Source organism: Epinephelus moara, chromosome 10, assembly GCF_006386435.1.
Source record: "Epinephelus moara isolate mb chromosome 10, YSFRI_EMoa_1.0, whole genome shotgun sequence".
Classification (NCBI taxonomy): domain Eukaryota; kingdom Metazoa; phylum Chordata; class Actinopteri; order Perciformes; family Serranidae; genus Epinephelus; species Epinephelus moara.
Window position 1 is genome coordinate 28,885,633 of NC_065515.1, and position 54,938 is coordinate 28,940,570.

The 54,938-nt window shown below is 39.1% G+C and overlaps 4 protein-coding genes across 5 annotated transcripts in view; 3 read left to right on the forward strand and 1 right to left on the reverse strand.

Moving 5' to 3' along the window:
• Nucleotides 1-11,409: 11,409 nt before the first annotated feature.
• LOC126397274 (fibronectin type III domain-containing protein 7-like) lies at nt 11,410-23,175 on the reverse strand. 2 transcript variants are annotated; one of them, XM_050055928.1, is made up of 13 exons: nt 23,028-23,175; nt 22,506-22,766; nt 21,565-21,825; nt 19,867-20,127; nt 18,887-19,150; nt 17,377-17,631; nt 16,995-17,252; nt 16,220-16,474; nt 15,108-15,362; nt 13,627-13,887; nt 13,288-13,317; nt 13,102-13,139; nt 11,410-12,253 (listed from the first exon to the last, which is right to left on the reverse strand). In XM_050055928.1, the coding sequence occupies exons 2-12, from the start codon at nt 22,612-22,614 to the stop codon at nt 13,108-13,110; spliced, it is 2,241 nt and encodes a 746-aa protein (XP_049911885.1). In that variant the 5' UTR covers nt 22,615-22,766; nt 23,028-23,175; the 3' UTR covers nt 11,410-12,253; nt 13,102-13,107. The 2 variants fall into 2 exon arrangements, with proteins under 2 accessions (XP_049911885.1, XP_049911886.1); XM_050055929.1 differs by lacking the exon at nt 23,028-23,175 and adding an exon at nt 22,904-22,997.
• A 1,458-nt stretch (nt 23,176-24,633) lies between these two features.
• On the forward strand, nt 24,634-37,065 carry stxbp3 (syntaxin binding protein 3). The gene is made up of 19 exons (XM_050055187.1): nt 24,634-24,739; nt 27,304-27,353; nt 27,543-27,624; nt 27,743-27,819; nt 27,936-28,008; nt 28,100-28,200; nt 28,656-28,801; nt 29,257-29,350; nt 29,682-29,806; nt 30,708-30,806; nt 30,894-30,951; nt 31,058-31,123; nt 31,392-31,472; nt 31,795-31,930; nt 32,405-32,511; nt 32,951-33,049; nt 35,205-35,290; nt 35,885-36,033; nt 36,389-37,065. The coding sequence occupies exons 1-19, from the start codon at nt 24,694-24,696 to the stop codon at nt 36,490-36,492; spliced, it is 1,779 nt and encodes a 592-aa protein (XP_049911144.1). The 5' UTR covers nt 24,634-24,693; the 3' UTR covers nt 36,493-37,065.
• A 2,419-nt stretch (nt 37,066-39,484) lies between these two features.
• Nucleotides 39,485-48,318, forward strand: ankmy1 (ankyrin repeat and MYND domain containing 1). Its single transcript, XM_050054929.1, has 20 exons — nt 39,485-39,850; nt 40,100-40,246; nt 40,339-40,533; nt 41,269-41,313; nt 41,396-41,634; nt 41,798-42,014; nt 42,345-42,506; nt 42,640-42,713; nt 42,892-43,462; nt 43,554-43,738; nt 43,833-44,004; nt 44,129-44,269; nt 45,037-45,144; nt 45,570-45,677; nt 45,769-45,891; nt 46,470-46,571; nt 46,873-47,038; nt 47,146-47,251; nt 47,403-47,557; nt 47,841-48,318. Exons 1-20 carry the CDS (start codon nt 39,632-39,634, stop codon nt 48,041-48,043), a joined length of 3,438 nt encoding a protein of 1,145 aa, XP_049910886.1. The 5' UTR covers nt 39,485-39,631; the 3' UTR covers nt 48,044-48,318.
• An 836-nt stretch (nt 48,319-49,154) lies between these two features.
• The window catches only part of LOC126396655 (E3 ubiquitin-protein ligase RNF14-like), an 8,750-nt gene continuing 2,966 nt past the window's right edge, over nt 49,155-54,938 (forward strand). The window contains exons 1-5 of the mRNA XM_050054886.1: nt 49,155-49,551; nt 49,859-49,989; nt 50,136-51,089; nt 52,754-52,832; nt 53,154-53,357. Of these exons, the coding sequence (XP_049910843.1) occupies nt 49,386-49,551; nt 49,859-49,989; nt 50,136-51,089; nt 52,754-52,832; nt 53,154-53,357 (1,534 nt within the window). The 5' untranslated portion in view covers nt 49,155-49,385. The remainder of the gene's footprint in view (nt 49,552-49,858; nt 49,990-50,135; nt 51,090-52,753; nt 52,833-53,153; nt 53,358-54,938) is intronic.

Sequence of the window (54,938 nt, forward strand, 5' to 3'; positions counted from 1 at the left end):
TAGCAGGATGCTACTTGGGCGGGTGCCCATCTTCTCCATCTTTTCCTTGATGTTTACTGATGTTCACGTACGAAACCTCTACTTTCCTCTACTACTAGCTGGCAGAAGTCAGCAGGAGAAGCGTTTACAGACTGGTGAGCTGATTTCTTCGTCCTGATGAGTGACGTCCAAAGTCAACCACAAAAAGCACTACTGACACTTGCAAAAGAAGACATGAGAGTACAAGGGGGGGATGGCTGCCAAGCAGCCAAACACAGCTGTGGACCAGGGACATTTCCAGTCATGTTTAAGGCGACAAAACTGTGTACTTTAAGCCAAAAAAACAAACTTTTCCTAACCCTAACCAAGTGTTTTTTGTTCTTAAACCACAGTGATGTCACAACATAAAAAAAAACGTAAAGCGATGTAAAGTTTAGTATATCAGATATATGAAATATACAAATGTAACATATTCATGGTTTGCAGAAACGCACAAAGCATTCATTCTTGCAACTGGGTCAGCTTTCAACCTTCATCAGCCAGAAATGCACTGGACACACACGCACAAAAAAAAAACACAGTTCAGATTTTAGGATCTAATTCTCGATTGGCGTTTCCAGAGTTGTATCCTAACATCTGCTGTTTTAAACTTTAATTTGGATCTGTATATATTCGTCTAGGTGGTGTTTTCTTTGGATTTCAACAATTACAGTTGTGTTATAGGTTAAGAATTTGTTGGTGCTAAATTTACCATAATTTACTAGTTGGGCTACAGGTTGAGACAGAATGTAAAGCCTTGAATGTCACATCCTCTCAGAGGAAATGAAAAAACGTATGTAAAATATCAATCCAGACTGAATGAATGAATGAATGAAACTGTGAACTACACTTTAATGAATTTTATCAACGTACCAGCAGCGACAACAACTCAAGGGAACAAATAATGAGGTGATCCACTTTAAACTTCAGTTCAAACTGATGACAGGTGCCTGACCGACATTGATCTTATCGCAGCATGCCATAAGTTTTGTGTTCAGAGGTCCCAGTTTACATGCACCTTAAACTTTCCTGACCTACTTACACAACCTATAGAACAGAAACAAGCTATCGATCATAGAATCAACCCAAACAACGGTCTGTTGTTTAAAAACTGTCAAGACATTATTATGTCATCCATTCATTTTCACCTTGTCTCTTAGTCTTAGTTTTATTTCTCTCTAGTTCTTTCCATCCTCCCCCCATGAATCCAAGCTACTGTAAATATCTAGAATCTGAAAGCATGCAGTGACTTTACACATGGCCCTGTTTCTATGTTAACAGTTTTTTTTTCATCCCTGGAACAATACATGAGAACACAGTGAATGACCTGAGGCAAAGAGATAAAGACTTGGGAGGGGCCGCCCAAGCAAAGGAGACAAGTGCCACTGAAACACAAGTCAAGAATGCAAACTTGGGAATTGGGACTCAATCTAAAAGGGAATGAATTTACGAAACACCTTCATTCTTAGAACTGTCAATAAGTTGTGTTTTTTTTTAACCTGTTAACTTTTAAAGGTTTAAAGGTGTTTGGGAATAGACTTGAATGAAAAATGAAGTAATTTCCTCCTGGAGAGGCTAATCCCTGAACTTGCTCTATGTAGGCTACATACTGGGCTGAAAAGGATCTTTTATCTCAGGAGAATAAAGGGCTATCACCTCCTGGTTCTTCATCGTGTATTAGAAAAAAAGGAAGTCAACATGAAAGTGGATACGGGCAGTAAACATGCCAGGAAACTTAAGCTGCCCCGCTTAAACAATAGAGCAATTTTACAGCACAGTGAATAAGAACAAGTGGTGTGAACAGCTTGATATTTCATTGTATTTTTATGTGACTGTGATATTGTCCCGAAGTAGACACTGTTACAGGTCACAGGTGTTGCGCATCTTATGATGCAACATCTCACAAATTTCTCAAGTCATTTGAAGTCAGAGCGCTGCAACTGTTCCTAAAAATATGAATACAGTGATGTTGTATCAAAAACGTCATCTGTTATTAGATTTCAAATAAAGTAGGCCGTGTGCTCAGTCGGTTCTATTAAGAATATATTAAACCTCTTGAGGATGAAAAAGAGGACTGACTATAGCTGTAAACTCAAAGCAAATAGTGTAGGAGGCACGTGAAAAGATTTGTGGATGTTTTTATTAAAAGTCAGTTAAATTTTCTTGAAAACTGAATAATACACATTATATATTTTAGTGTGAAGAAGGGCCTAACCTCACACTGAAGTACACTAATTCAAATGCTGCTGAAATGGTTATGTGTAACCTAGACTTATAAAAAACTTTTCATTTCAAACCAGATTTAGTTAGCGTTTAATCTAGATGTCTAAATCATCAAATAAATATTTCACAGGTATAGTTACTGTATAAATATGTAGCCTAAATATGTGATATAGTGTTGTGAATGTGATGTATCAATTTCATATTACTGAACACTGTCGCTGTGTGATGTAAATACAATATATTTCCTATGACTGACTGAAACTATTTAGGTTTATATCTGAGTGCTTTCTAGAAAGACAAAAGTCTGGCAGTGACAGTGGCGGTGAGGGGGTTGAGTTACCAGAATTTACTCCTGAGACCATGTGGTTGAATTAAATAAATTAGCCAGAATGGGAGGTCCCAGCTGACCTACCTATTATCGTCCATCCCCACTAAAATCTGAGCCCTGCCTTACTCCATTGAGATGAAAGTATTTTAAATAAAACTCAGATTTTTTGTGCCTTTTTTCTAAAGTAATATTCACAAGAAATATGTCATCATTTTCACACCACTTTGACAGAAAACTAGAATCTGATTGAGTGACTCATTGATTATTGACCTCGCGGTAAACCATAGTTCACAGCTCATCGTGAAGGCATGAGATCAGACCAGATCAGATACCCTCCATACAGCTATTGTAGACAGTCACTTGTTATGAGCAGGATAAAAAAAAAAATACAATTAGCACCTCATGGTTGCATGCTGGGTTCAGCTTGTTCTCCATCTCTTGCTACAGTATACAAGAACAGATAAAGAAAGACAGATCAGAGATGTTGCATTATAGCAAACTCAAACATTTCAAGCATCAGCAATGTAACTTTTGGAATGAGCACATTTGTTCGTGGAAATAGCCTGGTTCTAAATTGCTTGCTAGCAAATGACGTGTATATTTTAGCATTGCAAGACACAACTTTGGCATGGCAGGTGTTTTCCTAAGGATCCAAGGAAACACAGTGTCGAGTATAAAGTTGTTTGGATGAGTGGTTGTTGAGAAAACTGCAAGCAATTGGCCCGTTCCAGACAGGCACATTTTGAACAGGCACTGCACTACTTGTCTGAAATGTGTTTTCATGGAAAGCAGAGGATTCACACATCAGAAAAGCAGGTGCTCATGTGGATACACGTGTGTCTGTCTTGCAAGGACACTTTACATTGAGATGTCTGCAGTTATAGCAAGAGACGTTGAATAATCTCTTTTTACCGACGGGGATGTTATGTAAGCTGCTAAAAGACCTCCATATCTGTGTGTCTCAAAGAAATACCACCTCTTCGGCTGAGTCATGTCCCATGTTTCAGCTGTGAATGGTAACTATTCCCACTGAGAGTCACCACAGTATCATTATTGATAACCTATACACTTTACAGTGCACTGGGAATAACACCTGACTCATCCCTTTTATGTTTCGAGGGACTTCAGCCAACTGAAACTTGTGCTGTGAAAAGGGGGCAGGGTGGCACATGTTTCTGGGATGGGTGCCCTGTGATGCTGGTGGCTGGTTGTGTTTTAAAGGAAAAATGCAATGAAACATTCAGACATATTTTCATTGTCAGATGTGCACAAAGTTCATTGTAAGGGCAAGTGATATGGTGTCTAATTTGAGATCCTGAGGTCACCCTGGTGGTTGACCTCTGTGCTAAGGATAGAAAGGCATCATTAGCTCCTCTACCTGCTTTTATCTCTCCTGATGCCCGTGTTAATGACATCAGTTGCCAGGAGCATTATGTTAACCTGAGTGCTCCAGTATCGTCACGCACATGAGCTCTGGTGATGGCAGGAAATTATAGATTGTAAACAAATATGAGGAATGAATCCAGAAGGATGTTGAGTAACTTTGGGTGTCACCAAACTGATAGAACCTGAGCTACATGACCTCCTCTCTACCATGGAAACCTAGACAAGCTACACAATCAAGATGCAAAACTCCTGTATGAACATGAGCATTAAAGATGGGGTAGAGCTGTTTGTGCTCTTGAAATGCATGAAACTGCTCCACAATTTTTCCACAATAAGACAACAACAAGGCTGCAGAGCAAATGTGTCCATTATCCCTTACTTATTCAATTATTTTCCTATAATTTTAAAACACAATCTTTCTCTGCCATTTATTGCAAAGCACCTGCCACAAAATCACATTGAGTTTTATTTAAGTCTTTGTTAAGATAATATTCTTAGTGACCTTATCATCTGTATGAACTGCTTATTTGTAGTTGTATAATCTGATACTGTAACTGTTAATATCAAGCAGTATGCTGATGACCTTGATCTGTATTGCTCTATTCAACTGACAGTTGTTACCAGATAAGTATAATCCCGCATTTTTAATATGTTTTATTAAATGTATAAATTTATGGAGGTTCCACAACTTTATGCAGTCGAAAGGTGACAAATATGTGGAAATAGCAAACGGGCATGGACTCCACTTAGGATTGACCTTCATGAAATATGACAGCTACAGTAGCTTGGAAAAAAGCGACATGGGTAGTTAAGAGCTGGTGTAAAACTTTTAACAGCTGAAACAATTTAAATTCAGCCAACGACTTTTAGTAAAACAGAAAACACAGGGGAGGTGAACACATGTAAACTAGACTCATAGATAGACTAGATCATAGATACATAAAGCAGGTAGCGTTAGAAACCCAACATTCTGCCTCAAAAAAGAGAGATGAGAGGGGGTGGAGTTCCTCAGTGTTTTTGGGCAAGGAAGGTGGTTAAAGCCACTGATGAACTCACGCTGTGCTGTTTCACAGGGCACCCAGTGTGCCGCAACGAGATGCCTAGTATTTGCAGAAGTGGGTTGGCAGCCAGTAATCGGGCTTGACGTGAGGCAGCCCACTTTTATCATGCAGAAATGGGTGTGGTTTCATCTAAAATGTGTAAAAAATGATACACCCCTTGGGGGCCTCCAGGGGTCAATGATTATATTATTATTATATGTATTACAAATGTAATCATTATTGCTTAAATAAAAATAAAGAAATATATTCAGAACTCTTTATTTTTTTTAAAATTTGCCTTAATATCATCATTCATTCATTTTCGGTAATGGCTCATTGGGGGTCACGGGGGGGCTGGAACCTATTCCAGCTGATATTGGGTGTGAGGCAGGTACACCCTGGACAGGTTACCTATACTATACTATACTGCATGTCTTTGGACTGTTGGGAAGAAGCCGGAGTACGGAACTCCGCACGGAAGGGCTTCCCCGCCCCAGGTTTGAACCAGGCAACACATTCTCACTCTGACGTGAGGCAGCCCGCTTTTACATATTGACGTTTCATCATGCTAACTTTAAAGGACGCCATTTTTCGTTGGTTTCTGACATCACAAATCACTACCCAAGTGCTGGATTTCAATGACTTCGGAGTGAGGGCTCAACCCGGAACCCTCTTGCTGTGAGGCGACAATGCTAACCACTGTCCCACCATGCCACCCCTTGTATCAACATTCATCAAGGGGCGGCAGTAGCTCAGTCCATAGGGACTTGGGTTGGGAACCAGAGGGTCTCCTGTTCAAGTCCCCATCCAGACTGGTAGCTGGAGAGTTGCCAGTTCACCTCCTGGGCACTGCCGAGGTGCCCTTGAGCAAGGCATATACTCTTATATTGTTCATCAGGAAATTTCTGTTTTTAGCCAAAGCCGTGATTGTTGTTCCAGATTGGGAGGTTTTCTTACCTCACTTGTTACAGTAATTAAACTAGGACACACCTTTCTACCATGGTGCCTGAGATTACAGACAAGCTATGAAAGGCTAAGAGCACATGAGCTGGATACAAAAGGTGTTCCAACCAGACCTCTTTCTTTGTAGCAAGGGAAAGTGGAAGTGTTGATGCACTGCAATTGTGCTAAGTCATCTTTTAGTGGAGAAAAAAGAAAGAAAGAAATAAAGAAAGTGTAAAGATCTTTATAATAAACTTTATAAATAACAGCGTATCATAAGTATTCCCTGCAAAAAAAAAAAAAAGCAGGTGGTTTAACTTAAATATTTAAGTTTAATGGATGCCTTAAATATTTAAGTGAATGAACTTGCATTTATTAGTTGTTTGAACTTATTCTATTGAGTTTAGTAAAGATTTGGATTGATTGATTTAGTTTATGTAACTCAGTTAATGTTACACCACTAAAAACCTTTACTGATTAATGTGTAGTATTCTCCCAGCTAAACACAGTAATGTTACAGTTTGTTTAGTAAGTGTGTATTAATATTAACGTTCTGTGGTTAAGGTCATTTTTTATATGCAGGTCCTGTTCATTTCAGTGTTGATGACAGTCGTCAAAAACATCTGTTGGAATGATTCTTTCTTTCTCTTTCAGAAAAGGTTACAAAACTGAGTGCTGCTTCATTTCATATAGACTCACACAAAGCCACACAAGTGAGTAATAGTTACTTCTCTATTGCTGTTAAGTGTAAAACAGTACAGCAGACTTTTTTTTATTTTTATTTTTTTTACATCTGGACAGAGGGAATAGTGTAGTGTAATAGTGTCATAGTGTGGTATGGCACCACCCAGAGATGCAGTTCTAAGGCTGCTGCCAGTCCGGAGAGGATTGACAAGGCCCGCAGGTTTGTGAACAGTGTTATAGCTCCATAAGTTCATTGTTTAGGTGGCAGCTTTGTACATCACCCTAGCATAAGGTTTGACACTCTGGGGTGATTTTTGCATGATGGAATTTATTTCACCATGAGGGGATATGATATTTTTTAAACAGTTTAACTGAGTCCATTAAAGCCCAACTTCAGCAACAGTGAAATGTTCATGTTGGATAGTTTGTTCCCTGTTGAAGTTGAGCCTTAATGGATTTTTATTTCTAGCTCAAAACATAGCCCACAGCGTCAGTCCAGTCCAGTAAAGCAAACATTTTATAAGCTTGGTAGGGGGCGTCACCCAGTCTTGATTAATAAGTGAGCACAGGTGGGTCAATGGATTATAATGAGAAGCCATTTTGAAAGTTGCAAGCCTCTACAAGTGTTAAAAAAAAATGAAAAAAGGAGGAAAATATTACTTTATTGTATCCCTAAAGAAGTGTTTCTGTCCTATGCTGTTCAGTAATCTAAAAAAAAGTCCAAAGTGTCTTTGAGTGCCTGCTTCTTTCCAGCACCTGAAAAAAAGTCTAATAGAAAACCTTCATTTAGTCATTGAACTGCAAACGTAAAGTAAACTGCACACAATGGCTGTGATTACAATGATTACTGTAACTATGAACTTCTAATCAATATATGATCTGAACATGCTCATTCACACAACCTGAGCTAAATTTTCATTACAAGGAGACTAATGAAAGAGTTGTTGACATATCATAATGGGTTAAAAGATTTAAAAGTTTTTTTCAGGGCCAATACTGATAACTAGTAATGAAGGAGACTGATAGCAGTTTTTTTAATCATATACGTTTTCATTAAACTAAAAATCTTAGTGTGAAAATGTACTGTTTAATGTGATAGCTTGCTAATAAGCCTTGCTAGCTAACGTTAGCCAGCTAACACTCGGTAAACCTCCACCACCAGAGTTGGTCAGCTGGAAACTTTACCACAATTTAAGTAGTCAACCACCAGAAACTCTAAACAGCCTGAAATCACTTCAAATTAAGTTTCAAAATTACCTAAAGTCATTGACTCTCAACTACTTTGCTAAACCATTGTCTAACATTAGCCTAAAGTATGAAACAAGATGGCAGATGGCCTAACGTTAGCTAAGGTGCTACATTGACATAATTTTCCATGTTTGTTCTGCGACCAACTGCGTTAAACTAAGACAGCACATATTTATAAATATTAACATCACAGCAATTTATTTCCTTGCTGGGTTGCCTGAAGTCATTGATTTAGGTACCCACTCACCTTATCTCTCCTTTCAACTGCCACTGCGCGGTCACTGACCGGTCAGGTTAAGTACACCACGATTTCACTTTCAAAACGTATTCCTCCGCCGTTGTTGTCTTCTTTTAATGGCAAATTGCGATCTGGCGGAGCATATGATTGTCAACTGATGTAGCATGAAAAAAAACTGCTATTAATTCTGTATCTTGTAGATAGATGGAGATGCTACACGACTACATTTTAAGGACTATTTACACGGCGCCTTAACCCTATGGGCCCGAACAAGGCATAGTGCGTCCAAATTCACACCTGTTCTTCTCTATCGATTTTCTCCGCGACCGTGAGCAGAACCACAGCTTTACGACAAGACCAAGCACTTGTCGGTAGTCCAGTGTTTTCACAGCGAAAAAAAATGATAAAGTTACACTAAAATTATGTATAACAGAGCTTTCATACAGCTTTGCACACACATTACTCTTAGATGGATTACTTGCAAATGCAGGCTTGCACAGGAATGCATCCATCACGCTATAAATCCAGATCAACTGTCTACAAAATAAAAACCTGACGAATTTCTTTACAATCCATTATACAGATCTTGTTATCAGTCACTTCATATGAATATCGTATCTTACCACGTCTTAGGCTTGCGTGTGTTTCTCCCTGACTATCCACGTTTGTAGTCCGGCTTTCAAGATGCAAATATCTCCATATTGTCCAGTTGACACTCCATCAAACTTTGTATGACAAGACCAGCCACTTCACCTTTGCGCACACAGACAGCTGAGGCCTAATTATGCATGCTGACAGGGCCGTAGTCACCATATACATTGAAGGGGACACATCCACCCCCCCAATGCCCAAAAAAATTTTTTTTACTGCAAAGTGGCAAATATTATCTTGGAGGACATCATTGCACTTGGATGACTATTTTTCTATTATCTTAGATGTAAATATTGCATGTTTCTTTCAGATAAAACACATTTTGACTTGTGAATGAGTCAATGGAATTTCTTGCAATAATGAAAAAATGCACAAACCACATGTTTTGGACAACTGTGAAGTGACAGAATGTCCCAGCATCATGGTTCTTATATTGCCAGATTCCCCCCTCTTCATATATGGCAGAATATGTCATTTTCCAACTTGCTATGGTGAGATACATGTAAAAATGTAAGAATTTAGTCACACAGATTTGTTTTTTTCATTGATATAAAAATGAATATAAAATACAGGCACATAGAAGGACATGGAATGATGGCAAATCTGGATTGCCCAGATTGTCCTAAAAAAACAAGATATAGCATGTGTATGTAGCCTTTATAATGGCTGTGATATGATCTTAAAAGTAAAGGCAGTAAAAATACCCCAAAAAAGGCTTAGGGCCCATAGGGTTAATATCTGAAGCGCAAGTCCATCCTCGTTTGACAGAGAAAAAACTGCATAAAAAGAAAGCATAGAGTGACCAAAGTGTTACTGTGAAGCAAGCTTATAAGAGGTGGATGATAATGTTGTTGTTTTTTGTCATCATTAAACCTCAATACTATGCTGGATTTGTTGGTTGCTGCTTATTAAAGCTCTACTCAAAGTTGGCATGGATAGTCCAGCTCAAGGAGGGGGGTGAGAGAGTCGCACATATAAAGCAGTAAATCAGATGACTGTGTCACAACAGTTACCATTTTAAGCTCAAAATGACCCTGTAGGCAGGTGTCTCTTTGTCACATTTTGTGTGAATTCAACCGGAGCGTACACTTCACCCTGCCTCTGTGTGCAGCCATTACCCAGCTCCATAAATGTGTACTTCCAAAGTGTACTTCAGCCACACCCTCCGCCATGTTCTAACAGTCACAGACCTGCTGCTCTCTCAGTAACACAGAAGAGACAATTTTACGTTTGCTTTCGGCATTAACCTACAGAAGGTGAAGTGTCGAAAGGGTTTTCAAAAGGGTTTGGAAAAAATAGCAAAGACATAGGCCTAATTTGGGCAACATTTAAAATACACACTTATCACAAAAGAGAAGGTAATAGTAGAAGGCCAAATACCAAAAAATTATAACTCACAAGTCAGGGTTATCTGGACCATTGAATTTTGATTTGGTTTATTTTTAAATTTCGAATGAATTACGAAGTATCCAATGATACCCTGACCCTCACACAATATGCAGGGTAAATTGTAACATGGACTTTTGATGTGGTTGGTTACACAGGGTCTATCCTCTCCTGCTTCAAGCCAGTTGACCACAATACCACCAAACAGTGACCCTCAAAATTCCACAGAAATTGAATGTGTTTCAGCTGAGTTCAGATTGTTTTCAGCTGACATAAGTAAATTTCTTTGTCATACTTCTTTTTTGATCACTGAGTTATCTATGTAAATCACCGAATCCAACCATACTGTATACCATCTTAACTGTCTTGTTGCCTAAAACAAAGCACCATTTTAACTACGGAACCAACTCCCAGCAAGTGTTAGCTAGGCTTGATAGAATTTCACCACAGTAGCGTTAGTTGTAATGCAGTGTTACAGCTAAGCCTCATGTCCTCAATTAAATGAGTTACCCTTTGTATTTTTAAATTTACCAGGTATCTTATAGAAACACAATTTTACAATCTTGTCAATATTCATACATTTCATACTCATATTTTGACACGTGGATCTAGGTAACCCATTCCATGTATATCTGAATATCGATGACAGACTAACAGATGGATGGATACCTGTACGGATCCCTATCCTTACCCTGATGAAGATGGAGACCTCTAGTATATTGATAGAATGGTATTGAATTAATTGTGTGAAGCAGACTTTTCCAGCAAGTGTTACAACTAACCTCTTGCCGGTTACAATTTACCCAACCCATGCATTTGCAGATGAAAGGTAAGTTCTAGAAAAATCAATAGCTGTTTATTTCTAGCAGAGATGTGTATGTTGTAAGAACAAAACAAAAAAATAATTCATCTCAAAGAGTTTTAATAACATTCAGCCCAAACTAAAATGTGTTAGGTTGTGCCCTGCTCTCCCCCTAAGTTAATTTGGTACATTTCATTGAACTGGCTCATATACCTGAGCTGAATTAATGACAACAAATACAATTAAGTTGAAATTCCATAACTCAATGTACATGTTAAGCTAAATTAAAGCCAGAAGTTGTTTTGACTTATTGGTCAGATCCTTTTTTTTACAGAGTTCCTTTTATAGTTGTTAAACAATACCAGGGTGAGAATTTCAACAGCACACATGTGACTAAATGTAATCTTTAATTCTGTAAAGCACACATCTATATCCATAACAAACCACAACACACAACAATAATGCTGGGAATTCTTTATTAACTGTCATATGCATCAGGTTTACACAACCACAGTGACACATATTTTAAACAGTTAAATACATCCTGAGAACAAGCGACCGCACACTGCAGAGATGGTAGGCTACAGGGTGACACATGATCAGACACACAGATCAGTGTCTGTCACTTATTGTCAGAAGGCTTCCTACTTGGGGTTGGAGCTACACAATGTTTTAAAATTTGGTTAATTCTTCAATTAATAATTTTTAAAATGAAGGGGCAAAATTGTTGAAAATGTGTTTTGGGGCACTGTTACTGTTCTGCTAATTGTTTTTTTGTTTGTTTGTTTTGTCAATTAGGACTCAGGGATGAAAATAAAATACATTTTAAATTACCCAAATTACAACTTTCTCAGTGTAGCATAGAAATTTAGTTATGGTCATTGTTTTATATTTTGTCACGAGAAACGTCTTTAAATTTACCTCATCCTCACTAATGATATTGTCTCATGATACATATTTTGATAGGTGCACACAAAATGCACTCTTGTTTGCTTGTTTTGTCATTTTTAAGTTCTTGATCTTGATTGTTGAGGGCACAGTGATGGCTGACTGTGATGTACCAACATAGTTTAAAGCAGGTTTACACCACTTGACAATATTACTTACAACATCTAAATAATCTCAACAATATCAGACATTTATTTCACAGTATTCATCATGTTACCACATATGTATCATGGCCAACACACAAACATTTTGTTTTTGGGTAACAGCTGTTCTTTTATTTAGCTATGAGCATGGCTTTATTCCTTTGGGGCTGAGGTGATGCAGGAGGAAGAGGAGGATGAAGGAGGTGTTTGTTGCATCTGTGGAGAAGACATTCAGTCACATTCAGTTTGCAGAACTTTTATATTTACTGCAGGTCATTTACAAACGTTTGACATGTTTTAACTTTAAAGTATTATATCAGTGTTAGAATTTTGATACAGAACCATCAGTTCAAAATGCAAGTAATGATTGATTGTGACCAGCAGAGGGCAACATTAAAGCTACAGTAGGTAACATGCTGAAACCGTAACTTTATCCTGACATGTATAAAAGAGATAATCTGTGGGAAAAATCCTATTCCTCTGGCTCCTGCTAGTGCTACTCATGGCATCTGCAAGAATCTACTACACTTGAACAAAAACGACCAATCAGAGTCAGGAAGAGTCTCTAATGCATGTCAGTCACTGCTATTGACAATTGACAGTTGCAGTAGAGACTCCTCCTGGCTGTGATTGGCTGTTTTTGTTCAGGCACAGTGATGTCTTGCAAATTCCATTAGGAGCACCAGGAGGAGCTAGAGCAACAGAAAATTGTAAAGATAATCTCTCTCATGTGCTACTGTGTGGATGTAGTTCGAGCAAATATGACAAAAAGTTATTTTTTACTACAGTTAACTACTATACTTTTAATACAACTAAAGTCATGCAATGGATGTTGTTAGTATGTCTTGAGAAAATAATGTATATTTGGCTTTTCAGTAGACCTTTTCACATTTTATGTCTCGACAGTGTTGCTTTAATATTTGTGAGAGATGTATATATATATATATATATATATATATATATATATATATATACATATATGTATATTAGCATTTGCATTTGTCATTTGTCTCCAGCTTCCACTATAGGTCTGACTTATAACTCTATAATCCCTGTTTACTTACCATATGTTAGTCCAAACTTCTTTTCCCTCTGTAAATCACTGCAGAAGAACAGATTGAAGTAACATTAGAAAAATCATACATTTAAAATGTTTTGCTAAACTTTGTTTTATCACTAATTGTTGGGTGATTTCAGTTATTTTGACTTCAGATAACTTTTTAAATATTTATGCAGATTATTATGCTCACCTGAGCCAACGTTGATCCCTAAGCAAGTAACTGAGAGGGCAGAGAGAAAAAGAGTTAAATTCGATTACAAAAATTGTTGTCATCCACATCCAACATTTTTCATCTTCATTACCTTACTTCATCCTGTCGTTCCTGATCATTTAAAATGTCTGAATTGTCTTTACTGTTGTTCTATTCCAGATAATCCCAAATAAAGATACTGGAATTCCTTTACAGAAGTATATAAATATATTATGAATGTATATACTGTGATTACAAACATAGGATGGAAAAATAAGCATTGAAACAAGTCAAATATTTTTCATAACCAGACAGTACTGTGAGATGCCACTGTCATACCTGAGTACATTCTCTGAGGGCAGAACTGGACTTTGCTGCCCTCTGGTGTGAGCGGAGCCACCACTACATTATAGACGTCCCCACACTGGACGTTGCCAACATCACAGCTGCTCTCCCCCATAGAGGCAGTGCAGGTGTAGCTGTTGTTGCTGCTCGTCATCTCTGTGATGTAGCTGTGGCTGCTGCCAGCACTGCGCCAGTACACCCGCAGAGAGTTACCGGCCATCCTGTAGAGCCGGACTCCTGATGGACAGCAGGCACCTGTGTGTGAGAAAGACAGAGAGAGAGAGTGATGATGTGACGTGTCTGTTTTGACTTTATTTTCTCAAAGGTTATAAGATGTTGGTGGATATTTAATGTTAAACCGAATTTAAAACAACAATATAAAGGCCATTTCAAAGACAGCTGGAAAAAGAAACAGTAACATGACCATCTGTGTGTTCTACACATGCTGAGTCTTTGAGCTATAAACATTAATTGGACTGTTTACCCTAAAATCAAAAGTTTTTCCTGTTTTCTGCGGTGCTATTTATCAACCTAGATTGTTTTTACATGAGTTGCTAAGTGTTGGAGACATAGGTCAGAAAGATGTCTGTCTTCTCTCACATCAACTGTATCACTGCGCAGAAGGAAGCGTGCATCTACTCATGGACGAGCTTGTGCTTGTGACAGCATGAAATATAAACATTAATAATGTCCTCCTCATCTAAGCTGTAACGTCAGCTGGCTCAGTGGTGCTAGGTGAGCTAGAAGTGTCGGTTAGTTATAAACTAATCTCAACAATCTCACAATTTCAAAGGAGGCTTTCTTGTGAGTGTTGATATAGTTCCAACATGAAACTGCTCACGAGGTCTGTGGATTATCTTGAGTCACCAGGTTATGATTTTTGGCAAGAAACATTGCTGTTAAGTTTGTCTTGTTTTTGTTGTAATTTATTTGGCTTAATGCCTTCTAATTCCCTTATATTCAAGAGTAGGCACACTGCTGTTTTACAGTCTCACCAAGAAATTAAGCTCTTAAGTCACTAATATGTAAATGCCTGCTTCCATATTGCAAAAAACATAATGTATACTTGCAAGAATAAAAGGGCAGGATATCACACAAATATTACATAAATGCTATCATATTAATAGTACAATGGGACTTGTATTTAGTTTGTGTGTGTGTGTGTGTGTGTGTGTGTGTGTGTGTGTGTGTGTGTGTGTGTGTGTGTGTGTGTGTGTGTGTAAAGATCTCTGAAGCAGCATGCAAACCCTGCCACAATAATTTGACTCTTTATTTAAACCTATGAAGTTTATCTTGAAGATTTTGAGGTGAAACTTTCACAGAGCACATTATATCTGTGGACAAAATTATCGGTACTGTTTTATTCTATGTGTGACAAGTAATACATTGACGTTAACTACTCAAAATACATTTTTAAGCAGATACTCATTAATGAAGTCTTTGCTTCTCACTGGTTAAAAAACATCATCACTCACTGGACGAGAAGCCCTGATAGGTGCAGTTGGACATGCGCCCACTGTGGCTGTATGCCTCCATGGTGACGGTGTAGTTGGTTCCACAGGTGATGCATCCCATGAGGCAGTGGGAGTCTTCTGTGTGGCAGCGGGCGTGACCACGTGTTGATGTCAGAGAAGTGATGAATGTATGAGCCCCCTTGGCATGAGACCATGAGACGTTGGTCACCGCCTGCGTCACCTGTTCCACTGTTAGATTCAGCGGGCAACAGGGTTCTGTAAAAATAGATGATATACATGGATATTAGGGGTGAAACAAAAAGCTACCATCTGTTTGTGTTTATGTCACAGAAATATCTGTATTGATATCTGTATTTCTATGATACCAATGAGGGTCTAGCCTATATGTATATACACATATGTTGTTAGAAATCGTCTGATCTGCGTCACTTTCTGCATTAAATCTCTGTCATTTATACTCCTCATAAATAGTGTATCTACATGTTTAGCCACCAAAATAATACTGTATTTATGTACCTGAATTAATGCAGTGATAAAATATATTTAAATTTATGTATAATGGTTTTAGAGCTTGGCTCATACTAGAGGCTAAAAGTGGGGAAATCCTGGTCTGCACTGCTTCTTTTTCAAATCTGTTTCTCATAAATTCCCTCAACCTTATGGAAGTGCAATATAGTAATATAGTAAAACACAGCAGTACCTTTAAATGAATTGTAATTAATAACTTGCAATCTACAAATTATTTGAAATTCCAAAAATACATTATAGACAGTATATCATCATTCTTGAAATCAATCTTTATGCTGACGATACATACTTTTACTTTAGTACTTTAGTATAGTGAACAGGAGACTTTAATTGTAATGGAGTAATTCTACATTTTTGTATTGCTACTTTTACCTAAGTAAAAGAAGATTTCTTCTACCACTGCCTATCGGAGATTTTGGACCAACGTGTTAGACAGCGCTCTCAGCACAGTTACTCAGACTTCAAGGAGGCCCTTGGTGACCCAACACATCACTAACTTGCTTTTATATTGTTTTTTTTCTTTAACTTGATACCTGTCTATACCCTTTAATTGAGTGAATCAATCCAAATTTAATCACACTCACCTGTTTCCACAGAGTCAGAGTAGCTGGGTAAACTCTGACCAAAGGAGCTGGTTGCTGTGACACTGACTTCATAAGTGGAGCCGCAGGGAAGGCCGGTGATGTCACAGCTGTTTCTGCTGGTGGTGCAGGTGTGTTTGCCATCATCTCCCAATGCGCTCACAGTGTAAGTAGCAGCCCTGTTGTTTGCTGTCCAGCTGACACTGACGCAGGAGGAGTTTTTCGGATCCAGCATCAGATTCATCGGCATGCAGGGAGCTGATGGGGATGAAGGAAAGAAGTTTTAAAATGGCTGAGTTCACTGAGTGTGTTTGTACCTTTGAGGGTCTGACCTCAGGGGAGACAATGATGACAAGGCTGTTCAGGTCAATTATGAGATATTGTAAAATTGTTTTCTTACAATTAGTGTAGTTTCATTAAATAAACAAGCAATAACAGACTATTGACTACTATACTATACTACTATATTCAACTAGTAATTTCTCATACTGGTTTAAAGTATGTTGTGAATTGTTCAGTCATTTTTTAACTAATCCTTTAAAAAAAAAAAAAAAAGTTTAACAGAATGTTTTTGTGCTTCTGTGTCTAACTCTTAACTTTGAATCGAATTTGAATATGCCCTATAAATAAGTTTCAGTCTTAAGATTTTATGTTTTATGTTAAATCTATGAACCAAAGTTGGCGACACTGTACAAGAGAGATGAACAGAAAAAAGTGAAAAATGTAACAGGATATTTGCTGGATACATTTATATAATATACGAACAGAAGTTTTCTACCTGTGTTTTGGGTGTGAGCTCTGCATGAACGCTTGCATCCGCTATATTCATTGCAGGGTGTCACCACCACGCTGTAGGCACTGTCACAGCTGAGATCAGAGAGGGCACACACCGGTGCCGTGTCGTTACACAGGATGATCTCTGAACTGTCTGCAGCCCGAGTCTCATACAGATCTGCCCCCCGCGTGGCCGTCCACGTGATCTCCAGTGTATCAGTGCTCACCATGGAGACTGATACACCCTCTGGACAACAGGGCACTGAAAGACACAGGTGATACACAAGCAAATAGACATAAACATATATTGATCATAAGCAGGAAATTGAAGAAAATCAGTCTCATAACTCAACATCTTGAAACATGTCACCTCAGCTGCTACTTACAGGTGGTGTAGTTGAGAACTTGCCCTGGAGGACTGCAGCCAGCTTGGTTGTACGCGAACACAGACATAAAGTAAGTGTAGCCACACTCGCAGTGGTAGGTGCAGTTATTGCTGGTGGTGTTGTAGGTCTCCTCGCTGCCGTCACTTCTCTTGATGAAGGCCCCGTAGCTGTCGGCATGAGGCACCGTGTCCCATGTCAGCGTGCAGTTTCCTTCCGGTGACTCCTCGACAGCCAGAGACTCTGGTGGGCAGGGGACTAACAGAACGGGAGGGCAGTGAGTTCAATCACACTCATATACCGACAGGGCCTTTAGAGCACCCTAATGCTGTGTCACTTTATATCCATAACTGTTAATGTGGTCATGTACTGTGTTTTTCTGAAGTTCTCTCCAGTAATCACAAACTAGTCATTTCCATTTTCAAATGTACTTGTACATTCTTACGTATAACAGACTAATGATTTTCTTCAATAAGATGATTAAGGGTGATAATAACTCTTGTAGCTTATTGTAGTGTATTTTTAAGTATGTGTATTATTTAATTATAGTTACCATTAGTTTTAATTTATTAAATTGATGGATACTGCAGCATGATTTGTCTTTTTAGATTTTCTTATATCTGTTATATTACTGTTACAGTCGCTTACATTTTTTATTTTTTAAGAGAATATGATGATGAAACTAACAGCTGTCTCATAGGCAAATCTTAAATATGCTACAAGTTGCTGCAGTCCTTAAAGGTGCAGACCTTTTTTCTCTTTCCCTTCTGTGTCTGTGCAGGTTTAAATGCAGTTTAAATCAAATTTATTTGTCTGCTTATGCGCCATAGATTTAATACCTCACAATTATAACACAGTAAAATCTAAATATCTGCAGTTGTGCTTCACCAAACCAGTTTACAGACTTGTCAAAACATTATTCCATAGCACATTATTTGCCCTCTTTTCCCCATTTGTTTGCAGCAGAGCAATTTCACTCAGGATGAATAAAGTTTAATCTTATATTAACTCTTGTGGTGTGCATTAACAGTAGAATAGTTAGTTCTCACACACTAAATTGAACTACAAAACACTCATTAAACTTTTCTTGTTATAAACCTATTATTTTACAATTAAATGCTAAATTTGGTTTTTGGTATAAGGCATGGGTAATATGTTAAAAAAATCTTATATAATGGTGTGTGTAATTTTTTATGTTATTTGATATAATGTGATGTCATGAAATATATGGTAGTTCATAGAGAAAATAATCGGATGATAATGATGGCTAATCCATAATTAATGAAACATCTGACAAATCAAAGTACATCATCATATTGATACATAAATAAAGTAAATCCTCATTAAATGTAATACTGTTTTCATAAATAAGGCCTGCTTGGTAGAAACACCTCTATTCTATTTCTTTTTTCTATATAAAACCAAAGTCAAAATCAGTATCCAGAAAAAAAACAGTATCAGCCAATATATATAAATGTGTGGATCTGATCACAATCAAATCTCTAATACTCACAGGTGACAAACACCACAGGGTTGGATGGCAAGCTGGGCCCGGCCGGGTTGCAGGCGGTGACCTGGATAGTGTGTACCTCTCCGCAGCCCACTGGCGACAGGGTGCAGGGGCTGGATGTGGAGTTACACGTGAGGTTCTGGTCACTCATCACATGGTACTCGATGTGTCCATAGACCTGCTGATCGAGTTCCCAGGATACAGAGAGTCCAGCCACACTGTTACTCATCACCAAAGAGACGCTGACAGAATATGGTGTTGGAGGTCCTGTTCAGACACAAGGAGAAAACATAAAGACACAGTTACCTTTTTAGATTAAGATTTTATAATAAGTTGATAAAATATGATATATTTCTGATGTAGTGCACGTCACTGCTCATATTTCTTCACTTCTACTTACGCACCTATGTGTAGAATGTATTTACAATTGTTACATCATTGCCCTGATGGCATAAGTCTGAAGGAAAAAAAATGAGACAGTCCTGGCAAACTGGTCAGCCAAGTCATGCTTCATCTTACCACAAGGGGTCGTCAAAGTAGAGAGAACTTTTACTTGTAAGGAAGTATTTTTCCAATGTTATGTAAATGTTTTAAATACTATTTCCATCACTTTCAGTCGGGTGCTTCAAAGCTCATGGAATTATTGCTCCTTTGCAAATATATGATTTCACTTTATATTTCACTGAGGTGGTGGTTTGGGTCTCTTTCTTTTCCTAACTACTAGGATTGGGATGTCAGAAGGTTTATAGGTTTCTGAGAAAGTGTTTCTGCTGTTCTCTCTGACAGGGTTCAGATATGTAACTGTATCTAGTTATTTGTTATTGGTTTTTTTTTCCACTTTTTTAATGTATAATATTTTTAAATGTTATCATAAAGGTAAACAGACTTTATAGCTACAGGTGTACGCATGTCGCTCTCCCCTATAGTATGTGATTACACAGCCATCCACAGAGTATATAAACAGTGTCTCTGTGCTTCCTTACTTGTCGTCTGGTTGAGGTACAGACTCATCTCCCCCTTTCGGCCCTCGGGGTCCCAGGCGACACCCTTGATGAAGTAGAGGGAGCCAGCATCCAGGCCAGAGATGGTCAAACTGGTGTCTGAGGTGTTGTGCTTCATGTCAGTGCTTGAGCCAAGCTTGTATATAGTTATGGAATATTGGACGGCATGAGCAACAGGAGCCCAGGATACAATGATGCTGTCGTTGCTGGGAGAGGAGGTGGAGAGCTGAGGAGGAGGAAGAACTGAGGAAGAGAAGAAAGATTGACACGTTTTACATGTTTGCTGCAGACTGTACTTAAATACTTAAAGATGTTCGGGTTTTTTTGCTTTGATTGTTTGTGCAGAGGTGAGTAGTAACTAGTTACATTTACTCAGTTACATTTACTCGAGTAACCTTTTGGATAAATTGTACTTTTCAGAGTAGTTTTAATGCAAAATACTTTTTACTTTTACTTGAGTTATATTGTTTTAAAGCAACAATGCTCTTACTTGAGTACAATATTTGGCTACTCTACCCACCTCTGAGTACATAATTACATATATATATATATATATATATATGTAATTATGTACAGTATATATAAGAATATATTTGTGTTTCTTGTGCCTTGATTTATGTTTGTAAAGATTTAATTTATTTTTGTTTTAGTTAAAGGAGTATCGTTTAAAATACATGAATTTGCAGATTATTATTTTTGATTGATTGATTAAGTTCATGTTCTTATTTTACAAATAAATCAGACGTTACTCAACAGTTACTCAGTACTTGAGTAGTTTTTTCACCAAATACTCTTTTACTCTTACTCAAGTAATTATTTGGATGACTACTTTTTACTTTTACTTGAGTAATATTGTTCTAAAGTATCAGTACTCTTACTTGGGTACAATATTTGGCTACTCTACCCACCTCTGTCTATGAGTCCCTCAGCTGCTCTTTAGGCACCTCCACTGTATGAAAATCAGTTTTTATGCTGTTTACAGGCTAGGTGAGCAACTGACCTCAGATGTGTGAAATTAAATGTGAAAACTTTTTTGTCCTTAGACCTTTGTTTCATCTCTTTTGTTTCCAACATGTGACTGAAAAGCTTTTTAAATTCATGTATATTATACTAAAGCTGGATCTCACATATTACATTTGTGTTATTAAATAAAATCAGAGATGAATAATGGCAAACATTGAACAAAAAACAGCGAAACTGCTTGAATGAAGTTTATTTGGCTCATGTGGATCAGATTTTCCCCCCCGAGATGGGGTGAGAGTTGACAGCTACGTTGTCAGGACGAGGTCAGCCCATTGTGTTTGACACAAAGGGGTCAGGTATAGTTACCATTGACACAAGAGGCCTTGAGGGGCTCTGAGGCATTTACTGGATAAGAAAAACCTGGATTTGCACAAACACTGAAGATGGTGTGTGTATACATATACCCACAGTACTGTACTTAGTGGCTCTGCTGTGGGACAATGAGAAAGATCAAGTGACCTCTACAGGGCATGGGGGTTTATGAAGACAGGACACGCTGTTTCTCAATGAATGTGTGACTCATTTCTTCACGTAAATGAGCCCTTGGGCATTTTTTTCCCCACTTATTGCATTTATGAGGTTTTGTTCCCCAGCTGTGTAAGTGGAAACACATAAATCCAACATTTCTTAGAGAAATAATGAGACAAACAACAGTACCTGTTTTGGTGGTAATGGAAAGAGACGGCTGATTCCGGCCTCCATGGTTCATAGCCATGATTCTGAGCGTGTACTCAGTGTATGGTGTGAGGGATGTAATTTTAGCAGGGGAGGAGGACACTGTGTCTTCTCTGAAGAAGCCATTGCCGTTCTCAATTCGTATGATGTAATGAGTCGCCCCAGTCACCAAGCTGAACTCCACTATCAAGGTGCTGCTATCCTGGGACTTCACCGTATGGATGGGATCCATCATCTCAGGGGCTGAAAGAGTCACAGTCAGAACGGATCAGAGATGACATCCAAGAAGAGGACAATGCTGTAAAATTTAAATTCAAATAGAAAGATTTTGGTAATGAGATGTGAAGAATGGCCTCTACCTTCTCAGCAATTGTTGGCTGTGAAAGCTACTTTTTTAGCTACAAATTTCAAGGATTAAGTGAAGGGAAACAGCATTTTATTTTGTCTCATCTTCCTGGGTACATTTGAGGAAACTACACACTGAATGTAATAATAAACAAATTCCTCTTAGATATTTTAATCACAATTAAGCGAGACTAAAAGTGACTCTGTGATCCTTTGTTCAGTGCACTTTTACAGCTGCCCATCATCAAAATAACATTTAAGTGTTTATATTTACATTGTAGCATTAGTTATTACACTGGATTCACTATTTATTTTTTCAGGCTGTTTTCTGTGTTGACAATGAATTAGTGTGCCTGAACACTGAAGCAGAAAACTGTGCTGTAGACATTTTTTTTTTTTTCAGACAAAGTCAAACACATGCAAAACCAAAATAGTAAAGAACTGCTTGTTTTTTTAAATGGGAAATGAAACAACAATTTAAACACTTAGTAACACAAGGTTTTGTTTAGTGCTTATACAGAACCTTGTGTTACTAAGTGTTTAAATATTACAGGTATATGGACACAAGTGTACCTCACCTGTGGATGACTCAATAACTGCAGTGCTCAGCGGCGTTTGGGAATTATCCAGAGCTTCAACTGTGAATGTATACATGACGTTCGGGGACAGAGAGTTGATAGAGCCCATCACTGTGTTGGGACCAAATGTGGCAAACGCAATGGGGTCGCTCGGTGAGCTTTGGGGGGCAACGGTGATCTTGTACGACCTGGCTCCAGAGTACCTGATCCATCTGAGAATCACAGTCTTGGATGTTGTTGAGAACACGGATACCTGGAGATCTAATGAGAGAGATGTAAGAAGTGGAAATCAGTATCAAACTTTTTTAGCACCCTGAGACATATGTTCTTTTTCATTCTCATATATGTAAATATGTGTAAACATGATAGAAGTGGATTTATAATAAAACATACAGTACCTTGAGCTGCAGCCTGCAATATAAGATGAAAAAATACTGTTAACAATATGTGTGTCCCTTTTCAAAAGAGTTTATGAACCTGAATTTGAAATGAGCTACAAAAAATGTTATTCCATTACCGTACCTGTGAGCACATGCCCAACGACACAAAAATCACCAGCCACTTGATAACTCCCATTCTTCACGCTTGTCTCTTAAAACACTCTTCTCACTGTTTCTCACACTTTGCTTCTGTTAGATTTTTAAAACTGAATCACTCTTCACTGTTTTACCTTTTTTTTTTAAACATATCTGATGTCTGTGCTGGTTGAAATACCTGCCTTTGGTCCCTCCCACTGGAGACAAATATCCAGTCACAGGGAAGCAGAGAGATGCACCTTGGGGCAAGTTCAGGTTGGGCAGTATGAGAAGGAAACACCTTGTCAGCTATCGGCATGATATTCAATATTCAAGGATGTATAAGACACCACAGAATGCAGCATAGTTGTCTGAAAAAGTAGGTAGATTCCCACGAAGTTAAGGCCTCGAATTACTTCCTTTAACATTGAGGTGTGAGAACATTTTCTAAATTTCTAATTAGTATCATAATTATAGAAGGCTATTTCTGCCAGGATAGGAAAAATAGCTGAAAAGTTTGGAATAAAGACACTCAAATTTACAAGGTAGTAAGTCAAAATGGGGGTCCTAAGTTAAGACTTTTGACATGGCCCAATAAATAATATGAGATAGTAAGTAACACTCAAAGCATCACAGTTGTGACTTTCATAATATGAATTTAGTAAGTCTAAGGTTTAAATTATTATCTTATGTTTGATTTAATATGAAAGTTTTCTGACTAAGTCATCCCATTATTATGATTCGAGTCAAAATCCTGATTCATGATCTCATACTTTTTTCTTACTAACTCAATAATGACATAATATCTAATAATTTTGACTTAAAATGTAAAAAAAACCAAAACCATTATGTCATATATAAATAAATAAATGAATATGGCAGCAGACACCTGAGAATGCAGAACAGGAGGATGAACCATCATGGAAGGACAAGCCTCTGCAGGGCATGTATCACCAACAGACTGAAGAAGTGGCCGACATCAAGAAATCCTATCTATCTATCTATCTATCTATCTATCTATCTATCTATCTATCTATCTATCTATCTGCACCTTATTTTTACAGTCTATGATCTACACTCACACCCACACATGTATATATGTAAATTATATAATAAATTATGATATATTAGCCTATAGGTTGTTCAATCAGCAGTATAAAATAATTAAAGTTAGCTCCCTTTTTACTAGCTGCAACATTAAAGTGATGTACAAAGTAATATCACTAAGCTAAATATATTCCATATATAACATATAAATAATGTATTTTTCTGAAATGGTGTTTTGTTTCTAATGAGTAGCCTTCTATTAATTTTGATAGGCTACTTTAACTATTTTTTTTTAGTTACTTAGGTAAGACTTAGAATGCAGGACTTTTACTTAGTTTAGTTTATTAGTTTGTTTAACAGGGGCCATGCACAACACAACTGTTGAGCCAGATTTAGCTCTATGACAAATTTCCATCTAATAATAATAATTTGCATCTGCGGTACCTGGGCAGGAAAATATAAAAAGACAAAACAGTACAATACAATACCTGTAACTCATTATTTAGACGATGGTCACGAGTACTTCAAAAACTACAGCAGCGCTCCGTCGCACACTTGTTGACGCGGGTGACGTCAGAGTGTGAGGACACGGGACAGGAAGAGGCGCAGAGGGAAAAAAAACCAAAATGGCAACGAGCGCAGAACACGGGCTGAAAAGAATAGTTTGGAAAAGTAAGTCCACCCTAACAGCATAGTGTTTATCGTGCATGTGAAAAAGCGTAACACTTCGTATTCATAACTTAAAAGGCTATGAAGTATGTGCTGTTTTTATTCACTGTTTTTTGCTTTGTGACTTAACATGACAGTTGACGGCTAAGTTTCATTCTGCTGTTTATCGCAACGGAAGTTTAAATACTTGACTTAAGGGAGACTCGATAACACTTGGCACCCTTGTTTATCACAAGTTAACTGACATTGACTTGTTTTATTTCACTTTTGGAGAGTAACGTTAGTCGGAGACAGTGAGGTCACTGGCGATCGTCTGGAGCCCCACCTCATATTTCAGCAGGCTAACGTTAACACAACACTGTCCTAAATAGATTAAGCTAACGTTAACCGACACAAACCTAACATCAGCTTGTCGCAGTTTGTTTTCTTTCCGGTCAAATGTTTGTGTTTCCCGCAGCGCTGTCACCCTTGGTTGGGTTGGGTTATGGTTAAGATGTCGCACAGATGACTGTTTGGGGTTGGGCTGAGGTTAACAGAAGGAAAATCATAACAATACACTCCGTTGTCGGTTTATTAGACAGCGACACATGAAGCTAACATTAATCCAGTCTAATTCAAAACGTTATATAATGAATGTCACATTTAGTTTTTATGTTGAGGTGTTGATTCAACTTTATACACTGCAAATCACACTTTTATTACTGCAAAGGTGAATTGACAGCTTTTGCAAACTGAACATAGTCTCTTTATGAGGGTAACATTAGGATGTACTGCAGGGTTGTTAGCCTATATTCAGTCCTGGGTGAACTACTTAGATCCTTTACTGAAATACAAGTCCTAATACCACCAAATAATCCACTACAAATCCTGCATTTAAAACCTGGCTTAGGCTATATAAGTATTATCAGCAAAATGTAAGTTTGAAAAGTAAAAGTACTCATTCTGCAGAAAAAAAAATGTCTCTGCCACTGTTTTACCATTATGATGTTATTGGATTAATATTACTGCTGCATGACTGTTAATGATGCATTTTAATGTTTTAGATGTTTATAGTTGTAATAATAATAATAATAATAATAATAATAATAATACGTTTTATTTAAAGGCGCCTTTCAGGGCATTAAAGGTCACCTTACAGAACAAGTAACAGACAACTAAATTTAAAAGGGCTAAAAGACACATCAAACATTAACACAGTAAAATGTGAAATCTACAGCAGGGCAATGGCAATTAAATAGAATAGGCCTGTTTAAAAAGGTGGGTTTTCAGGCGGGATTTGAAAATGGATTATGAGTCAATGTTCCTGATGTTCCTTAACCTGATGGGAGGGGGAAACAGAGGAGTTGTCAATGGGGATGGTGAAACTGGGAGTGTTAGTGAGAGTGGATTTAGAGCCAACGAGGAGAACCTTGGTTTTGTCACTGTTGAGTTTTAGGAGATTTGAAGAAAACCACAATTTGATTTCCTGTAAACAGTCACAGAGGGAGGAGGGTGGGAAGGTGGAGGTGGGTTTGGTGGAAAGGTAGAGCTGAGTGTCGTCCGGGTAACAGTGGAAATGGTTATTGTATTTATGGAATATATGACCAAGAGGGAGGAGATAGATGATAAACAGGACTGGACCGAGGACAGAGCCTTGGGGAACACCTGAGGAGAGAGGAGATGGTTGGGATGTGAAGGTTTTCAACTGAATGAACATAATGCGGCCAGGGAGATGGGATTTGAACAAGTCCAGGGGTGTGTCAGATATACCAATTGATGCTAGCCTGTCAATGAGGATAGTTGTGCTAATTTTAACTCCTGCATATACTGCTGGGTACTAGTTTAATCTAAATGAATGCATCATATGCTAAAAGATCATTGTATGTTTTTAGGGTCGCTGTATTGTGAGAACCACATATCTCTCAAAAGTCAGCTTTTCATGGTGTCAGATAAACAGCACGGTTTTCAGCTTTGTATCGATGCATTTTCCAACTGATCCAAGAAGGTTTTCACAGTTTATATAGCTTAAGAAGTAGAAGAATGTTCTCAACCCATAAAGGAACATTTTATCCTTCAATTTATCACAAACATTCAATGTTATCAAAACATCTGAAGATGTGTTGTTTTCATTTGACACAAAGGGGATGGCAAAACTGTAATCTCTAAAGTAAATAAAGCTCTCAGACAAATGTAGTGGTGTTAAAGGTATACTACTTGTTTCTGAGGTGTAGTGGAGTAGAAGTATGAGATTGCATAACATTGAGATGTTCAAGTAAAGTACAAGCACATTAAAGTGGCCTGTTGTACTTGAGTAAATGTACTTCGTTACATTCCACCACAGGTGATTAAACTGCGGAGGATTTACTCAGGTGTACCCAATAAGGTGTAATTAAATGAAGAGACAGACACTTCAACTGTCAAAGTTTTTACAATCTTTACTTTATTTCATAATGCAGAGAGTGTAATCAGAATTACTTACACACACACACACACACACTCCACACACACAGTAATTAGTAGTTTTTTTTCTGGTTTCAGTTATGTTCTTCGTGTTGTTTTTATGAGTCATGTTCTCTATCCTCTTACAGGAATAAAAGATACAATTATTACAGACTGCAGGAAATCTGAAATATGGAAGGTAGGACAACCCTCCCTGTACTCAACACAGAGTCATAGGATTGTGATGGAACTCCACATTAAAGATCCAACTTTTATGTTATTTATTTTACAAATGCACTGTGAATCAGAACAGAAGTGTAATTTCTGGCAACATATTACAGTGTGATGCGTAATTTGACCGACCACTACTGATTCATCTTCTTCACAGATATTGATTCTGGACCCCTTCACCACCAAGCTTCTCTCATCATGCTGCAAAATGTCCGATCTGATGTCAGAGAAAATAACAAGTAGGTTTCCATAACAGTGAAACACTCATTTGTACACAATACTGTCAGTAGACTGAATTAACTGCTGTCTGTATGTGGGTGTCTGTAGTTACTCTGATAAAACAATTTGTTTTCTTAGTTGTGGAGGACCTGTTCAAAAGCAGAGAGCCTGTTCTAGAAATGAAGGCCATCTACTTCATAACACCAACCGCTAAGGTTTGCTGTTATAACCTTGTATAATATTGCATTCACATTCAAATTTTCATGTCTGCAAAATAAGTCATTTTTTGTGCCAAATCGTGTTGTGATTCAATTTCATTTCATTTTTATAGTGTGTGGATGCCTTCATTGCTGACTTCAAGCACAAACCTAAATACAAAGCAGCATATGTTTATTTCACAGACTGTAAGTAACTTAAATCACTTATTTTAACTATCACAATAGCAAAATCAGACAACAGATAACATACAAACTAAAAGCTTTTTCTGTCCCACAGACTGCCCCGATGACCTGTTCAACAACATGAAGCTGTACTGTGCAAAGTACATACGGGTCTGTAAGGAAATAAACATGTCCTTCCTGCCACAAGAGGCACAAGTGAGTGGTTGCGGAGTGTGTTCATTTAGGTTCTTTTGTAATGTCCTATTTCCTCTTTTTATCCAGAGTGTAACTTGCTAACCAAGGAAAATTAACTTAGTGGTCAGTGTCGTGTTGCTGCTGTGAGGAACAGATTTGCAGTGTTCTGACTGAGTGTATCTAATGGGCGTTGGCTGCTTTAAGCTATGATGTAATTATTTTACAAACTTTGTATTTCACAGTGGCTTGGGAACTGTGACTGATTGTTCTTTGTTTGTTGGAAAAAAAGGTCTTAATGTTCTCATTGTTTTGAGATTATTAAAGTAAATTATAGATACTTTTTTGTGTTGATATCCAGGAATTTAATTCTTGAAGAAGAAAAGATTCACGGGCAGCTATATTTTATACTCACATGCAAATTGTTCAAGCAAACAGTATCTTCTTTTTTTTACTCTGGTGTGTTGAATGCTATTCAGGTGTTCACATGTGATAATCCTGGAGCTTTCCAAAGCATCTACAGTCCCAACAGTCAAGACAAAAGGAAGACACTGGAGACAATCGCGGACCAGCTTGTCACACTGTGTGCCACGTTGGATGAGTACCCAGGGGTCAGATATAAGAAGTAAGCCAGAGAAGATTTGGTTTCTCAGGCCCTCAAGTAGTGATCTTTTGTGAGAAAAGCTGGAACCGAGACCGTAGAATATGTTACCTAACTGTGCCAGAAAAGAAACAAAGCTTAATACTGTAGCAAACCCCACCTTGCTGCAGCTTAGCGTAAAATTTAAATGTAAATCCAAACAACAGCAGTGTGTTGCTTTTATTATCTCACATGACATATGATTTTATTTTTCACACAATATACACACAAACCATATATATACATGTGTCAAAAGCAGCAGACTACATGAAGCCAAAGAGCTTTTATCAAAAACACTCACCTAGAGTGGCTTAAAGCCATTTTTCTAGAAATGGCTTTCACCAGGACACTGCCTCTAAGTAATATCGGTGTCAGTGCAACTTCTGTGTGTACGTACTTGACTGTAATAACTCATGAAAATACATTTATAACAAAACCAGAGACAACAACATGGAGAACGCTAAGACCCTTGCGGAGCTGGTGGACAACAAGCTGGCCAAACACTACGAGCTGGATGACAGCGGCAAGAAAAAGGTGAAACACCTGCTGAACAAAAACTGTTGATATAATAAACACACCTTTAGCCCAGGGAGTAATGTGAACCCTGAAAATACAGTATTATTTTCCAGTGACAGCTTGTGAAAGAATGAAGATTCCCTCCTTTGCCTTAAGCAGATTGGATTAATGTTGCACTTCACCAGAAATTTGAAATGGGAAAAGCTTGTGGTGGCCGCTTAAGCAGGATGTGTTGGAGAAGGCAAGGAAAAAAAGCCAAATGTCACCAGACAGTAGCTGCTTTTGTTATTTAAAAAATGCTGTGTTATTTTTAATGTTTTTAATCTGTGTATTTCACCCCTATCAAAAGGGAAAGACCCAGGCTCAGCTGCTGATAGTGGAGAGAGGGTTTGACCCTGTCAGCCCAATCCTGCATGAACTGACCTACCAGGCTATGGCTTACGATCTTGTTGATATACAGAACGACACCTACAAGTAATGACAAGTTTTTTCTACTGAATCTCAGCTCATGCACACATACATAGTAGGCTTACACCACAGTATTGCCATGCTCATATGGCCTTATGGTAATTTTTTTGATTAAGTTTGGTATGTTTCAGTCTGAGTGACTAATGCAAACAACATTTTTTACATTGGTCCAGAGTTGAGCAAGAGTGAAACAGGCTGCAGTGTAACCATTCAGGAAATGTTGGCAATTTTCGTCCACTAAAAGAGCTTGTTTTGTTATTGACAGTCTCAGATTATAACATTATGGAAAGGATCTCTACGGAGATAGACTTTTTTGTTGAGGTATAAGATCGTATTGTTTAACGAGAAATAGCCCCATTTAGTAATTTTTGTCATCGTAAAACACACTTCATTCAAAGTTGACCAGAAATAATCTCACAAAAAACATCCTGTTCCAACAATCACCAACTTTGGTTTGGTTAAAAAAAATAAACCCTTAATTCACACAGTTTGATGTGAAAATATACTGGCCATATACACGCTAAAATTACCTTTTATTTAAATGGATTCTGGTGGGTTTCTGATTAAACAAAAAGGATCTTACCCTTTAACAACAGTTCAGTCTCTGTAGGGATCCTTTCCATAATGTTGTCAGACACTTAAAATAATGACCTGAACATGTCAGTGGCAAAAACAAGCACTTAAAGTAGACAGAAATTGACAGTGCAGACATGCCCCAAATAGTTACATTGCAGCCTGTGTCATTGCTGCCAGCTGCAGCTCAGTAGTGAACAAGTTTCAAAGCTTGTTGTTCCCACTTAGAAACAAAATCATGGGAAAATAGAGTCCAGGTTGAAAATACTGCAGTTACTCCTTAAGGCAATACATTTCTAGCTAACACCACCTCTCTGGTTATTTTTGTATCCAGGTACAAGTCCAAAGATGGCTCAGAGAAGCAGGCACTGCTGAATGAGGACGACGTGCTCTGGGTTAGGCTGAGGCACAAGCACATTGCCGAAGTCACCGAGTAAGTGTGCAAGATCTGAAGAAAGGAGGTGTCCCATTTCTGTCTTCCTCACCCCCAACCCTAACCCCATTTTTTTTCTCATAATAGAGCAATCCGCAAGTTAGTAAAGGAAATATCTGCTAGCAAGAAACAGCCAGATGGGAAGGTACCGTGCTGTGGTGTCTTCTTATCTGCTTCCCTGATCTCTTTAGCTTAGGGATTCTTTATACTTATAATGCATTAACCAAACATCTCATTTTATTGTTTTCTAGATCACAATCAGCAATTTGGCCCAGATGATGAAGAAGATGCCCGCATTCCGTAAACAGGTTACTGAGGTATGTGTTACCAGTATTTATTAAATAGCTTTTGGAGTGGTATCTGTAATTATAAGGCTACATGATTATTATAGTGTAGCTGGGTGTGGTGCCTCCAAAGCCTATTTTCATATGGGATTGACTTCATCATGTTTTTAGCAGCAAAACAGATGAAAAAGTCTCAATTTCTGGCCTGACTTCCATCAAAGGAAATCATTTTTGAAACTCCAATAACAATACTTTGCTCTGGTTATGGTGTTCTTGACTTTTCTCTCTGTCCGAATTGCAGAAAACTATTCATCTGCAGTTAGCCGAGGACTGCATGGAACATTTCTCAAACAACGTGGAGAAACTCTGCAAAGCTGAACAGGTCTGTCTGTGCTCCGTCTTCTGTTTTGGTGGAACAAGTGCCAAAAATTTTTACCCTTCAACCTTGCTTGAACAAGTCAGTGGGTGGGCGGTGGTAGGGATAACAGTGGGTAGAAAGCCTAACGAGTGTAAGCATTTGCCGTTATGGAGTGTCCTTGAGCAAGACACTGATTCCCTTAGAGCTCTGGAGACACAGAGAAGGTGTGTTACTAATACTCGTCAGCTTCCAGATGTGAAATATGTGAATACATGTTTAAAAAGTCCAAACTTTCACAATATTCTAAGCCTAAAGACTTCTAAGAAAATGGTTTGTTTGTGTGTAGGACCTGGCAGTGGGGTCAGACGTTGAGGGGGTGAAGGTGAAAGATCCAATGAGGACCCTGTTGCCGGTGCTGCTCCACCCATATAGCATCCACGACAAGATCAGAGCTGTGTTGCTCTACATCTTCAGTGTCAATGGTATACCAATCTTCTGCTGCAGCAGACTGGTCTCCTTTCACTGTCTGGTCATTAGAATTCTGTAAAGTGGTATTTTGCTTTGTAGCTACTCAGTTCCAGGAACCTTAAAAAGGGCGGCGTCACCAAGAGATGTTAAAAGAACAGCTGTAGGCAATGAGAAACATTTAGGATATCACCTGTTGAGCTGTCCTTACTGAAAGAAATTCTTAGGTGACTACTATTCTGAACATTTCATAGACTAATCTGTTTGATATATATTTTCAAATCTGCCAAAATATTTTCCAGTATTTAATAGACCCCATTACACAAATATACCACTGCATTAAAGTGAACACTCTGCCAGAGATAGGGATACCACTTTCCAGTTATAGTTATAAAATGGGCGTAAAACCTAAAGTTTTCCTTGTTGATCAAGACCTAATAAACTATTATCAGATATTTGCACTGGTTTGTTTGCTTGGTGTGTGTTAACAGGAACAACAGACGAGAACTTAAGCAAACTCATCCAGCACGTGAAGATCGAGGACGAACGAGAGTTCATCCTGAACTGGAAAGAACTGGGGGTCCCTATCATCACATCGGTATGTGGAGAAGAGGAAAAAGGAGGAAGAGATTGATTGAGTTGATGCTTTAGATTGTTATAGGTTGTACAAGAGTGTATCCATGGGTTAAAAGGATCAACAATAGGGCGATATGAGTCGCAATTTTAGTAGGAATGTTTATATTTGCATTTCATTTTACCCTAAACAAGCATGTTCCCTTATGTCTGAAATATGCTTTGTAGGCCTTGGCGTCTCTGTAGCACTTAACCATATTGCTATTTCAATAATATTTTGATTAATTATGCAGCCTTAATCAGTAATCTTTATTGATAAAATAAATTGTAGCTGCCAGCTTGATTTTTCACCATGGTTCACTCTGGGTTTCTTTTTCCTGTCTTCTTGTCTTGTTCATCTGTTTAGTTGTGTCATTCATTCTCAACTGAATCCAGCCTCTTGTTTCTTGTGCTTTTGTTTCTAGCCAAGTTTCTTCTCTCGCAAACCAACCAGACGAGATCGTTCCCAGGATCAGACTTACAACCTTTCCAGATGGACTCCTGTCGTAAAAGACGTGATGGAGGTCAGTGAGAGCAGATTAACATGTTGTATAATGAATTCTATTAACAGCTATCATCTCTACATGATCACACAGCATTTACACCTTTAATTAATCAAATTTACATACTATTTCTTGAAAACTCTTTCTGACTGGATTTGCTTTATGTAACAGGAAGTTTAGCAGCTGTAGATACCAAAAATGAATTAAGTAATGTAACCCCAGGAAGCAATGATATAAAGTGGGTATAGATAGGATGTAGGATAGGAAGGATAAAGAAAAGAAGTTCCGGCAATAACGTAACTGAATGCCTTACAAATCTCAACATAGCTTGTTCTAGGTCACTGTGTTACCTGCGTCCACCTCTCAAAGGCATTTGTGAGAAAAAATATGAACAGAACTGTGACAGCACCACAAAAGGAAGTTATCAGATTCAGGTCATCTGATAGGCCATGTCACATACATGTTTGTGTGTTTGTACTGCCTCATCTATTTGTAAAAATCTCAGCATCTATAGGGCACAATAACGCACCACTTGTATTGATCCCAGGGGATGATCCTTTGGTGTCAGCAGCGTCCCTCTGCACCGATCCTCAAAAGCTTTTACAGTATTTCAAGTGTGTTCCATTTCAGATGTTACTGTATTGAGGTGATTGTATATTGTATATATTGTGTTAAAACAAAGGAAGGGTGTCACTGTCACCTGCTACCTTGTTTAAGTTTGTTCTCCAGAAAGAGACATGTCACGCACACAGCTCGTTGACTTGCTTTTTCACCCTGTCTTGTGATGAGACTTGCTTGTGGCTGGGGTTTTCTTTAGTGTGATAAGTTGCATTAAAAATCTATGCTTTTGACTGCAGTTCTCAGAATTAGATGAGGAACTGAGAGGCAAGTTAACTCCGGTGTCATAAAATTAGGTTATTTCTAAAACCTGAATACTGCCTCTCAGTTCTGTAATTTCATAGGACTGAAATTCCACATTTTGGTGTCATGTGATGTCTGATAAGGAAACAGTTGGTCATAAAGAAAGTTGAGATTGTATTTTTAGAAGCTTTAAGTCTCATTGTTACAATTTTTCAAATAGGATTTAAAATTATATTAAAAAAATAACAATCCATCAAAGAGGAACTGGCTGATCTGTAATATAACAAGTTCCTTTGTGTCCTCTCCTCATTTTCACTTCCCTTTCCTGTTATTACCTGAAAAGCCATTTCTGTGCTGTCTTCACCACCCAGCCACCTGGTTTCCTGTAAGCTGTCGTCAACAGTTTCCTCTTACAGCAGGAAACTGACTAGTTTTTCATTGTGTGGCAGCATAAAATCAGGTCGAAATAAATTGAAACTATTAAAAAATCAATGTATTTTTCAATGAAAATGCACCAAAACACCAAAAACAATGAGTTTTATAAGTTTAGAACCACATTAAAATGTAAAGTCTGTGACACTGAGAAGCGCTTGACAGCAGATTGCTCCTTTGTCTTTAAATTGTTTTTTCATTCCTGATGCATCATGTAGTTGGCAGCAGAAATTGTCATGTAGTGATGTGCTCATTCCATAGTCCAAATATTACACCTACTTTGGAGTTTGGTTCTTCTATTATTTGAAGTGATTCACAGACTGTTTTTATGCCATTAAAGTGAAAAGTCTAACTTGCATTTCAGATGTAAGGAGAAGGGAAGTGACACCACCTTCAATTTTATATTTTAAAACCTGGTATTAAAGGGTGTGTTTTTTGGAGTTATTGATGTAGGGCTGTACACTTTCTTGGCGTTACCTTGCCATCAGACAGCTCTTTCCTTTTAGCGCTACATTTTCTCAACCTTTAACTTCCATATTCCTACAGGGAAATTGCCCAACTGTGCTGTGCGCTGCATTACACCACAGGTCAGCTTTTCGGGTCAGAAAGTGCTTTCGCAGAATCCCACGGAAACGAGCCCCACCTTAAAAACTCCAAACTATCCCTTTAAGTGTTGGTTTGTTGGTCAGACAGAACTATTTGATCTGTTTGGTTTTCACCCACTCATCACAATATTATTAAAGTGAGGTGTTAGATTTCTGTGCATCTGACTGTATGTAGGATACGTCACATAAGTACAAGCAAGAGCTAGCCAAAAAGATTTGGTCTATGTGTGACTTAACTTTTACAAATGACAGATAAATAACAAATCTGTTCCTCTCAGGATGCCGTGGAGAACAAACTGGACACCAAAGAGTGGCCTCACCAGTCTGAGTGTCCTGCTGCCTGGAATGGCTCCGGGGCTGTCAGGTACAGTAGGTTTTTTTATTACACTTGACCTGGGTCAGTAGCTTCTTGAAATATTTATAAATGCCGCCAGAAATGCTCCAATCCAGCTTTTTTAGGGGTTATTCCAATGACTGACTCAGTGTCAAAAGCTCCTGCATACCACTCTGTGATAGAAGCCAACACCTTTTCCTTGTCTCCACCTGTTAGAACACTACTGAAAAATATCAGTATATTTTCTTATACTGTCAGTTCCTCAAAAAAGACATCTTCTAATCTACACACACAAGGTCCCAATTGGCTTTTGACAGTTAAGAGGGTGGTAAGTTAGCGCCCTCTAGTGATGATTTGTGGTCCTACTTTGAGTTGTTCATGTGGTGGTTTTTAAGGGATTGTTTGAGGTGTTACTGCCACTGGGTTTAATAACAAGAATGATCTGGGTCTATTTATGGAATCTAGAGTTAGTTCTGTATATCTGTCCGTCACCGTCTTCATGTCTTTTTTACCAGGATGTTAATGTGGTTATTTCTCTTTCTTTCCCCAAGTTAAACATTCAGCTCCCATTTCTTCTTTAGAATTGTTTCAGTACATTTCTGTTGTCCACCCTCTGCTCCTCAGTGCCCGACAGAAGCACAAAGCCAGTGCTCAAGATGAGCGCCGGACCGGCTCACGCCTCATTGTTTTTGTTCTTGGGGGAATCTGCTTCTCTGAGATGCGTTCTGCCTACGAGGTCACCCAGGCTGTAAAGTCCTGTGAGGTCATCATAGGTGAGCATTAATACATGATTGCACTAGTGACAGGTTAAATCACCTATTTCTGCTTCTTTCAGCATTTTAAATGTCTTTAGGAGTTTGTACTCATTGACATTGCAAGGAAATTTCTGTAGTTCTCATCAGTTCCAGTTGGTAACTTCATTCAAATAAAGTAAAGGCCAATTTGATACAGCACCATAAACTTCATTTTAATTGGGCTTTTAGCCTGGGAAACACCCAGTGAATTTTAAACTAACTTAGATTTTATATTTCCAGCTTTTTTACACCACCTGCTGGAGCCAGTCAGAATTGCATAAGAGTTTTATGCTCTTATCAGGGACCTAATATTTGTTTGATATTTTGTTTCCAGGATCTTCTCACATTTTGACCCCGACCGGTCTCCTGAATGACATCAAGGCTCTGAGCAAAGGCCCCATGGAGACTTTCACAATAGAGGAAAGGAGCAACGCCTGAGAGGTCTCTAACTAACACCTCCCCAATCTCACCCAACCTCCCTACATCTCATATCACCCAGCACAGTGCACTCAACTGGACTTCCTGAATGGAAGACTGAAGGGAATTTACCTTATACTTATCTTTGTGTTTAATACTCTTTTCAAACTTGGTGCACATTTACGGTAGGCATGAGGGAAAATTCTCTTTTAACTTGGTCAGTAACTAAAATTGTGGCCTGCTTATGGCATTTATAGTTTGCTAATTGTCATTTGATCATGTAGATCATATTAAAAGTGAATTGACCTCATCCTACGATCAATAATTAAAGTAAAAACCGTCTGCCTATCTGTGTTTGTGTTGTCCATATAAAAGATTCTGGTTATGTTACGTGTTGAACGACATCTGAGAAACCTTCAGAGAGAGAATGGTGGTTGAAAGTAGTGCAAAGCTAATGTATATACTGTATGTAAGCACTGAGTCCCTGCTGTGTCATTCTGACTTTTTCAGTCACACTTTATGTAATTTTGAAGAGTGTATTTACGTTTCTTTCTTGATCTGAACAACTGACTAATAAATGGATGAAGTGGTTCAAATCTGGTCTGAGTTCCAATCCAAGGATGAATAAGTTGTTGAAATAATGATGGTAAAAGCACTTAATCCCCCTTGTCAATCAAAACAGCTGTAACGTAATATTCCTAACGAACAATCCTTTTATTAAACAGAGAACCACATGTTCAATAGACAGGTCCACAGGAGCGTATAAACCTGCTGAACAGACAATAGATGAACCAAAGGCTTCTGTAATGTTATACATTTAATTCTGCCCTACTTCTACAGGCTTTATGCTTCAGTTACATGGCATTTAGGTTGTTAAATATGTATTCAAGATTGTGCACAATACAGAGACGTGTACATATTTCCTTTTTTGAGAAGTGAAAACATGATAGGGGTGTTTAATCTTTATGTGTTTGGGAGCTTTGTGCTGAAAGTTAATAGAACAAACTATAGTAGATTGGATTTGAAAGGAGGGATGCTTCACTGCAATTTGTGGTGTTACTGTATAGCAACAAAAGAAAGGTGAGGATGAAGCCAACGTTGATATCTGGTGGGGTAAAAGTTCAGTAAAATACATGCAAATGGCTTAAACTCTGTCCCACATCCTAACACTGGACAACACACTTGTACAGTCAGCATTTTCACTTCAGCGTAAATCTCCCAGCTCACATGTGCTACAGGAGTCATTCAATGGGATTAAAAGAACAAGTCAAGTAAAACACAAATCAGATTTCCTGTAATTTTTCAAAATACAAACATGATACTTGTGAGAGTATCATGTTTGTGGGAAGGAGAGCATATCAGAGCTCATCAGATGTAATGAAACTGGAGAACAAGGCAGCTGTCTGGCAGTGAGCTTTAAATCAGAATCACATTAGAGTCATAAATGTATGAATAGTGTACACTCATACAGTAGCCATCAAACAGAACCAGAACCAAATTTTGTAATGTATTCACTGGGGTTGTGTCTCAGGTTTTGTTTTCATTTTGTAAATGTTACTAAACCAATGCTGTAGCGGAGCCTATACAACATAAATACATAAAGTCAGAATAATAACAGTCCTGTTGTTTTATTGCCTGGTACTGGCTGGTTTTATATTCTAATACTACTCTTATATTTGCACCTTAAAGTGGTGGAAAAGTCCAGAGCCAGTGCAACCAGACATTTTTTAGCTTGGCTATGAGAGTCCATTAGCTTTGTCTTTAACATCATCTACTGAAACTACAGTATGTGAACAGCATTTAGTCTTAAAAAAAATCAAATTAATCATCAACTCATTACTTCTAAGGAAAAAATCCATTTCCCTCAAACAACAGCATTCAGTTTGATTAAATGTTTACTGCCTCATTAATACATGTTGACAGTTCTTGCTTTGTCTTGGTCTTTTGTTTGAACAATTATCTGAGGTAGGACATTTTGGAGGACACACATATAGCATAAGTTCTCAACACAGTTCTGTTTAACTGTGATGATAAACATGTCAACTGATGTCATCCTCCACCACCTAACCTACCGCAGCATACTGAAGGCTGAAGCCAACATTTCCAGTGTCTGTTACAGGACGAAGTGTCAGTTGACATATCAATACACACACACACTCACAGGGTGGTCCTGCTTCATTGACCCTATATAGAAGAACACTTACACCTGACAAGGATAGGCCTACTCTCTGACAATAACCTACTCTCATTTGTCACTACTATATATATATTTAATTATCCACTACCTTCAGCATGTGGGGGTCGTCAAATAGGAACAACCTGCATATGGCTCACTCGTGCCTACAGTTTAATTTGGATCTATTTGTTGAGACTACCACAATGAAAAGCTTTTAATTTGTGAATTTCTAATGTGTAAAATGTCAGCGAGGCAGCTACCCTGATCTCAAACCCCCATGTTCCATAGGCAGAAAAAACTCTTATAGTAAGTACATTGAGAAAAATTTAAAAATTCTGAATAAGTTTGAAGTCAAATAAATAAATAAATACAGTAAGTAAACATTTAAAGTAGGTTTGAAGTTAACTAAATAAATAAATACAGTAAGTATATGTATGTATAAAATAAGTTGGATATATTTAACCCAAAATCATAAATAGAATTAAATGCTATTAATATCCTATACAGTCCACAAATCAACCCATAAATAAATTCCAAATAAATCCAAGATAATTTAATGATTAGATCATTTAATTTAATGATGATTAATTTAATGATAATTTGATTTAATTTAATTTAATTGAATGATAATTTAATTTAGTTAGTGTTAAGTGCCCAGATTTGTGTTTATTTTAATTGCTCTACAAAGGAAACCTTAATAAATTAGTTATAAAATAACATTACTGAAACAACAATCAAGCGCTATTAGGTTTTGGTACTTTGTCTTTCGTCTGCGCATGCGTAAACCTCCGCCGCTCCACCCGCACAGGATACTACTGTTGTCATGACAACGTCGCTTACAGGAAAGTCAAAACTCCAATCTGACTTCTTTTAGATAAAGTTTTCTCCGCTGAGTCGTGCCTGTAACGTTAGCTCTAAAATAATAGTTGTTGGGTGAAATGGGTTTAGGTGAATATTCTTCAGAGAGGAATATTCCCCGTTAGAATGCTGTCGACCTGCAAAGGTGATTCGGCAGACCCGGAGCGAGGAGGTGCGGAGCCGGGGGCAGGGAAGCAAACCGACGGCCACGGAGGAGCTGAGAGCGGTGAAGAGAGACGACAAGGGCTCGGTGTTCAGGAGTGGCCCGACGGGTCCAGATACGAGGGAGGATTTGTGAACGGGTTCAAACACGGCAAAGGGAGGTACACCTGGAGTAACGGAGAGGTAATGTCACATCAACAAGAGAAAGAATCAGACACGACCCTCCTTTTTAAGTTTAGGTTTGCTAACGCTAGCTAGCTAAGTTCATTTTAGGAGTTTAGCTAACGTTATAGTTTTGAAACCAAATAGTCAGTTATAATAGGGTTATTCTGTTATGGTTTAACGTGTGTGTGTGAAGGTCAGAAATCTCTTACATAAACGTAATGACGTTTTTTTTTTACTATTAATTTCCCTGTCTGCTCCTTTGTGTAGTTCTATGAGGGCTCTTTCTACAAAGACTACAGACATGGAGATGGAGTGTACTGCTGGCCCACAGGCCACAAGTTCACTGGCAAGTTCTACCTCAACAGAAAGGAAGGATACGGACAGCAGCTGCTCCCGGATGGAGCCACCTTTCAGGTGAAACAGATGTATGACAGGCATTTGGATACATTTTTTTTTTAGTTTATAAATAAAAGTAAATAGCTAATGGACCTCTCCTCTCCTCTCAGGGTTTGTACCACACTGACCAGAGGTTTGGTCCAGGTGTGGTTAGTTATCCGGATGGGCGTGAGGATGTGGGTGTGTGGCTCGGGGAGCGCCTACTGAGGCTCTGTACCTCTGTAGAGGAGAACTTTAGCCTGAAGAAATTTCCTGAATATGCTGCCTACATGGAGCCAACTGCTGCCACAGATTCCCTGACTCAGGTACATGCTGACCACTGTCTCACCCAGTGGTGAACAGGTATGACAGACTGAAACGTCTTCATTTTCATACATGTATTCGCTTTTAAATGATCATGTCATAGTGTTTTTGAAATAGTGTTGAGATCCAAGTCTTAACAATGTTTGACCCAGCCAGTCAAACATCTCTCCTGACCATATTGCCCCAAACTTGGTCTTCCCACACCCAACCTCACAGAGTTAAATAACAGGTCCATTACACGCTTTGCAAAATCAGTAGAACGGGACACCACACACCCACTCAACCAATACCTCATCCCATTACCCTCAGGGCGCAGGTACCGAACTCTCAAATTCAGGAAAGCTCGACTCGGGAAGAGCTTGATCCCAGCAGCCATAGCTGCACTGAACAAAAGATCCCGTTGACTAAAAGTGTCCACCCCTGTAAATGACCATGTAATGTTTTGTGATGTTTTGTGATGTCTGTGATATGTCTGTGCTTGTGTTATCTGTGATCGATCTCTGTAAATGTACAGTTAGTGGAAACAAATTCCCCTCTGGGACAAATAAAGTAAGCCTAAGTCTAGTCAAACTATCTCTTTAAGACACTGGATCCCCCATGCTGGACAACACTGTAAGCAAAATGTTGTTCCAGGAAGTAGAACCTGGAGTCTCTCTGCGTGTACACTATACATGTTCTTGTATAAATTTGCAGAAGATTCTGAAATGACCTCTCTGCTCCTCTTTTCTCCTCACTAGCCTCCCACCAAAGGTCTACAGTCAGAAGCAAGGGCAGACTCTAGGGTATAGTACTACTACAGTTAACAACTAAATGAACTTTGTGACTGAACTCAAAACAGATCAGTTAATACCCCATCCTCCTCAGGTGGATACAGACGGGGATCTGCTGTCAGATGAGAATTTTATCCTTCCCCCTGGCATTGAGAGTTACTCAACAGATGGTGACCACTTGCCGTTGCCCCCTGGCCGGAGAAAAGAGCTGGATCAACTCTTCTTTGGCAAGCTGTGGGAGCCAGACGCTTACCCACATCGAGGCTATGAGCGGGACCCACTCTCCACCCTACCCTTACAGGCCCGCATGCAGGCCCATATACACAAACACAGGTTAGGCATACATCAGAAAAGTATTGTTTGAACATTGGTGCCAAAACACTTTTTACTGGTGCCACTGAGTAAGAGAAAGAACATAGATTATCATGTACAGGTACAGTTTTATAAGTAATAATATTTTTACTAACATTTATGTATTTCTTTGTGTGTCTCTCAGAATGCAGACTGAAAATGTGGGCTGGGACGTGGCGGCTGTCCTCTCTCTGAACAGGGACAGTTTTGGTCCTAAAGGACCTTTGGAAGTCAAATCAGAATTGTTGATCCAGCATGCTTCCCGAGGGGAACTGCAGGCCGTGTCAAAGATCCTCCAGACCGGTTTGGTCCACCCTGATGTAGCAGATTCACAGGGACACACTGCTCTGATCGTTGCCACGGTAATACATTATTACAGATTATTTGCCCGTTGTTTCATGATATAGTTGTTCAGTCATCTGCAAAATATTATTGTAATAGTCAAATATTCAACAATTAGCAGCATCTCCCATCCTTGACTGTGGCCACTTCCTAAGGCACACCAACAAAGTGACCTTAAAGTGCACATACCAGCATAATGACACATACCTACATATATACACCCACATACAGTTTTAAATCATTCTCTCATTTTAAAATAATTATTTCTCACATGCATGATAAGTTATTCTTTGGTTTTAGTCTCATGTTTGTCCCTCTGACTGTTTCATTTTGTTTCTTGTACCTGTCAGGTAAACTGCCATAATGATGTCATCCACCTGTTGTTGGATATGGGTGCTGATATTGACAAGTTGAATTGTGAAGGCATGTCTGCCCTGGCTGTGTGTCATGTCCTCTACTACCCTTTTCAGTCTCTGCACACCACTTTGGCTGAGTCACTTGCCAAAACTCAAGTAAGTTTCTACTTAATGTAGGTTTTTTACTCTGTGTTTCCTCCTTAGCACTACATCTGCAGGTCACATGTATGAAACCATGTTTTGTACTGACAGTTGAATTGAAACAATTTGCTCTGTAATGTGTCATCAGGTTTTGAGGTCTCCATCTGCATGTGGGAACAGTCCCCAGATCAGCCAAGTGGACTTCACAACAAACACATCCAGGTTTAACAACAGACCATAGACCACAAACACAAAGCAAAGTCACTGATAATGGTTCTGAAAATATTGTGTTTATAGATTTGTCACTCCGACAACAGTGTTACCACCCTTTGACCAGTGATGTCTCTAAAACAAGTTGATGCATTCATTTCAGTCCCCTGTTTCTTTTTGGTATTTTCAGGACAGCAGCAGATCAAACAGAGCACATCTTACATCACAGCAGTAAAGTGTCTAATAACAGTGAGCTCATCACTGTGGGCTGGCCTGGCCTGAATGAACCTGAGCCCTCTGCGGACACTAAGCACCTACAGGAGGAGCAGAGAAAAGACAAAGAGGAAGAAGGAGAGGAAAGAGACTGCAAGGAGACAGAGAGAGAAGGAAGGAGCAGGAGTGAGGATGAGAATAAGAGCAAAGAGGAGGGAAGAGAGACAGAGAGCAGCTGTGATCAAATGTGGGAAAATGGAGAAAGTGAGGAAAAAGTGGAGGAAGGAGAATTTAAGAAGACAGAGGAAGATTCAGAGCTCGGTGAGAGGAGTGAAACTGAGTCAAGTAAAGAGGATATGAAGGTGAGGGAGGAAGATGTAGAGAAGAGAATAAGGAATGTTCATGAAGAGGATGTAAAGGAGGGAGAAGAAGGAGGAAGTCCAGGCGTGCCTGGTGTGGAGCGCTCCATTCAGGTGCTCGATGGTCACATTGCTGTGGGCAGTGTGCAGTGGAGGGACTGTCGAGCTAAGGCAGCAGGAGGAGTTCAGGTATAAAGCACAGAGATCCCATGTTATAATTGGTTTGATAACTTGGTGCTTTTTTGAACAGGCTTTTGTCTACTGATCTGTCTATCTGCAGCAGGGCAAAGACAAACAACTAAACCAAAAACAAACCTTTGACTCCGCCTGCTCCGTCAGCAGCTACAACATCCATATCACAGAGGAAGTGATGCAGCGCTCCGCAGAAGCGCTGAGTCGCACAGGGATCCCTCAGCGCTCTGACACTCAGGAGACTGTACGCAAAATGGCTGCAATGAAAATTGAGTCAGTCCGTGTTTCCCTCAGTCCTCTCGTTCTCTGTGCTGTCTGTTCTGTTCTGATGACATTGATTTTGTGTGTGTTGTGTCTGTCTGACCAGGCACCGTGTTTGTTTGAACACTCTGAAGCTATTATTGGAACGGGGAGCTGACCCCAATGCATCCAAGGTCCCCATGCCTGTCCTCTTTTTAGCCATTATGGCGGCTGACGCTGAGGCCGTCAGGAGACTGCTGCTGTGTGGAGCTCGCACTGACATTCCCCTTTCACCTGAGGTAGAAAATATGTTGAGCCACAGAGAAAAATCTCACAACTCACACATGACAAAAACACAAGGAACCTTTCATCCATCATTTCCAAAATCCATAAAATAAGCCTCCACCTCTCATCTTTTGGTAGCGAAAAGGCCTGTATCCCCTGCATGTGGCCGCATTACTGCCAGGTCCAGCAGGTCCCACAATCACAGAGTTTCTGCTCCATGCTATCACTGACCCAGATGCACAGGCTTGTGACCAGAACGAGATTTATGAACCAGATAAGGTATGTGTGTTTTTGTCCTTTAAAGGGACAGTTCATCCCAAAGGCAAAAATACAAATTTTTCCTCTTACCTGAAGTGCTGTTAATCACTCTAAATTGTTTTGGTGTAAGTTTATTTGTTTAGTGTGAGTCAGTTTGGCAGCTTGTGGTGCTCAAAGCGCCAAAAAGAAGCCTTTCAAAAACTAAACAGCAATGTTTCTTTTCAGAAATTGTGACCAACTGTTTCACTGTGCAGAAAGAAGCATGTGTCTACCTCTAGCCCACTTAGCACCACTGAGCTAGCTAACATTACAGTTCATTCGAGGAGGACGCCATTAATGTTCACATCTCGCACTGCCATGAGCACGAGTCTCTCGTCCATGAATAGATGCATGCTTCCTTCTGCACAGTGACGCAGTTGGTAGGTGTAGTTAGGTACAAAGAAAATAGTTCCTATATGAAACTGCTCACAACAAGGTCTGTGGATTATCTTGAATAACTGGGTCATGTTGAGGTTTTCAGATATGTTTTTGGTGCTTTGAGCACCTCCAGCCATGTGGCATCTAGTTCCATTATATTCGAGAGAAGGCGGACACATTTACGACTGATATCTTCAACACTTGGCAACTCACACCAAAACAACCTAGACTGAAAAGCACCACTACAGGTAGGAGGAAAAATACGTTGTTTTGATTTATGGGTGAACTGTCCCTTTAAACGTTTTCGAGTCCTTTATAGTAATTCTTAAAGCAATTGTAAAACTGGTACGAAGGTCTCCGATTTTTTACAGATTTTTATGGATGCTCAGAAACCACTGAGCACCACCGAGAGCCCACATCTCAAAGAAGGAGGTCGAACGGCCCTGCATGTGGCCTGCCAGAGAGACAGTGACTATCGGGTCAGTTCATACCCTACATACACATGCTCACATCTACAGTATATACACCCTCACTGATAAAACATGATGCAGTTAACTGTTGTATATGTGTCGCATGTTGCACCTGTGATCACTGGTCATGTTGAGTGTATTTACCCAGTGTCCAAGGATGACACAGGATACATGTTACACTCACAAATACATGCAGAGCTCAAACAGTTTGTTGTTGCAGTATAAAAAGTTTATTTTACCTTCAACAGCATGACTTTAAATGTTTCTGTAAAAAAGGCTCAGTTTTAATCTGGCTAAGAAATACTACTAATGCAAAACTTTACATGGCTGTTGCCTTTCCAAAGAGTAAACAGCAAGGCAGAAAATCACAAATATCATGAGTCTTGCTCACAATATTTTGTTGTATTTAAAGGACCTGTGTATGTTATTTGCAGAATGCCAGCAAGGTGGTAGCCCTCCTGCTCTCCCACAGAGCCAGCACAGACCTCCTCTGGAGTGGACACTCACCTCTCTCCCTGGCTATAGCAAGTGGGAATGACCTGGTAGACCACACACACACACAAACTCACACTTCGACATATATATGCCTGCAACACCTCACATTGTCCTAAACCTGTTCCTTTTCTTGCTCAGGCAGTGGAGGAGCTATTGAATGGAGGTGCAAATCCCAACATCCCTCTGGGCTGCAGAGTGGGCAGTGCCCTGTGTGCCCTCGCCAACATCAACTACCACTTAGGTGGCAACAGAGCTAAGCTGGTACAGCACAGACATTAATGATGGATGAAAATGTTTGACAGAGATGTTTAAATCCTAAAGGCATTCAGTGGTTTAGATATTAGGCACAAAAAACAAAAATAAGTCTCACAGGCTTTCAGCACTTTCGGTCCGTTTATGTAGCAGCTAAATTTCCCAAATGGAGCTGCCTAATAATGTGACCATGTTGACAAGGTTTAGATTTTTTGCTTATATCCACTCATATTTTTGTCTGTACTCAGGTGTGCAAAGATTATTTTTCACTGTGAATGTAAAACACTTCGATTCAAAGTTTTATTCTGAAAGGCATGCCTGCTCACTCAGATGAGCTCAGCTTGTCAGTATCATATCGTCTCATATTTTGATCAATAAAGACTTGACAGCATTATCAGTCACATATTAGTCAGCAGTCATCATTGTGTCTGTGTATATGATAAAAAAATGGAAGAAAACAAGGAATTATTCATTTAATTGAATATTTTTTATAGTTTATTTATAGTTTTTATAGTCTGTATAGCTACACTGCCTATATTTACGCCCCTGAGTTGAATTCTGTGTATGTGTGTGTGTCTTTTATGTAGTTGGACATGTTAGCTAAGGCTGGTGCCGACATCTTGATGCCAGTTAGGATGGGTGATGAAGTGGGAACCGCAGTCGACTATGCACACTACTCCTTCAGCCAAGTAAAACACCAACTGCAAAAACACTGCACACATTTCAGTTGAATTCAGTCAAACACAAAAGCCTTGCAATAAATCGTATTTTTGTGACCATGAGGATCAGCTTTTGTGAAGACTGTCAAAAAGTTGTTGACCTGACTTTGTGGTTCTTCTTGAATACATACGTGGTAGAGTTGTACTGGACTGTGTTATATGGGCAGGTGTTTCTAATATTTTGCCCCCCTCAGCGGTGGTGAACACAGGAGGGGTGAATCTGTAGAATGTCATCTGAATAGCTGTCTGTATGTTATATGTTGCTATCTAGGACTCGCGTATCGCCAACACTCCCTTCCATGCTCTGAACATGCGGGAGAGGGAAACGTTCAAAGCACGGCATCAGCTGCTGAGCATGATGGGAGATCTGCTGAGACAGACTGCTGGCCAGAGGGAGAGAGAGAATTTAGAGAGAGAACAATACAGCACGTTGTATAGTCAGTACAGTGTATTTTTCATAGGAAAAGAAAATTATTTTGTGTTTTTGAGTATGGCAGTAAATCACAGTGTGTGTATGTGTGTGTGTACTGTATTTATGTAACAGGTACCAGTGGTACAGAGAGGTCTGTGCACACAGGGGCAGATGCCATTTCCTCAAATGCTCCCCTCCCCAGCTGTGAAAATCAACCACCCATTACAGAAAGCCACAGGTACATATACACATTCATGAAAGGCACCTACATTTTTTTTAACTTGTTCCTTGCCCAGCTTAACATCACATTGTAGTCCAAGAGTCCAAACTAAGGAAACAAATCTTTGAGGAGCCTGTGTCCAACTGTACGTGTATGAATCTTTTCTCAGGAAACCAGCGTTCAAGTTCTGCTATCACTGTGGTCGCTCTGTATGCGTGAAGCTGACTGCTTGTAGACGTTGCCACAAGGTCTTCTACTGCTCCAGGACCTGCAAGCTCAAAGCATGGAACCAAAGACACAAAGAGGAGTGTATACAGGTTACAGGTGGGAATCAGAGCGTCTCCATCCAACAGTTAGAACCCAGCAAACCCAAACAGCACCAGCCTCCAATCTCTTACCCAGGAGCACCAAAGCTCAGACCACAAATATCACCAAATAGGTTTTAATAAAATGACAATGTATAACTTTTCTCACAGTGTTTTGAATCTGTGATTTCTGTAGGATAAAGCCATGATGATTTACAATATCTGGGAAATACTTATTGCATTTTATATTTTGGATGAACAGGGGATGTAAATATATTGTTTATCTGTCTTTCTCAATCCAGCATCTGCTGATGGCGTCCAGAAGAGATCTGCATGTAAATCCCCAAGAGGCCCCAGGCCCTTGACTGCCATGATGAAACCCAAACCAGCCCCCAGGCTGCTGAGTGTCAAGTTGAAATCCCAAACAGTCCCCAAGCCTGTGAGCATGGCAGAGAAGGTCTTGGAGAGCCAAATCAACCTGAAGGAAAACTACAGTTGCAACTGATGGATACTAAAATTTCACATACTTAAAACCAGCTGAAGTACTTTACTACCTAATATCACACGTCTGTTACATCATCTCTTTTCTGATTCTGAGTCATTAATGTTACATGTTTGGCTGAATAGTGATGACTATATACTGTGCCATAATCATTTCTCTTTATAATATTTACTGGTAGGTTCACAAATCTGTTTTAATATTGGAATAATAGTGTAAGAATGTAATATGAATAACACTAAATAGCTGCATTTGCACATTTACAAATAAATCTAGTGGGAACTGGCACCAGATTTTGGCGTATGACTTATTTTATATCTGCACCTTCTGTCTAAAGCTATTACTGACAACTTTCATTGCCATACTATCCACTGGTTGATGCATTAAAAGTATGACAAAATATATAAACTAAGCACATAAAGTAAGGAAATTTGTGTTTGGTAGATTATTTTTTTGTTGTAACAATGCTTCTTGGCAACAAATCTTACACCGTTGGAAAGCCTGTTTATTTCCCTTTTAAATGGTGCCACATTTGTAAGGAACATGAATTTGTGGGAAGAGCAGCAGAGCTGAGCATGTGGGTGGCGTCCATGAAAAATTTGCCAAATCTTCTCTGCCAATGCCAAACAGTGTCTTTTGCTGTTGACTTGTTTGGTGGATTGGATGATTTATGGATGATTGGATAACTTCCTTTTTTAAAATGTAAAATCCTTATCAAAAAAGCTGCCAGAACTATCAAACAAATGCAGTGCAGTAAAATATTCAATATTTTCCTCAGAAAATAGTGTTAAGTAGGAGAAAATGACAAGTACATTATATTCCACCACTTTTAATAGCACTCACCTCGTTTGTATTTTAATGGCGTATTATATCTGGAAAATGTATTAAATGCAGAACGTTGTTTGAATGTCTCATCCAGATCTTTATAACAACGACATAATATATTTGGGGTTTTTTTTTTTGTTGTGCAAAGACAGGTGTGTTTTACATGATTACCGTAAATGACCCAATATTGGTCTGTTCTGTGTACTCATGAAAACAGCAGTAGGGTGAGGTTGCTGCTGTGCCCTGCGCCTTGCATCATATACTGATGAGTAAACAAAGGGACGGGCAACCGTGGACCAGGAGCAGGCTGACACACACAGCCTGGCAGTGAACACCGACGGTTAAAGACGCATTTTAAATTTACACTAAATAATAAGACGAAGCCGCCGGAACAACTGCAACTCCAGACGTCTACTCACTAAACTCCAGCAGGAAACGAACTAATTCAGAGGAGACTTTACGAACAAGCACCTTCCCAAACAGCGGGAGGAGGAAGTGAAGTTTAGTCGGGACAGGAGGAGGTATGAGCGCGGACAGAGAGGAGCAGGAAGACGAACTGCTCGCGCTCCAAAGTATCTTTGATTCGGAGGAGTTCGTCCGAGATGAGTCGAAGTCTGCCGGAGAAATCCGAGTGTGTGTCGAGCTGCCTGCGGGCTTTACTGTAACTCTGAAAGAAGGGAATCGAGCCGGTTAGAGAGATGTTATGTTGTTGATGACATGAGAAGAAGGGTGTGGATTAAAACAGCTATTGGCTTTGCACTTGAAACTAAATGAGACACCTTGTGTGGCCTCCTACTGTAAACAAAAATAACTCTTTCAAACACTTTTTTTGCAATGTATTATTTATTAATAATAATAAGTATATAATAATAATAATTAATAATAAGTTCAGTGTCCACACAATGAGTAAACCAGGAATGTTTTTTAAGGTATGAATACTTAACATTTGTAATATACTTTGGTCATGTTGTCTTGTTGTTGTTGTTTTTTCCTAAGGTGAATCACTGAGGCAGTATGACATTTCATTCCTTCCACCTCTGCTTCTGACCTTTGACCTCCCTGAGGACTACCCATCGTCCTCCCCTCCCTCCTTCACCCTCACCTGCAGCTGGCTGACACACACACAGGTAATCAGTAGAAGTCATGTGGCTCAGTTCAAACATTATTGGTCACATTTACAACCTGCCAGGTCAACAAAGACAGAGAATAATGAGTGCAGATTGCAGAGGCTCTATAAAGATTACATCAGTGTGTTTGCCCTCACCTCCCACAGCTCTCTGCACTGAGTGCTCAGCTCACTGATCTCTACCAGGCCACCGGAGGCGCTGTGGTGCTCTTCTCTTGGGTACAGTTTCTTAAAGAAGATGCCCTCAGGTTCCTGGACATCAATTCTCTGCTGGAGCTCCCCTCTGAAGAACAAGGCACCCTGTACAATAGCCAGGACTCCTTAAGTGCTGCACTCTCAGAGCCAAAGAATAATCAACACCCTCCAAAGCCAGGACCAACAGATATCCAGAGCTGTAATGTCTCAGATCCAGGTAAACCAGACCTCTCTACTCCAACTTTGGAAGTTGAACCTCCAACAGGGAGTTGTGCTGATGGCCGAGACCCTTCACCCTCAGACTCACAGGAAGCTTTGGCTTTGAGTCAAAACACCTCTAATGATTGGAACCATGTTGCAGAAGCCTCAGATGCAAGGGAGGCCCTTCAAACCACAGAATTTAAGGCTGACGATCAGAATGATCTGTCCTCAGCAGCAGGCACACTGAAGCCTCTTACATTTGCTCAATCTGATCAAAGTGACCAGGAAGATTTCTCAAATGAAGGAAACGTTTCAGCCTCATTATTGGGTCCTTCTAGCTCCTCACACCCACAGGATCTAAGTGAAGAAGGAGCTGCTTCTCTGCCCATCCACCCCAGAGAATCCCCCCAGAAAGAAGACCAAACATCCTCTGGTCTCTCCCTGACTCCATCACAAACTCTCCTGTCCCAGATCTTGATCTATAATGAGGCCCAGAAACAGAAAGTTTTTGCCACCACGGTGTTTGACTGTGGCGTGTGTTATACGGGCTGGCTCGGTTCGGACTGTGTGAAGTTGCCGGAGTGTGGCCACATCTTCTGTCAGGGCTGTCTTGCAAAGTTCTGCAGGGTCCAGATAACAGAGGGGAACGTCCGGAGTGTCACCTGTCCTGAGGCAGACTGCACTGCCACTCCTACACCTGCACAGGTACAGTCCTAACCTGTCTGTCTGGTGACTCTGCCAACTGCAGCCTCTTTCTGAAGCTTTTTTTTGTGTTTTGAAGATTAAGGATGCTGAAAACCTATGCTAGAGCTTTCCTGACAGACGTATTTAGATCCTTCATTTAAGTGAAAGTAACAACACAACAATTTTAAACATCAATTACAAGTAAAAGGATTGTATTCAACATTTTACTTAAAGGAACACTGTGTAAGATTTCGAGGGATTTAGTGACATCTAGCAGTGAAGACTGCAGATTGCAATCAGCTGAAACCTCTTCCAGTGAGAATGCCTTCAGTGTTCATTGTTCAGGAGGTTTTTAGCAGGAGCCGAATTATCTGTAGAGGTGTCTTCCTCTCCAAAACAAACAGGCCCAGTGATTTAAACCACTAAAACACAGAATAAATCAGTTTTACGTTACAATGTAGTGTTTATCCAATGTTGATTGGCATGTGAGAGACAGGCCTCTAGCCTAGCACCCACTACTTTGTGCTCACCTTTTTTCTCTGATGACTTAGGATCCAGACATTCAGGAGGTTTTCACAGAGAACAAAATTATCCGCAGAGATCTCTTCCTCACCAAATCAAACAGACATGGTGATTTCAACTGGTTAAAACACTGAATTAAGCAGTTTCACATGACAAAAAAAATCTGTTTATCCAACGCCCTTGTGGCCCTATGTAGAGTCAGTGTTTCTTTTGTTTGAATATACAACAGTTCTTATTTTCAGGAGATTATCCACCAAAGAAAACATACTTATGTATATTGTATTTAATCACTGCCCCTAAATCCTACACACTGGACCTTTAAGTAAGAGTACAGGGGTATTACTTAAATGTATGTAAAGTATCAAACATAAAAATACTCAATATGCAAAATAGGGTTTATATTATGTTATATTACTGTTGATGCATTAACATGTAAGAAGTCTGTTGAAGCTACAGGGGTTTGAGCTTAAGTACATTTTAGCTACTATATATATGGTGTTTGGCATTTTCATCTATACAAATGCTTCATAGATTATTTGGTATTAAGTTATTTATCTAGTTAGTTGTTTGTTGTTCAAATAAGAGCACTGGAGTAAAGGTATAAAGAAGCTTAAATGGCAATGCTCAAGTAAAGAACAAATACCTCAAAACTGTACTTAAGTACATGTACATGTCTAGGATGCGTACTTAGCGGGATATTTTGCAGTGTAAAAATGAATTTGATCAGTGATCTTGTCTGTTGGACAAACTGTGTAATGGAGATACTTTTTTAAAATCTCTCCGCACACATTTCTTTGGTCTTTCTGACTTGTTACCAAGGCTATATGTGGAGATATAGACCAATACCAGTATAGTATCTGCAATAAGTAGTGATGGCCAAGTGAAGCTTCATGAAGCTTTTTTTTTATTTTATGCTTTTTATTCAACAAAAGGTTGAAAGCACACTGAGCACGCTGACCATGAGTGTCACCTAGTGGGCTCAGAAAATAAAGAAAATGCTTCGTGAAGCTTCATTTGGCAATCACTAGCAATAAGCATATTGACTGATATATCGGTATGGCTCAGCAAAACATACAGCTATTTCTAAGCAAAAAAATACCTTGCATTTGGATGTAGATTAACTCCCCAACAAACACGTAGTCTCTTTGTGGCCTATTTGGTAGGTTAGGCATCTGGTTGGGGAGGAGCTGTTCAGCCGCTATGATCGTCTCCTGCTACAGTCAACTCTGGACAGCATGGCTGGTGTGTTTCCTTTTATTCTTTTTAAACAGAGAATATATTCAAAGCCTTTATACTTCGCAGTGCCCAGAGATAAGAATATAGTAATTCCTCTGGGAAAGTCAGAGAATATTTTATTAGTCACTGCTTATGAGTGTATTTAAATGATTTTTTAAAATTTGTTTCACTTAAAGCATGCCATTCTCAGCTGTTACTTTTAAGTCAATTGTAAAAATAAGACTAATATAAGACAGCTACACATTTGTTAAAAAATAAAATAAAATTTTACATTTGGTTCATGAAGGAGTCTCTGCTCATGTCCCTTCTTTCTTCCCCTCCTTGTAGATGTGGTGTACTGTCCTCGGCGTACCTGTGGTTCAGCCGTCATTCGGGATAAGTCCAGCAATGCTGCACTGTGCTTTGTGTGCAACTTTGCCTTCTGTGTCACCTGCAGGAAGACCTACCATGGGACATATGACTGTCAGGCAAAGAAAAACATGAAAATGCAGGAGGCACTGCAAGGCAATTTACACCTGCCACAGTCAAAAGGTACACAAGCATGTGTGTGTGTGTGTGTGTGTGTGTGTGTGTGTGTGTTTAAAACTGGACAATTTAGAAGAAGCGAAACAAACAGTGAGGAGATGTTCTGATGTTTTCATATCAATGTCTTGATTCATTTTCTACAGAAACATATCAGCTACTTGTAAGGTGAATTGAAATGATTACTCAATTAATCGATTAGTCAATCACCAGAATGTTAATCAGCAACTATTTTGATCATTAGTTAATTCGGGGTGGGAATGTCTAGGCACCTCACGATTTGATTACTATTCGGAGGGCAACGATTCAGTGATAAAACGCTTATCGATGCATCACAGTGCATCACAGTTTTTGATTTCTATACATGATTTATTTTCTCACTGTGTGACGACTTGATACTTTTAAAACATACTGTATTTGTAATGATCAATAATTAAACAGATGAATTTACTTGTATACAATGTGGCTCTTGTCCAGATACCTTTTCCCTTCAACCTTACAGCCAAAATGCTTCCATACCCAAGCATTTAAACCAGGGGGTGTAAGTTAGATTGTATCCACCTGTGGTTGCTCTTGGCAACCCATTGTGGGATATTTTTGCCAGCGTAGTGTCCAGTGTTTGCATACTGTAATATTTCACAGGCAAAAGTATCCAATTATCTTGCTGAGCAAAATGTGTAAGCATCATAAACATTTGTTTGCCACAGAGCTTATTTTCAGCAATAATTCAAAATCCAATGGAAAATCGATGCTAACTTGCGCGTTGGCCTACAGGAAAACATCATTGCTGGATCAGTCTATTACAAGTTAACTCAAGGGTGTGCCATGCAGTAGACTGTCCGGGTGCTGCACTGCTCTCGTGGTTGAGTTCAGCCTTTCTCTTTCCATCAACATCACATTATAAATAAGCATTTAGATAATCAATTATTAACATTTTTGAATCGATGCCGAATCGTCCACATCGTGGTGCATCTGAGAAGAGATTATTTCCTTCACCCTTACGGTCAAGTCATTTTTCAAACAAAAATGCTCAACATCCACTCATTTCAGCTTTCAGTTATTAGGATTTTTTGCATGTCTTTGTCCATGAATTTAATATATTTGAGTTTTGGACTGTTGGTCATACAAATCAATTTTCATGTGTTTCAAGTGTTTGGGCATTTTTCAATTTTCTGACACTTTATCAGAAAAATAAGCTAATGATTGATTAATGGAGAAATGTAAGTGGCAGATTAAGGAATAATATAAATAGTTGTTGCCCTACTGTAGCCCTACAAGAACTGTGTTAATGAGACACTGCTTCCATGTTTGAAATTTGGCTTGGTACATGTTGTGTGTTACTACTGACAATAGCTGTAATACTTTCAAATACGTTGAATCAGTCAATCTGTGAGAGTTACACAAACTGAAAGAGTGGAAAAACTGTCAAATTTATCTTACTATATAATGATGAAAACTCTGTCTGTGTGTGTGTCTGTTCCACGTTTTTCTCCTCACTGACTTGGTCAACCCATGTGAAATTTGGCACAGTGGTAGAGGGTCATGGGAGGATGTGAATGAAGCAATATTACATCAATTGGCCAAAGGGGG

Bases quoted from the DNA above. Each gene is read 5' to 3' on its own strand.
- LOC126397274 (XM_050055928.1), bottom strand. From the start codon at position 22,614: ATGGGCTCTATCAACTCTCTGTCCCCGAACGTCATGTATACATTCACA. The intron at 17,632-18,886 runs GTGAGTATTAGA...CCGTTCTGTTAG, and splicing joins CCCTGTGGTGTTTGTCACCT to TCCCCTGCCCACCAGAGTCT. The intron at 13,318-13,626 runs GTATGACAGTGG...CTGCCCTCTCAG, and splicing joins CCCTCAGAGAATGTACTCAG to TTACTTGCTTAGGGATCAAC.
- stxbp3 (XM_050055187.1), top strand. From the start codon at position 24,694: ATGGCAACGAGCGCAGAACACGGGCTGAAAAGAATAGTTTGGAAAA. The intron at 28,009-28,099 runs GTAAGTAACTTA...TCTGTCCCACAG, and splicing joins ATATGTTTATTTCACAGACT to ACTGCCCCGATGACCTGTTC. The intron at 30,807-30,893 runs GTAAGTGTGCAA...TTCTCATAATAG, and splicing joins CACATTGCCGAAGTCACCGA to AGCAATCCGCAAGTTAGTAA.
- ankmy1 (XM_050054929.1), top strand. From the start codon at position 39,632: ATGCTGTCGACCTGCAAAGGTGATTCGGCAGACCCGGAGCGAGGAGGT. The intron at 43,739-43,832 runs GTCAGTCCGTGT...CTGTCTGACCAG, and splicing joins ATGGCTGCAATGAAAATTGA to GCACCGTGTTTGTTTGAACA. The intron at 47,252-47,402 runs GTACATATACAC...ATCTTTTCTCAG, and splicing joins CCCATTACAGAAAGCCACAG to GAAACCAGCGTTCAAGTTCT.